The 64,867-nt window shown below is 44.7% G+C and overlaps 1 protein-coding gene across 1 annotated transcript; it reads right to left on the reverse strand.

The window, feature by feature from the left end:
* Positions 1-26,318: 26,318 nt before the first annotated feature.
* Positions 26,319-55,026, reverse strand: atoh8 (atonal bHLH transcription factor 8). The gene is made up of 3 exons (XM_002937284.5): positions 53,980-55,026; positions 44,156-44,347; positions 26,319-28,469 (listed from the first exon to the last, which is right to left on the reverse strand). The coding sequence occupies exons 1-3, from the start codon at positions 54,520-54,522 to the stop codon at positions 28,464-28,466; spliced, it is 741 nt and encodes a 246-aa protein (XP_002937330.2). The 5' UTR covers positions 54,523-55,026; the 3' UTR covers positions 26,319-28,463.
* Between the last annotated feature and the right edge of the window lie 9,841 nt (positions 55,027-64,867).

The raw sequence follows: 64,867 nt of genomic DNA on the forward strand, positions 1-64,867 counted from the left end.
GTCTGCTGGGATGTCCATACGTCTGTTGCTTTGGGGGTAAATGTTAATGCAGGGGTGCAAGGGAGCTGGAGGGCTGTTTTACTATTATCACAACAACCAATCAAAAGGATGTAGCCCTGCACATGAGGCACCCTTCTTGGGCCCGGCAAGACATGCAGTTTTTCTTGTGGCCTGAATGTAGGAGACAGTTGTGTGTGTGGCTTTTTCCTTTAACCTGCTCTTCTTGGAGATCTTAGTTTTGCACTGGCTTTCCTATCACCTTGACCAATATTTATTTGCTGTCAATCCCACCTAAGGTTCCCTTTCAGTATTAGTAGTACAGAGATCAAATGAGTATTTACGGAAGTAATGCTGTCAAAGTTCCTTCTGTCTGAAGTTGCTCACTAATAACCTTCCTAGTCTCCATATTGCTCAGTCGCCCCGCCCATGTCTGGTAAGTGATTGCAACACTTATTCACTCAGCTTCTGGGTTAATAGGCGGCTTTGGATTCATAAAAAGCTGAGAGAATAGAGGCAGGAGCCACTCTAGGAAATCCTCTAGCATCTGTAATTATGGTTGGAGTTTGGAGAGTTAAGGTGGCCATACACGTGGGGGGAAGATCGTACAATCGGCCACTAACCGTTCAGGGCTGAAACGGCAGATAAGGAGATAGAAACAATAGGATTTCTACCTCCTTCTGCCAATTCAGCCCTGAAGGCAGATTCTGATCAGGCGCCTTCTATGGCGCCCGATCAAAATCTTTTAACCTTCGCGATCGGTGAGTCGACCAATATCAGCAGCCTCCTGCGATATCCGTCAACTCGCCGACTTGCCATACACGCACCGAGTATCGTACAAAAGGTTTTGTACGTTATTATCGGTGCGTGTATGGTCAGCTTTAATTGGCTCAAAAGAGTAATTTGTTGGCCAGGTATACTTCTCCTTTATAATATGGGAAAGTGAAGTCTAGTATAGGATCAGCTTTATGGGTTTAACCATGTAACCCATATTTAATCAGAAACTAAATGATCAACTAAACATCACGCCAAATTGGATATAAAAGTTAAATAAACATTACAAATACAAAATATTTATAATATATATAATAATTAATATTTTAAGGCCAGTTGCCATGCAACATCAATATATTCTGTGGTACGGTAGCAGTATCACTTTGAATATGTTCAATTTTATTCATTTACTTTTATCAAGAATTGTACTTACTGCCCAGTTTCTGTTTATATTGCATTCAGTTGAGGTTTATGGTGCCCATGAATCCCTCTGGCAACCCATGGTTTAGGCTACTGAGATAATTCTAAAAAATGTGATGTATATACTGTGCTAATCATGTAACCTGTGCCCTGGCACTGCCTTCAGATGCCCATGGGCATAATTCAGCAAGTGACTAAGGGTCGGACTGGAGTGTAGTGGCCCAGTAGGACTGTGAGCTCCTCCGACATCCGTCACCACCCTTGGCTCGGGCAGGGGAGCAGGAAATCGGTGGATAGGGGGCAGCCTGGGCAGGGGAGCAGGAAAGCGGTGGATAGGGGGCAGCCTGGGCAGGGGAGCAGGAAAGCGGTGGATAGGGGGCAGCCTGGGCAGGGGAGCAGGAAAGCGGTGGATAGGGGGCAGGGGAGCGGGCTTGGGTCAGTGGGGCTGGGGCTCACTGGGTTTTTTTGGGGCCCAGTCTGACCGTGAAATTTAGATTTAGAATGACCGCTATAATCAGGCCTGTCCTAGGTGGCAGAGGGGCAGGTGTGGGGCCCTGAAGCAGCGCTGGCAACATGATACTAGGTGGCATTCAACCATCAAGTCCTCTATAATATATATATATATATGTAGATATAATTATACATATTTTTGCTTGTGTGAAGTCCATTGCAGGCGATGGCATTGTAGATAAATCTGTGCCAGTATTATGAGGAAAAACCCTTAATATTCAGTGGCATAAATAACATTATAACAAGGACCACAGTCAACGCTCTAGCCAGTCTGAATGGATATGGTCACCTTATAATTAAAGCGCTGTAACACTAGAAAATGACTATACCCGATTTTGAGAAAGCTCAACTACATATCATTTTTTTTGTAGGGCTTCAGAGATAGGTATATGATTATCTAGTGTTATGAAAGTAAAGCTTTGCTAAGACAATACATCACTACAAAGTATACATGCAGGCAGACTACATACTGACCGATACAGAGCTAAAAACAAATCACTGGAGCAAATAAAATAGGAGCTGCTCTCAGTACACCAGGGAATTCATTATAGGTGTGATGCGTGGGTATGTCACTACATTTCATTATACTGTTATAACAGCAATGTTCACACAGTTTCACACTATTCAGATGCCAAGCAGCCTCACGTATATACAGTGGAGGAAATAATTATTTGACCCCTCACTGATTTTGTAAGTTTGTCCAATGACAAAGAAATGAAAAGTCTCAGAACAGTATCATTTCAATGGTAGGTTTATTTTAACAGTGGCAGATAGCACATCAAAAGGAAAATCGAAAAAAATAACTTTAAATAAAAGATAGCAACTGATTTGCATTTCATTGAGTGAAATAAGTTTTTGAACCCTCTAACAAAAAAAGACTTAATACTTAGTGGAAAAACCCTTGTTTGCACAGAGGTCAAACGTTTCTTGTAATTGATGACCAAGTTTGCGCACATTTTAGGAGGAATGTTGGTCCCACTCCTCTTTGCAGATCATCTCTAAATCCCTAAGGTTTTGAGGCTGTCTCTGTGCAACTCTGAGCTTGAGCTCCCTCCATAGGTTTTCTATTGGATTAAGGTCCGGAGACTGACTAGGCCACTCCATGACCTTAATGTGCTTCTTCTTGAGCCACTCCTTTGTTGCCTTTGCTGTATGTTTTGGGTCATTGTCGTGCTGGAACACCCATCCACGACCCATTTTCAGTTTCCTGGCAGAGGGAAGGAGGTTGTCGTTCAGGATTTCACGATACATGGCTCCGTCCATTTTCCCGTTAATGCGAATAAGTTGTCCTGTGCCCTTAGCAGAAAAACACCCCCAAAGCAAAATGTTTCCACCCCCATGCTTGACGGTGGGGACGGTGTTTTGGGGGTCATAGGCAGCATTTTTCTTCCTCCAAACACAGCGAGTTGAGTTAATGCCAAAGAGCTCTATTTTGGTCTCATCAGACCACAGCACCTTCTCCCAGTCACTCACAGAATCATTCAGGTGTTCATTGGCAAACTTCAGACGGGCCTGCACATGTGCCTTCTTGAGCAGGGGGACCTTGCGAGCCCTGCAGGATTTTAATCCATTGCGGTGTAATGTGTTTCCAATGGTTTTCTTGGTGACTGTGGTCCCTGCTAATTTGAGGTCATTAACTAACTCCTCCCGTGTAGTTCTAGGATGCTTTTTCACCTTTCTCAGAATCATTGACACCCCACGAGGTGAGATCTTGCGTGGAGCCCCAGAGCGAGGTCGATTGATGGTCATTTTGTGCTCCTTCCATTTTCGAACAATCGCACCAACAGTTGTCACCTTCTCTCCCAGCTTCTTGCTAATGGTTTTGTAGCCCATTCCAGCCTTGTGCAGGTCTACAATTTTGTCTCTGACATCCTTGGACAGCTCTTTGGTCTTTCCCATGTTGGAGAGTTTGGAGTCTGCTTGATTGATTGATTCTGTGGACAGGTGTCTTTTATACAGGTGACTAGTTAAGACAGGTGTCCTTAATGAGGTTGACTAATTGAGTAGAAGTGTCTAACCACTCTGTGGGAGCCAGAACTCTTAATGGCTGGTAGGGGTTCAAAAACTTATTTCACTCAATGAAATGCAAATCAGTTGCTATCTTTTATTTAAAGTTATTTTTTCGATTTTCCTTTTGATGTGCTATCTGCCACTGTTAAAATAAACCTACCATTGAAATGATACTGTTCTGAGACTTTTCATTTCTTTGTCATTGGACAAACTTACAAAATTAGTGAGGGGTCAAATAATTATTTCCTCCACTGTATATAGTAGCTTAACCCAGGGCTTTAATCCATAGCAACCAAGCAACAATAAGCTTTGATAGCTCTTGCTCAGTGAGACAAGAAAAAAGCAAATGTGTTAATTGTTGTTAAAGGAGAACTATACCCCCAGAATGAATACTCAACCAACAGATATTTTATATAATATTACGTGACCTATTAAAGAATCAAATTGGAATATATATATATATCAGTAAATATTGCCCTTTTACATCTTTTCCCTTGAGCCACCATTTTGTGATGGGCTGTGAGCTCTAAAATGTGGGAGCAAAAGGCAGAACTCTGTCCATTCATTGACTGATGTGACCAACATGTATGTGTGCCTTGGTTTATTTGTGTGCACTGTGAATCCTATGATCCCAGGGGGCGGCCCTTAGTACTTAAAATGGCAGTTCTCTATTTAGGATTACCCAATGGCACATAATAAAAAAGGTTGTACATATGAACCATTGTATGCAATATATTTTTTATAAAAACCTACATTGTTTGGGGGTATAGTTTTCCTTTAATGGGTTACTAATTTTGTGAGCCCTAAGAACATCTGTTGCCTAGTGGCTTTAGAAAATCACAGTGATAGGCCAGAGGCTAAGTAAAGCTGGTTAATCTCAGGGAAATGGTTTCAGTAGGTTTGCCCTGCCATAACAATATGCTTAGGACCAGCCATTGAGTCCTATTGATTGTTTAGTCTCATTGAATGATGTACGTATGTGTCCCCGCACAACATTCGACTGTACTGAGCTTTATGAACACCAAGGCTTGGACCATTATATTCACTTGATACTTGTTGAAGCTTCAAGAAGACCAGGGATTATGGGCACCAACAATCCAGTTTTAATATCTCTTTACCTCAATAGGGACATTAATTGCCATACAAAAGCTGTATCCTGCAATTTCATGCACTCAAGGTTGTTCAAGAATAAGCAATGTCAACATTCAGCCCAGCTCCAAGCCCTTGAGGTTCCTCACATGCTGAGTGTGCAGCAAATCTCTCCTTCCAATCACTGCTGGCTCCTACACAGCTTCTCTTGAGGGTTTTGCAGCGTTTTACTTCTTGCTTCACTGGTGAGAATTTATCTTGATTGAGAGCGTTTTGCAAAGCTAACTGTATTTTCTGTTTCATTTCCATTTCATAATCATTGATTATGTCGTAAGCAACTAAAACCTCTATATTAGAGGTCATATTCTAGAAGTGTGTTTTCTGCCATCTGTGGTGTTGTAAATAGTAAGAGTTCTCTCTAATCACTGGCGTCGATGATATGATGTACAGGGAATAGAGAGAAACAGTTTATTTTATCCCAAAGATTCTTGCACTCTTTCCAAGTAAAGTGTTCTTAACCCCGATAGTGGGGCCCTTGTACAGGTCGCATATATGTGCCCAAAGCAATAGGTGTATTATTATAATCTTAAAGAAGGATTAGGCCTATAATACAAATTGCTGTATATGCAATAGACTGTTGTATCATTTACTAATACAGGTATGGGATCTGTTATCTGGAAACCCAGATATCTAAAACGCTCAAAATTACGGCATAGCCATCTCCTATAGACCCCATATTAACTGATTTCCTTTTTTTCTGTAATAACAAAACGGTACCATGTACTTGATCCCAACTAAGATATAATTACCCCTTATTGGGGGCAGAACAGCCCTATTGGGTTTATTTAATGGTTAAATGATTCCCTTTTCTCTGTAATAATAAAACAGTACCTGTACTTGATCCCAACTAAGATATAATTACCCCTTATTGGGGCAGAACAGCCCTATTGGGTTTATTTCATGGTTAAATGATTCCCTTTTCTCTGTAATAATAAAACAGTACCTGTACTTGATCCCAACTAAGATATAATTACCCCTTATTGGGGCAGAACAGCCCTATTGGGTTTATTTAATGGTTAAATGATTCCCTTTTCTCTGTAATAATAAAACAGTACCTGTACTTGATCCCAACTAAGATATAATTACCCCTTATTGGGGGCAGAACAGCCCTATTGGGTTTATTTCATGGTTAAATGATTCCCTTTTCTCTGTAATAATAAAACAGTACCTGTACTTGATCCCAACTAAGATATAATTACCCCTTATTGGGGGCAGAACAGCCCTATTGGGTTTATTTAATGGTTAAATGATTCCCTTTTCTCTGTAATAATAAAACAGTACCTGTACTTGATCCCAACTAAGATATAATTACCCCTTATTGGGGGCAGAACAGCCCTATTGGGTTTATTTAATGGTTAAATGATTCCCTTTTCTCTGTAATAATAAAACAGTTCCTGTACTTGATCCCAGCTAAGATATAATTACCCCTTATTGGAGATAGAACAGCCCTATTGGGTTTATTTAATGGTTAAATGATTCCCTTTTCTCTGTAATAATAAAACAGTACCTGTACTTGATCCCAACTAAGATATAATTACCCCTTATTGGGGCAAAACAATCCTATTGTTATTTATTGTTTAAAAATATTTTACTAGACAAAGTATGGAGATCCAGATTATGAAAAGACCCCTAATCCAGACCAGGTCCCATATCTGTATACAGATGTAAACTTTTCAGCGGTGACATCACTAAATATCTCTGAAATAAGCTTTTTGTATGGATGAGGCCATTTTGGATAATCACTTCCTGCTACAAAAGCTGAAATAGGCAGGCTTAACCAATCAGAGGCTCTGTGGCGTGATCATTTGGCAGCCAGACACAACTAGTTGATCACAGAGAACCTGATGCAATGAATCCATACAGAAAGAATCACATTGTGTTTGTAAAGATTTCTGATTTATCTTTGGCTTAAACATGATTCAGTGCTGGGCCAATTGGGCTGCAAATTGGAACAGCAACACCAATAAATAAAAGTGTATCAAAGTAATTAGTATAATATGTACTATTGCCCTGCACTGGGTGTTGTGCTGTGTGGTTGCTACAGAAACCCTACTATAGTTTATATAAATACCCCGCTGTGTAGCCCCGGGGGCAGCCATTCCTGCACCAGTACAGCTGGGGTGTTTGCTACAGAAACCCTACTATAGTTTATATAAATACCCCGCTGTGTAGCCCCGGGGGCAGCCATTCCTGCACTGGTACAGCTGGGGTGTTTGCTACAGAAACCCTACTATAGTTTATATAAATACCCCGCTGTGTAGCCCCGGGGGCAGCCATTCCTGCACTGGTACAGCTGGGGTGTTTGCTACAGAAACCCTACTATAATTTATATAAATACCCCGCTGTGTAGCCCCGGGGGCAGCCATTCCTGCACTGGTACAGCTGGGGTGTTTGCTACAGAAACCCTACTATAGTTTATATAAATACCCCGCTGTGTAGCCCCGGGGGCAGCCGTTCCTGCACCGGTACAGCTGGGGTGTTTGCTACAGAAACCCTACTATAGTTTATATAAATACCCTGCTGTGTAGCCCCGGGGGCAGCCGTTCCTGCACTGGTACAGCTGGGGTGTTTGCTACAGAAACCCTACTATAGTTTATATAAATACCCCGCTGTGTAGCCCCGGGGGCAGCCATTCCTGCACTGGTACAGCTGGGGTGTTTGCTACAGAAACCCTTCTATAGTTTATATAAATACCCCGCTGTGTAGCCCCGGGGGCAGCCGTTCCTGCACTGGTACAGCTGGGGTGTTTGCTACAGAAACCCTACTATAGTTTATATAAATACCCCGCTGTGTAGCCCCGGGGGCAGCCATTCCTGCACTGGTACAGCTGGGGTGTTTGCTACAGAAACCCTACTATAGTTTATATAAATACCCCGCTGTGTAGCCCCGGGGGCAGCCATTCCTGCACTGGTACAGCTGGGGTGTTTGCTACAGAAACCCTACTATAGTTTATATAAATACCCCGCTGTGTAGCCCCGGGGGCAGCCGTTCCTGCACTGGTACAGCTGGGGTGTTTGCTACAGAAACCCTACTATAGTTTATATAAATACCCCGCTGTGTAGCCCCGGGGGCAGCCGTTCCTGCACTGGTACAGCTGGGGTGTTTGCTACAGAAACCCTACTATAGTTTATATAAATACCCCGCTGTGTAGCCCCGGGGGCAGCCATTCCTATAGCCGGGTTTCTTTAGTAATCACAACAACGTTTTCCAGGGTAGGGCAACTGTACATTATACTTTAATCATTTTAAAACATTTGTATTTTTGGTGTTACTGTTCCTTTAACAATGAGTGCAGTGAGCCTCTCTGAGGACAAAATCATTCTGTGCAGATATAACACAGTTATTTAAAATTTCAACAAATTTATGAACTCAAAGATATATATTTGTTTTACAAATACATCATCATTTTGGATCATTGTACTTTAGACTTGATTTCTCCGCAAAAGACCCCACGCTGTAGGGCAGGTGTATATGCACACACCAATGAGTACTGTACATTGCAATGTCAGTCCTGGGATGCCTTTAGAATAATAGGAAAGATAGAAGGCTAGATTTAAAATGAATGAAAAAATCATGCACACTGTAGCATATTAAAAATGGCAGAAATGTTGTATTTTTTATTATTGCTGTATTTTGTGCAGTATGAATAAAAAACATTGAAAAATGTCTTGTAATTTTGTATTGGACTGTTAGCCCGAATGGGTCAGAGCTACCTCTGCCTTTGCGCCCTACTATGTAGCAGCACATAAATGTGGAAGATAAGTATGGAGGGGAAAGTACAATGGAGTACTGGAGTAGGGGCGCAGTTTGGGGAATGGAGTACTTTTGGGGCAAAATGGAATTAAAAAGTTGTTTTTGAAGTTACACAACTGTATTCAATTGTATTCCCACTTACTCATGCTTTGGATTGTTTCATATGGTAGGGGTGACTTTTAACACAGTGATGTCTGTGGGGCAGTTGGCATGGGGGGGTGGCACCTGAGATGCTGCATTGGCTGATGAAATGCCCATTGTTAGGGAGGCGTTCTATACTCCCAAAGTATGTTCTAGATCAGTGGTTCCTGAGCAACATGTTGCTCCCCAAATCCTTGGATGTTGCTCCCAGTGGCCCCAAAGTAGGTGCTTATTTTTTAAATTCCTGGCTTGGGGCAAGTTTAGGTTCCATAAAACCCAGTGTAATGAAATTAGGGCTACCAAATAGCCAATCAGAGCTCTTATTTGGCACCCCTGGAACTTTTTTTTAATTCTTGTGTTGCTCCCCGACAGTAGCTCATGGGTGTAAAAGGTTGGGGACCCCTGTTCTATATACTTCAGGAAGCTATTTTAATGCACAGTGGCCTTTTAAATGAGAGGAATTCACCCTCGGAGACCAAATAGCAAATGTGAATCTCAAGCTTAAAAACTGGAGAGCGAAAATGACAAAAATCAGAAAGCACAAAATGCCACTGCACACGAGAAATTACGTTCAAGGTGAACTACGCCTTTAGGCTACATTCTCATTATTATAGTAACGTTCTGATTAAGATAAAGGAAATATATATTTATAGATATAGTTTTGTAAAGAATCGGCACTCACCAGTATCGGGGCAACGGCTGGGTGCTGACAAAAGTAATGCATCTAACTCAACAGTAGAAAGCACTCACAGCTATACCATGGTATGCTGAAATAAATCACTGACTTGATTGATGCTATAGCTGTGAGTGCTTTCTACTTTAATATATTTATAGATATATATATAGAGAGAGAGGGAGAAAATGAACCGTAATGTTTTCTTCACTCCCAAGAATATATGATGCATCCAAAAGATGTATGGAAACAAAAAGAGTAAAGCAAATATATATACGGCAGAGCTAAATAATAATTAGGGATTGGGTTGTGCCCTCAGTTTGGCACCTCGGTTCTTACAACATGGTGTAAGTTGTTTATCGTGTTTTGAGAATCAAGTATGTGATGTGAATTATGGGCGAACAACTCACCCGGAGCGGCTGCCTGCTGGAGCGGAAATATCTTGGCCGCTGTACCTTCCAGGTCAGCACAAAATACATAATACAATGACATTTGGCTGTAAGAACAGGGCATGACTGGAGGGGTAGTTAGTCCTACTAAGTACAAGCTTACAGAGCTAATGACTAGTCACTTATGAGTCACTTATGAACCAATTATGAAGGAATATTAGAGAGATTATTGGGGAAAAAATTAAAACTGGACTTTTGGCTTTTACTTTTTTTTGTCCTGCTCTTATGGACATATTCCATTCAGGGAATACTGACAGGGCAACACAGCCTGCCAAGGGCCCGTTATTTATAGAAATTAAAGTTGAACTGAATGGCAGCTCCCAGCATTATGAGACTGTACCCGTTATGGCTCAACCAGTTTATAATTAAAATAACCAGCAAGCAGTCTGCTCATAGGCCGCAGTGACCTGTGGAGTACCGTCTGCTTCTCTCCACCTGCGGTTTATAAGATCTGCTTTCTCCAGCTGCCTATAGTAAGAAATACATTCATTCCAGACTTTCACCTATTTTTTATAATGATCAAGTCCACTTGCAGTTTCTGCCTTGACTGGGCTCTACTATTGTTCTGTTCCTGATTCCAGCAATCTCCTCCCTTGTCAATCTCTCATTTGTAAAAGCATGATACATTTTCAGGGTAACTTAAGATGGGGTATGCTGGCAAATATGTAACTGCCAAAATTGACATACTGGGCAAAAACTGCTACTATAGGCAACCATCTCTCCCTACTATACCTGCTATCCCACAGCCCCAGTCCCTTCCCAGAGGCTATTATCCCCCCACTGCTACTATAGGCACCATCTCTACCTACTATACCTGCTATCCCACAGCCCCAGTCCCTTCCCAGAGGCTATTATCCCCCCACTGCTACTATAGGCACCATCTCTCCCTACTATACCTGCTATCCCACAGCCCCAGTCCCTTCCCAGAGGCTATTATCCCCCCACTGCTTCTATAGGCACCATCTCTCCCTAATATACCTGCTATCCCACAGCCCCAGTCCCTTCCCAGAGGCTATTATCCCCCCACTGCTTCTATAGGCACCATCTCTCCCTACTATACCTGCTATCCCACAGCCCCAGTCCCTTCCCAGAGGCTATTATCCCACTGCTACTATAGGCACCATCTCTCCCTACTATACCTGCTATCCCACAGCCCCAGTCCCTTCCCAGAGGCTATTATCCCCCCACTGCTACTATAGGCACCATCTCTCCCTACTATACCTGCTATCCCACAGCCCCAGTCCCTTCCCAGAGGCTATTATCCCCCCACTGCTACTATAGGCACCATCTCTCCCTACTATTCCTGCTATCCCACAGCCCCAGTCCCTTCCCAGAGGCTATTATCCCCCCACTGCTACTATAGGCACCATCTCTCCCTACTATACCTGCTATCCCACAGCCCCAGTCCCTTCCCAGAGGCTATTATCCCCCCACTGCTACTACAGGCACCATCTCTCCCTACTATACCTGCTATCCCACAGCCCCAGTCCCTTCCCAGAGGTTATTATCCCCCACTGCTACTATAGGCACCATCTCTCCCTACTATACCTGCTATCCCACAGCCCCAGTCCCTTCCCAGAGGCTATTATCCCACTGCTACTATAGGCACCATCTCTCCCTACTATACCTGCTATCCCACAGCCCCAGTCCCTTCCCAGAGGCTATTATCCCCCCACTGCTACTATAGGCACCATCTCTCCCTACTATACCTGCTATCCCACAGCCCCAGTCCCTTCCCAGAGGCTATTATCCCACTGCTACTATAGGCACCATCTCTCCCTACTATACCTGCTATCCCACAGCCCCAGTCCCTTCCCAGAGGCTATTATCCCACTGCTACTATAGGCACCATCTCTCCCTACTATACCTGCTATCCCACAGCCCCAGTCCCTTCCCAGAGGCTATTATCCCCCCACTGCTACTATAGGCACCATCTCTCCCTACTATACCTGCTATCCCACAGCCCCAGTCCCTTCCCAGAGGCTATTATCCCACTGCTACTATAGGCACCATCTCTCCCTACTATACCTGCTATCCCACAGCCCCAGTCCCTTCCCAGAGGCTATTATCCCTACTGTTACTATTTTATACCCAGCAGTATCTCACCATAGACACACACAAAATAACTGAGGCGAATGAGAATGCTACCAGTAAGAAAGCCATTCCCTCCCTGAGCCTGTGTGCCAGTAGAGCTAATCAATCACGTAACAATGAGAGTCAGGGGAAAGGCTTGCCTTGCAAACCGGCGGAATGCAGTATGTTATGGTTTGGTGGTGAGACGGGTGACATGCTGAATTTAAAATGACAGTAATTAATACGTTTACACTTCATGCCTAATCGACAAGAGCCCAGGAAACAGGATTGTATTGCAAATATATTTTGCTAATTCTTTTCATTATAAAAGTAAAGAATGATTTTTTAAACTCCATTAAACACTGCAAACAGATCTCAGTTGGTTTTGGATCTCCCCCCACCTTTTTTGTGACAGCTTTTACCTCCCAATGGGACTGGGCCCCTGACAGAACTCCTGCCTGTCCCTCCCTGCACTGGGCTGTTGTGCAACTACAACCCTACACAGCTCTCTGCAGTTTGGACTTTCTGATTTTTCAGGCCATCAGTTGCCTTTTGGAAAGATGCGGAGAAAAATATATAATTATAGACATAGCAATAGGACCAGTTTTTCTTGTTAGCAGACATGAGCTACGGAGTTTCTTGTATTTATATAAGCTATCATAATAAATCTGCCCGAATCCCCAAGGGACATTCACTTTGCTGTACGGGGACCAATTAATGAGACACCAAGGCACAACACTGTTAATTGGATGTGTCTGATAAACAGCAAATAGAAATGTAGTTTTTTTTCTCCCTTGGGAACCGGTTAGCGAGATGCATCTTAAAGGGAATGAGACTTAACTCCCATTTAAATCAGAATTTCACTATTGTGCTTCCTGCGATAGCGACAACCCCCCCGATTCCCCTGCATAGGTCGCAACCCGTACAAAGTACAGTTCAGCAGGAACAGCCCCTTACGTCTGCTCTTCATGTCAGCGCCTGCTTTACTCCCTCTAGTAATGACAAGCAGCCAGACATACATATAAAGAGAATGATGGCTGTGTGACAGACAAAAGGACTGAGCCATTGCACTAGGTGGGTTGTGACTCTGCCCAAAGAACAAACATGGAAATAGAAAGGATAAACTGCTGCAAATTGTTCCGCTGAACTATTCTGATCTCCGTCTCCCACACACCTCATTAATAATATGTCTTTCCTGAAGGATCCTCCCTTAATTACTAATTACAGTGACATGAGGTGTAACTCACAGGAGCCAAGCCAATAGCCAAGCACTATAATAGCACAAACCCAAAACATCCATACACAGTATAACCGTACCTCCCTTACCTCTCTGCTGCCATCACTGAACTCATTGACTCTCTGTTATCAATAGGATATGAGCTGCTAAACCAGTGCTGTCCAGGATGTTAATGGTTACAAAAACATAGCTCATAGGCTGTACAGAGAGATACCATAAAACTATGGCACATAGGGATTCCCCTGTACTAAGCACAATTCAGCAGGAACAGCCCCCTAAGTTTGCTCATAGGCTGTACAGAGAGATACCATAAAACTATGGCACATAGGGATTCCCTTGTACTAAGCACAATTCAGCAGGAACAGCCCCTAAGTTTGCTCATAGGCTGTACAGAGAGATACCATAAAACTATGGCAGCATAGGGATTCCCCTGTACTAAGCACAATTCAGCAGGAACAGCCCCCTAAGTATGCCCATTGCCTGTACAGAGAGATACCATAAAACTATGGCAGCATAGGGATTCCTCTGTACTAAGCACAATTCAGCAGGAACAGCCTCTAAGTTTGCTCATAGCCTGTACAGAGAGATACCATAAAACTATGGCACATAGGGATTCCCCTGTACTAAGCACAATTCAGCAGGAACAGCCTCTAAGTTTGCTCATAGCCTGTACAGAGAGATACCATAAAACTATGGCACATAGGGATTCCCCTGTACTAAGCACAATTCAGCAGGAACAGCCCCCTAGGTTTGCTTATAGCCTGTACAGAGAGATACCATAAAACTATGGCACATAGGGATTCCCCTGTACTAAGCACAATTCAGCAGGAACAGCCCCCTAAGTTTGCCCATTGCCTGTACAGAGAGATACCATAAAACTATGGTACATAGGGATTCCCCTGTACTAAGCACAATTCAGCAGGAACAGCCCCCTAAGTTTGCCCATTGCCTGTACAGAGAGATACCATAAAACTATGGCACATAGGGATTCCCCTGTACTAAGCACAATTCAGCAGGAACAGCCCCCTAAGTTTGCCCATTGCCTGTACAGAGAGATACCATAAAACTATGGCACATAGGGATTTCCCTGTACTAAACACAATTCAGCAGGAACAGCCCCCTAAGTTTGCCCATTGCCTGTACAGAGAGATACCATAAAACTATGGCACATAGGGATTCCCCTGTACTAAACACAATTCAGCAGGAATAGCCCTAGATGTATTGCTAAGGCCTAAAGACTCAGATCAAATGGCTGAACCCAGGAGTTGCATTGTGACTTCTCTCTGCTCCAGTGCAGTTCTGGCGCATTGATTGAAGCCTATGGTTTCTGTGCAGTGCCCAGTCTGACTAAATTTCAGTGCAAATTCCGAATTCAAACACAAAATCCTGCATCAACACCACATTACAACAATCCCCTTGAGAGCTGAGCAAATATTATCTGTGCAAGGCTGCCCCACTCCAGTACGAGCGGGCAATTTGTCTTGTTATTGGTATTCATTTCAAAGGTGTCAGCAAGCCCTGGGCTCCCTCTAGTGGCCAGATATCAGAAGCATCTATTTCCTATGTATGGACAAGGGCAATACCCATCTATGTACAGAGCCCGCACTCACCCCAACCCAGTACCCAATGTATAAAGTGAATAAATCATGTTGGGTTGCAGCTGGGTACTTGGAGACCTTTACCAAGGACCCCATGCAAGTATGAACTAAGGGGCGGATTTATCCAAATGTGAGTTTAGAGCTTAATACATAAAAACTCACCTGTGTTCTATTCATTCCTATGGGATTTTTAGAAGTGTATTCAACAACGGGTGAAAGGCCCATGGGAATGAATAGAACATGAGTGAGTTCTTATGTATTTAACTCTAAACTCACATTTTAATAAATCTGCCGGCTAGTGTTTAAATAGCCCTACATACATAGATACCAAATGCCAGCGCCATGCATTACGTACGCGTGCACGGGGGAGGGGGTTAGGTGGCCGGCACCCCCCAGTTTGAGGTAAAGCTATAAGTATTACTTCTCTTTCTATTCAGACCCACTTCTATTCAAATTCCAGTTTCTCATTCAATCCACTGCCTGGTTGCTAGGCTAATATGGACCCTAGCAACCAAACAGCTGCTGAGAGCTTCTGTACAAAAAGCTAAGTAATTACAAACCACATATAAAAACATGAAGACCAATTGCAAATTGACTGAGAATATCAGTCTCTACATGATGGTAAAAGTTAATTTTAAGTTAAACAACCCCATTCAGGATAAAATATTTATTTGTGTTGAATGTTAAGAATGTATTAAAGTTAATACCAGGGTGGCTAATAATATGATCAAATTGATCTTTTAAAAGAGAACTAAAGCCTTAATAAAGAAGTAGGCTAGGAATGTAGGTACATTGTGTTTTGGGCTTCTGTATCCGCCCAAGGCCCCCCATTTTGGTTTGGAAGGCGGAGTTCCCCTTTAATAGTGCAATTTAATATGAAATATGTCATTTCAATAGTACATACTACTAACAAGGTATAGTGAGTGAGTACCTACTATGAACGAGATGCTGTGAGACTGTATATAGATCCCCTGTAGATAAAGACGGAAACACAAGGCTATTGCTAATGTGACAATGAGAAGAGACAGAGAAGCCTTGGGGAAGGGGTATTGCTGGGGTATTAGGGGGGTTATGGGCTTATAAGGGAGATTCTGGCTTATACAGACACTAATATACCTTTGGGCCACTAATAACCCAACCTGAAAGCAGTTTTACAGGGGGCGCTGGTGTCCCACCCTTCTTCAGATGTTGCTGAACTACAGCAGTCAGAATGTTACAACTGAGGGCTGTTTGGGGGGTGCTGGGATTTTATAGCCCAACAGCATTTGGAACGCAGCCATTTGACTTGTCAATTTTACAGTCAATGTTTTACTATCTGTGATGTTTGTCGGATCAGAGTGGGCACTGTGGGGGGAGAGAGTGGGCACTGTGGGGGGAGAGAGTGGGCACTGTGGGGGGAGAGAGTGGGCACTGTGGGAGGAGAGAGTGGGCACTGTGGGAGGAGAGAGTGGGCACTGTGGGGGGAGAGAGTGGGCACTGTGGGGGGAGAGAGTGGGCACTGTGGGAGGAGAGAGTGGGCACTGTGGGGGGAGAGAGTGGGCACTGTGGGGGGAGAGAGTGGGCACTGTGGGGGGAGAGAGTGGGCACTGTGGGAGGAGAGAGTGGGCACTGTGGGAGGAGAGAGTGGGCACTGTGGGGGGAGAGAGTGGGCACTGTGGGGGGAGAGAGTGGGCACTGTGGGAGGAGAGAGTGGGCACTGTGGGGGGAGAGAGTGGGCACTGTGGGGGAGAGAGTGGGCACTGTGGGGGAGAGAGTGGGCACTGTGGGAGGAGAGAGTGGGCACTGTGGGGGGAGGGAGTGGGCACTGTGGGGGAGAGAGTGGGCACTGTGGGAGGAGAGAGTGGGCACTGTGGGAGGAGAGAGTGGGCACTGTGGGGGGAGAGAGTGGGCACTGTGGGGGGAGAGAGTGGGCACTGTGGGAGGAGAGAGTGGGCACTGTGGGGGGAGAGAGTGGGCACTGTGGGGGGAGAGAGTGGGCACTGTGGGGGGAGAGAGTGGGGCACTGTGGGAGGAGAGAGTGGGCACTGTGGGGGGAGGGAGTGGGCACTGTGGGGGGAGAGAGTGGGCACTGTTGGAGGAGAGAGTGGGCACTGTGGGAGGAGAGAGTGGGCACTGTGGGGGGAGAGAGTGGGCACTGTGGGAGGAGAGAGTGGGCACTGTGGGGGGAGAGAGTGGGCACTGTGGGAGGAGAGAGTGGGCACTGTGGGGGGAGAGAGTGGGCACTGTGGGAGGAGAGAGTGGGCACTGTGGGGGAAGACAGTGGGCACTGTGGGGGGAGAGAGTGGGCACTGTGGGGGGAGAGAGTGGGCACTGTGGGAGGAGAGAGTGGGCACTGTGGGGGGAGAGAGAGTGGGCACTGTGGGGGGAGAGAGTGGGCACGGTGGGGGGAGAGAGTGGGCACTGTGGGAGGAGAGAGTGGGGCACTGTGGGGGGAGAGAGTGGGCACTGTGGGAGGAGAGAGTGGGCACTGTGGGGGGAGAGAGAGTGGGCACTGTGGGGGGAGAGAGTGGGCACTGTGGGGGGAGAGAGTGGGCACTGTGGGGGGAGGGAGTGGGCACTGTGGGAGGAGAGAATGGGCACTGTGGGGGGGGAGAGTGGGCACTGTGGGGGGAGAGAGTGGGCAGTGTGGGAGGAGAGAGTGGGCACTGTGGGGGAAGAGAGTGGGCACTGTGGGGGGAGAGAGTGGGCACTGTGGGGGGAGAGAGTGGGCACTGTGGGAGGAGAGAGTGGGCACTGTGGGAGGAGAGAGTGGGCACTGTGGGGGAAGAGAGTGGGCACTGTGGGGGGAGAGAGTGGGCACTGTGGGGGGAGGGAGTGGGCACTGTGGGAGGAGAGAGTGGGCACTGTGGGGGGAGAGAGTGGGCACGGTGGGGGGAGAGAGTGGGCACTGTGGGAGGAGAGAGTGGGCACTGTGGGGGGAGAGAGTGGGCACTGTGGGGGGAGAGAGAGTGGGCACTGTGGGGGGAGAGAGTGGGCATGGTGGGGGGAGAGAGTGGGCACTGTGGGAGGAGAGAGTGGGCACTGTGGGGGGAGAGAGTGGGCACTGTGGGGGGAGAGAGAGTGGGCACTGTGGGGGAGAGAGTGGGCACTGTGGGGGGGAGAGAGTGGGCACTGTGGGGGGAGAGAGAGTGGGCACTGTGGGGGGAGAGAGTGGGCACTGTGGGGGGAGTGAGTGGGCACTGTGGGGGGAGAGAGTGGGCACTGTGGGGGAGAGAGAGTGGGCACTGTGGGAGGAGAGAGTGGGCACTGTGGGGGGGGAGAGTGGGCACTGTGGGGGGAGAGAGAGTGGGCACTGTGGGGAGAGAGAGAGTGGGCACTGTGGGAGGAGAGAGTGGGCACTGTGGGGGGAGAGAGTGGGCACTGTGGGGGGAGAGAGTGGGCACTGTGGGAGGAGAGAGTGGGCACTGTGGGGGGAGTGAGTGGGCACTGTGGGGGGAGAGGAGGAGAGGCTAGAGACACTACAGCAGCACCACTTGCATCATTAGGGGGTTAAATCAGCCAAACGCACCTACAGTCTTAACTCACAAAAGGTTTATATTTGGATTTTCTACAAAAAAACAGAATAACTAAACCCCCATTCTCCCCTGTCAGCACCTCATAACCTCTCCTAAACCAACACCCCGCCCCCCCCCCACCTCTCGGCCGCCATGAAGGAAGCAAAACAGAATATAAACAAGCCAGTCATTTATATGAGGTGATTCTCATAACTGGCGTTGCCTTCACTCATTCACTTGCGCCGTCAGATTCCTGGGGGTCTCAGTACTAATGCGGCTGATTGGCGCAGGGCAGGGGGCAGTTATACTGGATATTTCTCATATCCCGGGGTGTTTGCAATTCACTGGTTCATTTGTGACACTTTTAAATAGAATTATGGGTAAAAGGGAAAATTCTGGTTTGGGGAACATATTTACTCATTGCATTATACCCTTTTTATAGAGAATTCATTTTCTAATGAACATTTTGATAAAATCGTCCTGCAGCCAAGACCCGTGACCCTGAGCTGTTCAGTAAAAATAATAAATCGGCCCCTAAATCCCTTTTTCAAACTGCAAATAGGATCCATGCAGATCTGCAAAACAATCCCACCCCCCCGCCATTATTTCCTACAGTTGTTTCCTGGTCTCGGCCCAATCAGGAGAGTCTGAATTGTTCCCACACACAACCCTGGAGATTATTATTATTATCCCTGGTTTAGAAGTGTCTCCATCTGACAGGAAGGTCTATTTTTAAAGGGGATCTTTTTTTGGACAATGAAATCCTAATGCCCTAGGCAGTCCCTGTGTAGCCGTGTATATACGCTGCAAGCCTGACTCCTGACACAATGTAGTAGATATAGTCATGCTCACGTGCCGGGGTTGCTCTATATGGCAGGGGATTTGCTGCATGTTTCTCTTGCTTTGTGGGTGATAGTTTTCAGTTCATAGTGTAATACAAGCTGAATGGGGAATTCTTCCATTTATTAATCTCCTGGGTGCGGGCACCTACGGGGCTCCTGGGGCGGAACCCCGGTGGGCCCTTCACCCCCCAGTCCGACCCTGCATCTGGGGAATGTGCCATTGTGCAGTATACAGAATTTGTTATTGGGGTGCTTCACCTTTGTGTTAACTTTTAGTATGCTATAGAATGTTCTATTCCTAGCAACTTTACAATTGGTCTTCATTCCAAACAGGGGTCACTGACCCCGGCAGCCAAAGAACTACTGCTCTGTGAGGTTACAATTTTATTATTATTGTCAAGTTTTATTACTTATCTTTCTGTGCAGACCCTCTACTATTTATATTCCAATTTCTCATTTAAAACCACTGCCTGGTTACTAGGGTAAAAAAGACCCCAGCAACCAGGTAGATGCCAAAATACCAAATGGAGAGCAGCATGCTGAATTTGCAAAATTTGTTTCGACCTTTAAAGTAACCAATCAGATTTTTGCTCCTATTAGTCTAACAGAATAGAATTTGATTCGTCAAAATGAATCAATGCTTGCTTGCAACAAAGGATGTAGGTACCTACTCGGCATTCTGTTTTCTGTGGTAGGCACGGTGATTCCAAGTGACAGAGAGGAACAAAAGGAAAAGACTAAATTAATATTATTATGGAAAGCCACATACATTCCAAAGAAACCCATGTTTTAATCCAACATCAGTGGGGCCTAAGGTACACACAAGGTATGCCCAATGTATGACCAAGGTATGTCCAAGGTATGTCCAAGGTACGCCCAAGGTATGCCCAAAGTACGCCCAAGGCATGCCCAATGTATGCCCAAGGCATGCCCAAGGAATGCCCAAGGTACGCCAAAGGAACGCCAAAGGTATGCCCAAAGTACGCCCAAGGTATGGCCAAAGTACGCCCAAGGCATGCCCAAAGTACGCCCAAGGAATGCCCAATGTATGACCAAGGTATGCCCAAAGTACGCTCAAGGTATGCCCAAAGTATACCCAAGGTATTCCCAAGGTACGCCCAAAATACACCCAAGGTATGTCCAAGGTATGTCCAAAGTACACCCAAGGTATGCCCAAGGTATGTCCAAAGTATGTCCAAGGTATGCCCAAGGTATGTCCAAAGTACGCCCAAGGTATGCCCAAAGTACGCCCAAGGTATGCCCAAGGCAAGGTACGCCCAAGGTACGCCCAAGGTATGCCCCCTGCTCTTCATCAACCCCCTTCTGCAGCCATAGTGAAGTGATGACTGCTGATAGAGGGCTGCTGAGGAGAGGGGTGGAGTTATTGTGCATCGACACGCAGTGAGGCAGATTCAGAAACTGAACTAGGGGCAGGCACATGCCCTGTGCCCCCCTCACCCCCAGCAGCCGATCAGCAGAACAATGGGAAGGGAGCAAGATAGCAGCTCCCAGTAGGTATCAGAATAGCACTCAATAGTAAGAAATCCAAGTCCGGCTTGGGACTCCTCCAGTTACATGGGAGTAGGAGAAACAATAGGTTAGCTGAAAGCAGTTCTAATGTGTAGCGTTACTGTTTCACTGACACTTATTGTGTTCTGTTGGATTTTCACGTTGTGTGTGCTCTTACTTTGTCATACATTTGCCTTTGTACCACATGTATGTATATGTATGTTTATATACCTCTGTACTGCATATGCCTCTCGTGTGCCCTGCGTATTGTCATGTTAACGTCTCCCATGTGCTTATATTGTGATACATATGTTGTTCATAAACAGCGGCCCGGCGGCCCCCGTGGCAAGTTCATCCCATGAAAGCAGCCCTCCCTCTGGATGCAGCACCCCGGGCCGGCCCGGCAGATAAAATAAAAGCTGCTGTACAGATGATTATGAGCAGCAGATCTTGGGGCCAGATGGACTTGCTTTTCTTTAAACCGTTCTGCAGTTTGATTTAAAAGTTCCTTAAGCGGAATCCAACTATCAATAGTCATAAAATCCTCAACATCTGGGATTTTTTTTTGTGTTTTGTTTCTGACAAATGAAGCCAAAAACATAGATAGATTGCATTTTTGCTTTACCACAGTCAGCCAGAAAAAAAAGCTGTTACGGCATTCAAGTGGAAATGATTTAGGGAAGGTCCGAAAGGTTTATTGGCTCTTGTGTGTTCTGTTGAGTAGGACTTAGGCATCCCATTATATATCCTTAAAGCTGCAATAACAGATACAAATGGGACGCACATTGCCAAAATATGTATATATATGTATTCTTGTTTTGCAGAACTCTTAAACAAGTTAGAGGGGTTTTGCAGAGAGGAAGAATAACATTATTATTAGTAGTACAGGTATGGGACCTGTTATACAGAATGCTTGGGACCTGGGGTTTTCCAGATATGGGGTCTTTCTGTAATTTGGATCACTTAAGGGGGAGATTTACCAAAGCACGAATTCGAATCCCGAATGGCAAAAATTCAGATTGGAAACAAAAAATTTTTTGTCGCCATCGTAACTTTTTTGCATTTTTCATGACTTTTTCATCGCCGTCGCGACTTTATCGTATGTTGCACGACTATTTCGTCTATTTTTTACGACGGTGACGAAAAAGTCGCGAAAAAAATACGAAAAAGTCGCAAAAATACAGATCATTGCGAACAAAACGTATTCAGGCGCATTTGGACCGTTCGTGGATTACCGTATATACTCGAGTATAAGCCGATCCGAATATAAGCCGAGGTACCTAATTTTACCTAAGAAAACTGGATAAACTTATTGACTCGAGTATAAGCCTAGGGTGGGAAATGCAGCCGCTACTGCTAAGTTTTTTTTTAGCTCTCAGGCAAGTTTGGGAAGGCTAAGGAAGCTGCCATAAAAAATACCTGATGCCCACCACAGTCTGCTTCCCATTGACTTCAGAGCTGTGTAACTAAAACTCCTTGTTAGATTTCTGCCGTGTGCGCTCCCAACTTAGAAAGGCACACATGCGAGCACACATGTGGGCGCAAGGCACTTACATCTGTTACAGACACATCTAAGGCAGTACCTGCAGGACACAGAACCGGAACAGTCAGCGTGCACGCGTCAGCGTTCACACTCACCCCCACCCGGCGCCGTGCGCTCCCTTGTACGTGCGCATACATACCGTGGGGGGGGGGTGCGAGCGCGCACGCGTCCGGCCAGGGTCAGTACCGTATATACGCGAGTATAAACCGAGACTGATTTTTTCAGCACATATTTGGTGCTGAAAAACTCGGCTTATACTCGAGTATATACGGTAGTAAATCTGCCCCTAAGTCTACATAATTTGTGGGTATAATGGGTTTCTGTATAACAGATCCCATACCTGTATCAATATTAGTGTATATCAAGATTTTCACATGTGTTCAATATGAATGCAGCTGTTGGGCTGCCTTGTGTCCAGTGTGGTAACTAGTCCTGTTCTACCTTTATTCTGTGTTTGGCTCTTTCTATTGGGGACACAGCATTCTTTTCCATCAGATCTCCTATCAACTCCATCTTACATTTACTGTTGTAACTTGGACCCTAGCAACCGAATAGCTGCTAAAACTCCAAACTGGAGAGCTCCTGAATATTCCTGAATGGAATAACTAAAAAACTACAAATAATAAAAACATGAAGACCAATTGCAAATTGTCTCAGAATATCACTGTCTACATCATACTAAAAGTTAAGGGCCATGACACACGGGGAGATTAGTTGTGCCGCGTCAAATCTCTGTTGTCGCCGGGGTGACTAATCTCCCCACAATGCCATCTCCCCGGTTAGAATGTAAATGGCCAGTGGGATGGTAAACGCGGCGCTGCGATTTGCCGAAGTCGCATTGGCATTGCGGGGAGATTAGTCGCCCGCGACTAATTTCCTTGTGTGTCACGGCCCTAACTCAAAGGTGAACAACCCCTTTAGGGCCGTGACCGACGGGGAGATTAGTCGCCATGCAACAAATCTCCCTTGTCACGGACGACTAATCTTCTTGAAATGCCATCCCACCGGCGAGAATGTAAATCGCTGCACAGCGATTTGCCGAAATCGTCAAAGTTACCTTGAGAGGAAACTTTAGCGATTTTGGCGCCACGTATGCGATCCCACTGGCAATTTATTTCTAGCCGGTGGGATGGCATTTCGGGGATATTAGTCGCCCGCAACAAGGGAGATTTGTCGAGCGGTGACTAATGTCCCTGTCTGTCACGGCCCTTAAGGGTGAAGACACACGGAGCTACTAGTAGCAGCTACTTGTCACGGCTACTAAAATAAACAATGCTGATCATTTACTGATAACTGTCTCTACATGTGTTTTAGCAGAGGCAATTCTCAGTATTGTCTATGGCAGGGGATTTTCTGGGGTTTAGTAGCCGTGAAAAAGTAGCTGCTACTTGTAGCTCAGTGTGTCTTCACCCTAAATAGTGTGTCACAGTGTCATATACTGTTGTGGCTATTAGATCATGAAATATAGGGAATTTGGGACCATTATAACATACTGTACATTGCTGGGGGCTACTGATATATGAAATAAAGGGGACACTGACTTATATTGCTGGGGACAATATGTCATAGAATACTTTCCTCACTGTGTCATATATTTTTACATATATTTTAACATTTTGTCATGTGTTACAGGGCTACTAGGTCACAAAATACTCAAGTCACTATATCATACATATACAAGGCCACTGTGACATGATATGGTGAGGTCATTCTGACATTGCTGGGGTCACCGTGCCAAAATACTGGGGCCACTGTGTCAGATACTGCTGTGGCCACTATGGTATAACTCATTGCATGTTACTGTAAAGGTTGAGCAACCAAGAATGCAGGCTTACACAGGCAGAAATTACTGATAAAATGTCCTGCTTACCTGAGCTAGAAAAAAAAAGCGCACAATTAGAGTTTCTATGGAAACCAGCATTGCCATCTCTTCACTGGCTGCTAGACTGGAGGGTGTGTTTAGTAATCTGAGAAGAACTGAGCACGCTCAGTAGCCAACAGCCAAAGGAAATTCCTGAGGGAGGGGCTTAAGTGGGTTACAGGAGGAGAAGGAATCCCAAGTGAGTAAGGAGATGTTGCAACATTACTATTAACCTTTTAACAACCGGAGTGGCAGAAATTTAAAGATATCACATAGGCTGTCCTTTAAAGTCTCTAGTTCTTCTAGCTGTCTCTATAGAGGCATGATGTCTCTCGCAAGGGGAAATAACAGAAAGATATGGAAAACATTTTAATACAATCAAACAAAATACACCATTTGGCTGTACATTATTCTCAATGGTACAATTCAAATAAATAGCGAACGATACAGAGACGTCCAACAAAGGATGGTATGATGTCATTTTTATTACAAAAATATATCGATTTTATAGTTATACAAGGACTTTTTTTGTTTTCCTTCAATTGTATAGAATGAACGGAAACAGGTAAAAGGGTTCAGATTTTGTTTCTGAAGGTCCGCGGGGACTGGTTTATCAGAGAAGGGCTATATGTAAAGCGCTAAATATCCGCACAATCCGCCTTCCATCTACCCACAATGCAGCGTTTCCCTCCACAATCCTACAATAGCCTTTGTGCTTGTTGTGTGCAATTTACCAATGTGAGTGCAAATTAGCAGATTGGTTCATCACAAGCAAATATAGCAGTTTTTGGTGGGTGAATGGCTCCAGCTTCGGAAAAACCTAGTGGGCCCCGGCGGCCCAGACCAGAATCCCCCAGGGCACTCCCGAGATCCACCTGTCTCCCTCCCCTGACGTGCGACAGGTGAGTTCCATTTAGGCGCGCTCGGGGGAAGGGGTCGGAGAGTGTTGGGGGCTCCTGGGGGGGGGGGTGAAGGCGGCAGGGGCCACTGGGGGGTGCAGGGGCCCCTGAGTCAGAAGCCCCAGTGGGCCCTGCACACCCCAGTCTGAGCCTGAATGGCTCACTACTAGGGTTGCCATCTTTTTCTTTCAATAATACCGGCCTTCTGGTTGGGGGTGGGTCATGATGGCATTTTGGGGTGGGGCTATGACATGAGATGCAGGGGAAATGGGTGAGCTTGGAGGGAAAATGGGTGGGCTTGGCAGTTTAAGGCAGATGGGGCCAGGAAATGGGTGGTGTTATAGGCGGAGCAGAGGGTGGCCCATGGTTATAAAGGGTGATCGGCAGCAGAGAGGGTCAGAAGACTGGGGGGTGAAGGGCACACCAAGGCTGCCGCCCCAGTGTCAATCCTTAAGGTGCCCCCACCAGCCACCGCCGCACCCCCTAATCCCCCCCCCCCCGCATGGGCCCCCGCCCGACGTCCTCCCCTGAAATGCGTCAGGGGAAGACACCGGCAGCTGGGGGGGGGCGGCAACAGGGTCATGTCAGGGCCGCTGGCGCCCACCGGCTATTTTCCTGGTGTCCTGGTGGCCCAGTCCGAGAGGGTCAGGGCAGGTACATTGCCACTAAATTTGTAATACCGGTACCAGTATTACCAGCTAGGCCTGTCAAATACCAGCGAGGTGGCAACTCAACTCACTAGAACTCACTAGAACTCACTAGAACCCAATGAGGGAACCCTGGAAGTGCCTTCATGCACCCTGTGATCTAAACCTTGTGCACCAGTTAGGCTGAAGCAGCGCATGGGTTCTAGGGGAAGGCTGTACGGCGCGGGTATAGACAGGTATTTGTCTGAATTACATTAAAATGCAGGGGGGTAACTTTAGGGCCCCAGCCCCCTGGTGCTTTGTTAGATTTTTTTAAAAATAAATGGTCCTGCTTTACCTAAAAAGGGTCCCTATGAAAGTTAGAGGGGGCCTTGGGCCTAGAAAGCACTGGGAACTAAGTGGTAGTTTTTTATGTGTACATTGCTTTAACGGTGACACAAGTGCTTTGTTGTTGTAGAAAGTGCTTCATTTGTTCCACTAAGAAAACTAAATGTCATTAATTATAGATTTATTATGGCAGTGTAGGAATCATAGGAATAATAATAATAATATGGACTGATGGACAGGCTGATTGACTCACATAGGTGCTGAACTGCAGCAGTGCGGTTACACATAGCAACCAATCAGACTGCTGCTTTCATTTTCTACCTGGTAGCAGACTAACTTCCCATTGGTTACTACTCCAATACACCTATGTTGTTAATAAATCAGCCTCAGAGTGTTACCTTCAAGCTGTTCTATTCTACTCTATTCTTCCATACTGTAACCTTTACTCCATACGCCAGCCTACTGAATTAATCATATATATAACCCGCCATGTTTAGCTGAGATCAGTCCAACATTCCTTTTCCAATAACTGATAACAACGGGTACCCAGCTATAGTGTGGAGTTACCTATAAATCTATATCATCTAGAAACAGCGCAGACATTTTAGACCATTTTCATTTGGGCGCCATTTGGAATTGCCCACATATATCTCCCCACATATATCCTACATTTCTGATTTAACCTTTGTTTTTTTACATTTCTATTTATAAAGAATTTCAAAACACTTTTCTGGCAAATATTTTGGTTAAAAAAAATTAGATTAAGATTTAAACACTTGGCTGGCAAAGTCCAGGGGAATAGAATTCTATTTAATTTAGTTAATAAATAGGGCCATGACTTTACACAGATTTTGGGCATTTCCATTTCATGGTGTTCTGGGCCTTTATGTACATATAAAATATATAGAAAGGGGAAACCATATCCAGATGTCCATTTTCTCTCTTAAATATTTCCTTTTCATTCCACCAATAATTTCTTTCTGCCCCAATGCCTCTCTGGAACACAAATGACCTGCTGTAAAATGGCGCAGCTAATGGTCCATCCAATAAGGACTGTTTCCTAGCTCTGTTGGGGACACATTCAGCCAAGTTCAGTGCCATCCCTACTATGGATTATACAGGGAATTGATCAGACATTAGCTGGTCCATATAGGGTTGACTTACCTACAGAGCAGCGCTTGTAGGCAGGAAGAGTTGGGGACCGCAGTAATAAGAGGAATGGTGACAGTAATGCTATATCAAGGTTGTCCAACCTGAAGCCCTTCATTGAAGTCTGGGAGTTGTAAATCAACAACAATTAAGGAGCCATAGGTTTGATAGTCTTAATCACTGCTACTATTAAATAAATAGCAAAGAGGGTGCCAATTTGATAGGTACCCCCCCCAGAAATTATAATTTCTTACATGAGACCCCAGGCTGGTGCTCCAGTTTACTGCTCTGGCCCAGGGCTACTACAGAAGGAGCACCATGATGCCCCCTTCTCCTACAGCTTCCTCTCTACAGCCCAGTACAAAGCTGAATTTAGAAGCAAAAAGTCATATTGTTCACCGGCCCAGGCCGCAGAGAGGATCCAAGGACAAGAAGAAATTTGATCTGTGGTTCCTATACAGTGGTACCCTGGGCACTATGAACAGGAGCACCAGCCTGAGGTCTCAGGGAAACAATTATGATCACTGGGGGGGCGGTTGTCAACCCCCAGTTTGTAGTTAACTATTCTTGAACTGCAGCTCCCAAATCCCAACTTTCATCAGCCATATATTAAAACCTATTACTAGTAGCGCTGTCTCCATCTAATTGTTGTGGGCCTCCACCCAAATCTTCTGTTCAGACTCCAACAATCCTCTCTGCAGCCAACAAGAGCCCCTAAAATGTGATGACATCATCATCATTCTAATACCACGTGATGACATAATTATAAAGAATACCCTTGAGTAGGGTTAGCCGCTACCGGCCAGGTGGCAACCCTACCCTTGAGTACAAAAACCAGTGAGATACGATGGTAAGGACTGCCCAGTATACTCTCTTATGCACTCGAGAGTAGGTTGTTTTGGAACATTCTTTCCTTGAGTTTTTATGGTCCTGATCCCCCCAATTGGATCTTGTACAACTGCAACTCTCCGTGTCCAAAGTCCGGCTGTAGCTGCTGGGTGACGGCCGCTGTAGAAGCAGAAACAGCACGAGATGAGTGCGTTATGTGAGAAACCTTTGGCTCCACAAGCAGGGGAATTAAGGGAAAGTAAATGCTTTGTTTAATCTTTGGCACAACGGCAAAAAAAAAAAAAAAAAGTTGAAGTCTTGCTGTGCAATGAAGTGATATAAAAATATCCCAGTTTAAGAGAAAAGGAAGAGCAAAATAATAAATTGCACACACTAAATAGCTGACTTGTTCGGAACAGAACAGCACTTCTCTCTCTCTGTGTTAGAAAGCCCTTTATCCAGATGTCTCTCTCAAGCATAAAAGCCAGGAGCTTGTCTTCAGGATTTACCATCCGGCGCTTGCCAGGAGTAAGGGAACCCTGCTTGGCTCTTGTCTCGCACATCCAGACGTTACCGCAACGTTATTCCTGCAACAGAGAAACAGAGACAAAGAGTCATTTAGGCGTGCTGAGACCCTGGCGTCGCTCTGCGTGCTGTCAAGGTGCCCGGGTACAACTGCGCCACTGTCAGTAAGGGAAGGACTGTCTTTACTTAAAGGGGATATCAACCCAAAAACTTCAATTTGGCTTATGAAAGAAAATGTTTAAGAAAACAATTTTAAGCATCGCCTGTAGAGATCTATGAAATATTTCCAGTGGTTTTAAAGTTATAAATGTTATTGGGGCTGAAAGCAATACAGGTATGTGGACCCGTTATCCAGAATGCTCGGGACCTGGGGTCTTCCGAATAAAGGGTCTTCCTGTAAATCCGATCGCCTACCCTAAGTCTACTAAAAAAAATTATTTAAACAGTATTTAAATCTATTATTACAGAGAAAAAGGAATCATTTAACCATGAAATAAACCCAATAGGGCTGTTCTGCCCCAATAAGGGGTAATTATATCTTAGTTGGGATCAAGTACAGGTACTGTTTTATTATTACAGAGAAAAGGGAATCATTTAACCATTAAATAAACCCAATAGGGCTGTTCTACCCCCAATAAGGGGTAATTATATCTTAGTTGGGATCAAGTACAGGTACTGTTTTATTATTACAGAGAAAAGGGAATCATTTAACCATTAAATAAACCCAATAGGGCTGTTCTACCCCCAATAAGGGGTAATTATATCTTAGTTGGGATCAAGTACAGGTACTGTTTTATTATTACAGAGAAAAGGGAATCATTTAACCATGAAATAAACCCAATAGGGCTGTTCTGCCCCCAATAAGGGGTAATTATATCTTAGTTGGGATCAAGTACAGGTACTGTTTTATTATTACAGAGAAAAGGGAATCATTTAACCATTAAATAAACCCAATAGGACTGTTCTGCCCCCAATAAGGGGTAATTATATCTTAGTTGGGATCAAGTACAGGTACTGTTTTATTATTACAGAGAAAAAGGAAGGCCTTTCCGTAATTCGTAACTTTCTGGATAACGGGTTTCTGGATAAGGGATCCCATACCTGTACTATAAGAAATAAAAAATGAAGACCAGTTTTAAAGTTGCTAAGAATTGGCCATTCTATAATATACTAAAGATTAAAAGCAAAGCATGTAGGCAGGTCCGGCTTGAGTCCAGCATTCAAGCATAAATCCACTTTGCAGGTATTCAGCAGGTACCTGACCCAATGCAGGGTTCTACACTGACACATACACTGATAATATCTAACAATTGCTTGCTATGTCCTTTGTACATTTATATAGGTTTCCCCCCAAAAGAGCTCTCTGATGTTGGGGTCCCCTCCACAAACCTAAATACAACCAACAGTTAATACATTTTGTTTTCCTGCAGCCCCAGCTGTACAACAGGCGTCCCACACACCATGACTGCGAGAAGGAAACTGACTTGTATTTTCTACAAACCACCAGCAGAGGGAGCTGAGGTGCTTTCAGTCAGACTTTTTCCCAAAAAGCCACTTGGATTTCCATTCCCTCAGTTTACAGTTTATAATATAATAAAATGTCAAATATGAAGAACAAACGACATGCAGAACCAATCAGCCACATTTTTTCACTAACCTTTGCAAAACCGGAAAAGAAAAAAAATATAATTTACCGATTCTGATAATATAGACTAAGTAATTCTGGGGGTGGTGAAGGGCATTTGGGTTCCATGAAAGGGTTGGCTAGTGATATAGTTACCCTTTAATAGAAATGCCCCCACATGGTGCAATTTATGGCTAAACTGGCTACCAATTGGGTAACCTGGCGACTGATGAGACCAGCTTGTTGCTAGAACTGAAAAGACAGCATCACTGTAAGAACTGGCAGATGTACAGTGTATCCCTTATTAAACATGAAGGAAACATAAATTCATGCTTGAAAAACCCTTTTATTCTAAATGTAAAAAAAAAAGCTATATTTTTATAAAGGGGATGGGTTGCCTGGGCAGGAGTCTTGCTGTCTGCAAACGCCTCAGCTGGATCTCACAAATCTGCCATAGACTCCTTCAGGTCAGATTCAGACCTTAAGCAGTCTATGGAGGCAATCTGCTTTAAGGTATTGTTAAGGGGAACTTCGCCCAAACACAACTTAAGCTTTTTGAAAAGAAAACATCATTTTAGCCAACTTTACATTATACATCAATTAAAAAATCTGCAGCCTTTTCATGATTTTAATGTAATAATATGGTTTGGAACAGTTCCCTAAGCCCCGCCCCCTGTTCCCCTGCTGATCTGGCTGACTACTTTGGGACTCAAGTAGAATGTAAGAGTAGTCGACTGTCTTCAACCTACCTTCAGCCTGCCTCCTCCCAATCCCACAATTCCCTGCTGCACACGTGATGCCAATAAGGAAAGGAACATCACAGTGCAATGCATTGTGGGTTATGTAGTTCCTGCATGCTGTCTGTAAGCTGTGGAGAAGTTGTTACAATTTGTAACATCAATGTTTTAGTCCCTCCTCCCCTGCCAGGATTTCAAATGATGCAGAAAGAGTAGAACTGTTTTGCAGCTGGATTTCAGCATATAAAATGGTATTTATTCCTACTTTCTGAAGGAACAGATTACAGGGATAGGGATATTAGTGGGGCTCTTTAACTAGTTTTGGTTCAGAAGCCGGAGTTCCCCTTTAATTTGTCTTTTAAAGGTAGAGGTAAGGGGAAGGGGTTCAGCCTGAACATCAATTAAATTGAAAAAAGTTTCTCTCTTTAGCTTTAAAGGTCAGGGTAAAAAAATTACGCCAATTTTACGCCATTTTTTACATGTGAAGCCTGGCGATGTGTGTTCTGTTTATTATATTTACCGGCACCCAGGCACGTTGCTACGTTAGTTTTGGGGGGGCTCCTCCATGGTTCTTCTCATTTATATATATACAGTATCATTTTTTTTTATTGCTCCCTCCCAAGCAGAAAAGGTAAATAGAAAATGAATGTATATATATATATATTTTATTATATTCAAATCCATGTGATTATGGGCAGTCACCGTAGCCAGGTCTCGGCACAGTCTATCTTACATAAGGGCTGCTGATGAAGACCGCCGGTATTAATCTTTATTATTGCTGAACACATAACCCTGCCTGAGTTATTCCAGACATTTAATAAATCGTTCCCCCCACCCCACACCAAGCGCCTTTAGAAAACCGCTCCGATTTGTTGTGGCTCAGTTTTTTTGCTGTCTTTGAAAACTGCAGGGGATTAAAGGCTTACCATTGTATTCCTATGGGAAACTTCACAAAAAAAGGGAGATTCTGTCCATGTATCCAGAAATGTGTATTTCTAAATATAAGGTAATATAAGGAAGGTAATCTATATATATATACAGGTATTTTATTGGTTTAGCCAGGGGTGGCCAGACTTTTATTGCCTGCAATCGACCAGTGAATGCGGAAGTGCAGCGTGAACGCGTACATGCACATTCACGCAGCACTTCCACATCCCCGGCTTCATTGCGGTCCACCATTGGCCAATATATTGGCCACCAGTGCAATCAAAGAGCCCCACACAACACAGAAACCCCTAATATCCCTATCACTGTACTATTTGTATATGCTGAAATCCAGCTGCAAAACAGTTCTTCTCTTTCTGCATCATTTGAAATCCTGGCAGGGGAGGAGGGACTAAAACATTGATGGTACAAATTGTAACAACTTCTCCACAGCTTACAGACAGCATGCAGGAACTACATAACCCACAATGCATTGCACTATGACAGGGGTGACCAAGACGTCGATCGCGGCCCACTAGTTGATCCCCTGTGGACTTCTAGTGGACTGCAACAAAGCCGGGAAATGTGGAAGTGTGGCGCGGATGCGTGAATGCGTACGTACGCTGCGTATTGGGGGAGGAGTCAATGGTAGATTGCTGATGGACAAAGTCTGGCCACCCCTGCACTATGATGTTCCTTATCTTATTGACGTGTGCAGGGAATTGTGGGATTGGGAGGAGGCAGGCTGAAGGCAGGCTGAGGACAGGCGACTACTGTTATAGTTTATTTGAGTCACAAAGTAGTCAGCCAGATCAGCAGGGGAACAGGGGGCGGGGCTTAGGGAACTGCCCAAACCATATTATTACATTAAAAACCATGAAAAGGCTATTTTTAATTGATGTATATTGCAAAGTTGCTTAAAATGACATTTACTTTTCAAAAAGCTCAAGTTGTGTTTGGGTGAAGTTCCCCTTTAACCTTTACAGGCCTAAGCACATGAGTATCTGACTGCATGCCTTGGCCGAGCCACTCCCACTATACTGAATGCGCTTGATATGGGGCCGCAGAGTAAGCCGTGCATAGCCCTTTAGCTGCTAAAGGTGAAGGTTGGAAGGTGAGCGCTCCGTTACGCCCCGTTATCTACTTACAGTTGAACCCCTGAGTATATTGAAAGGGAATTAACACTCCCACAGACACGGCCAGGGGTTCGTACAGCCCAGCGATGGGATATTTTGGGAAAGGGACATCGCTGTTGATCAGACGCTATATGTCAAGGGTGTGAAAGTGATAGCCTTGTGTACCAGCTGGCTCCTAGGGGGTCACTTAAGGGGGTCTTCCTGCACCTTCAGCACTCTGGCTGGCAGCGTTCATCTCTCTAACAGACGTGTATGGAGGCCTGGGGGTTTAACCCCTATCTATTGAACACCTAGTAGGTTTTTAAAACTTTTGACCAATCGGAGTTATTTATAGGTTAATCTATAATTTTCTTCCTAAAGCTGACTTGAGCTGGCCAAGCATTCCCAGATTTGCTCAGGCGGATTGGCCAGTTACAAATATCTGGAAATGTATCCTAGGTTAGGGGGCAGTTTTTCACCCAATCATTGTGGTTATTCTGTTCAGTACCAATAAGAATATTTAAGCAGTATCTATGCCTGACACTTACCAACATGACTTGTGACATTTATGGGGTTATGTAATAAAAGGCACTAAGTTTGCCCAGGAGCAGTAACCTATAGCAACCAATCAGCAGGAAGCATTAACTGGTCACCTGTTTAAAAACAAACATCTTATTGGTTACTATGGGTTACTGCTCCTGGGCAAACTAAAGGCAGCCATATCCGGGCCTATCGATATCAGTCCTTTAGACCAATTTGGCAGCTTACCCGCCCGTGTATGGGCACCAACGACGGGTCTCCCCGACCACAATCTGGCCTGAAATCGTCCAGATCTCGATTGGGCAGGTTTGATTTTTCCGTCGGATCAGGGACCACATTGGCTCTTTGATGCGGGGCCTATGCCCAACGTTTCATTTAGATCTTTTGGCCCTGGGGCCAAATGATCGAATAAGCCCAATATCGCCCACCCGTAGGTAGGTATATCAGGAGAAGTGCGGTTATTATAAAATATCACCTAGTGACATAGTATCCCTGCCCCATGAAACAACACTTGGCTCTCACTATGATCAGCCGACTATATTAAAGGAAAACTATACCTCCAAACAATATATATATAAATATAAAAATATATTGCATAAAAAGCTCATATGTAAAACCCTGCTTCATCTAAATAAACCATTTTCATAAAAATATACTATTTAGTAGTATGTGCCATTGGGTAATCCTAAATAGAAAACTGCCATTTTAAGTACTAAGGGCCGCCCCCTGGGATCATAGGATTCACAGTGCACACAAACAAGCCAAGGCACACATACATGCTAGGCCCCATCAGCCAATGAATGGGCAGAGTTCTGCCTTTTACTCCCACACTACTTCCTGTTACAGTTAGAGCTGCATCACTTCCTGTCAGCTGATCTCTGAGGGGGCTCACAGCCCATCACTAAATGGCGGCTCAAGGGAAAGGATGTAAAAGGGCAATATTTACTGATATATATATTCCAGTTTAGTAAGATTCTATAATAGGTCACTTAATATGATATAAACTGTCTGATGGTTACGTATTCATTCTGGGGGTGTAGTTTCCCTTTATGTATCATCCAGTTTTAAGGAGAATTCCCAGCATGTTTACAGCTAAAGCAAAAATCCATTTGACAAATCAAGCCCTCTATGCTTGTACCTATTTACACTGGTGACTTGTGCGCAAGAGGTGTGCAAGGCCAGTGACACACTTCCTGCAGGACTCGCAGAACAATGGGCTTTTTTCTAAAAGTATGTGAAAGGAAATGCTAGAACTTTCCCTCAAAACACAGACAGAAGCGCAGGAATGATAATCACAGCATAATCTTGTCCTTGATCCCATCGCGGCATAGCGGGGTTATTCACAATGGGGGAAGATAGTGTCCCGATGGTGCGATGCACTGTTGTCACCTCCCTTCTACAGACCATGTGTATCAGTCTCACCTACTTTATCATTAAATACTGTTAAAAAGATACACACCTTGTGGGACCCACTGCCTGATTCTGGTGCCAGAGTAGCTGTGGATGGGGCAATACTAGGATAGAAGGATGTTGGGGGATGCTGGGAATTGTAGTTCAGCAGGTTACAAAAAGTGGTAAGATATGGAATATATATATGGTCACCCATCAGATTTGCTAGGCAAATGGTCCCCTCTCTATATAAATTCAAAGGGCAAATGCGTCTACCATAAAACCTGCTCTGACAGTACCTTAATCTTAATATCCTTATCATTTACAGTAGGGGGTACATTATCCCTTATAATACATGAGTGATACTCAGAGTTCCCAGTATAACTCAGCCTGCAGCCTTGTGCCTTTATATGGGCACAGAACCCCTCAGTGACTGCTAATATCCTTATCATTTACAGTAGGGGGTACATTATCCCTTATAATACAGGAGTGATACTCAGATTTCCCTGTATAACTCAGCCTGCAGCCTTGTGCCTTTATATGGGCACAGAACCCCTCAGTGACTTCTAATATCCTTATCATTTACAGCAGGGGGTACATTATCCCTTATAATACAGGAGTGATACTCAGAGTTCCCTGTATAACTCAGCCTGCAGCCTTGTGCCTTTATATGGGCACAGAACCCCTCAGTGACTACTAATATCCTTATCATTTACAGTAGGGGGTACATTATCCCTTATAATACATGAGTGATACTCAGAGTTCCCTGTATAACTCAGCCTGCAGCCTTGTGCCTTTATATGGGCACAGAACCCCTCAGTGACTACTAATATCCTTATCATTTACAGTAGGGGGTACATTATCCCTTATAATACATGAGTGATACTCAGAGTTCCCAGTATAACTCAGCCTGCAGCCTTGTGCCTTTATATGGGCACAGAACCCCTCAGTGACTGCTAATATCCTTATCATTTACAGTAGGGGGTACATTATCCCTTATAATACAGGAGTGATACTCAGATTTCCCTGTATAACTCAGCCTGCAGCCTTGTGCCTTTATATGGGCACAGAACCCCTCAGTGACTTCTAATATCCTTATCATTTACAGCAGGGGGTACATTATCCCTTATAATACAGGAGTGATACTCAGAGTTCCCTGTATAACTCAGCCTGCAGCCTTGTGCCTTTATATGGGCACAGAACCCCTCAGTGACTACTAATATCCTTATCATTTACAGTAGGGGGTACATTATCCCTTATAATACATGAGTGATACTCAGAGTTCCCTGTATAACTCAGCCTGCAGCCTTGTGCCTTTATATGGGCACAGAACCCCTCAGTGACTACTAATATCCTTATCATTTACAGTAGGGGGTACATTATCCCTTATAATACATGAGTGATACTCAGAGTTCCCTGTATAACTCAGCCTGCAGCCTTGTGCCTTTATATGGGCACAGAACCCCTCAGTGACTGCTAATATCCTTATCATTTACAGTAGGGGGTACATTATCCCTTATAATACATGAGTGATACTCAGAGTTCCCTGTATAACTCAGCCTGCAGCATATATTTACTAGAGTAGGGGTACATTATTTCCAATAAACGTATCCACAGACTCTGTAACCCCCCCTGAACATTAAGTACATGAACACATAGTGAAATATAGGAGCCCAGCACACACTAACTGAATTCCTGCATCGCAGCACAAAGCTTTCATGAAAGTCCAAGTGAGGTGCGGCCCCCCCATAATCCGAGTTTCCTCTCCCATAAAGAGGCCTTTAGCACGTTTTTTCCTTGTGCTTCTCAAACAGCTGCTCTCAGTGTTGTATCCTGAGTGATGATGAGGTTCTGAAAGTGTTTTTTTGGAACAGATGGCCAGGAGAGAGCTGGGGAATATGCCAGCAAAAAAAAGCTGGGGAATGTGCCAAATCCTGCAGTGACTGAGTGCTTTGGGTTCCAACTCGCGTGCCTTTCCCTTGCCCTCTGCCCTCAGTGGCGCCAGCAGGCCTTCCCAACTAGAACTCTGAACATCTGGAGTCTGAGACTGCCAGAGAGGGGGGGAATAAAGGAGCTCTGCTTGCAGCTTAGCTGTGTGCTAACTCACTGCCTGAGAGCACAAACCCATGAATAACAACAAAAAGGAATGGGAGTGCTTGCAACAGCTGCGCTCTAATACACAATATAGAGACACCCCGTCCAAAATCCCAGGTTAACAATGTGCTATGAGATCACACACATTTATATAAACACACACAGCTCCATGCACGCAACTCCCTTACTGATAATATATATATATATACACACAATACCTACATAAATGATATCTGCAATGAATTCAGAAATAGATAAGTGTGTGTCTTTAAGGGGGTCCCACTCTTTGTGCGGCATTAGAAAAGCAGCAGTCGTTTGTCAAGGAAGAATAAGGAGACCCCTGCGAACCCCCTTAAGCTTTTAGTTTATTTCTGGGGGCTCTAAATGCGCTATAGTGTGCGTAGCAAGGCAGGAAGGAGCTGTAGGGGGATTATAGTGTGTATAGTATAAAGGTGGCCATACACGGGCCAATATCGGTCCCTTAGACCAATTCGGCAGCTTATCGGCCTGTGTATGGGCACTAACCAATGCGGTCCCCGATCCGACTAAGTTTTTAAACCTGCCCAATCCATATCTGCCCTATTTCAGGCCAGATGTCGGTCGGGCAGGTTTAAAAATTTAGTCGGATCGGGGAATGCATCGGCACATTGATGGTGCCCCCGATCCAACTGCGTCTATACCCGTGGTTGTAATTGGACCAAATTAGCCTGAAATAGCCCAAAATTGCCCACCCATAGGTGGGGATATTGGGTGAAGATCCGCTCGCTTGGCGACCTCACCAAACGAGCAGATCTTAACGTGTATGGCCACCTTAAGGCAAGTGCTTACAGTTGTATTTAAACTACAAATCTCAGCAACCACTGACGACTGAAGGGGGACTGGATGCATCCGTTATCTGGTTATTTAACTCTTCCCAACTCTTCCCGAGGGCTTATGCCTATGATGACAGCTTTAGGGAGCGGCCCTTGGGTGCCTTGGGTGGGGGGTACAGGGCAAGGGACACATCAGGCAAGGGGCCCTTATCACACTATAACCATATATTAATCATATCTTCTTTAGGCCACACTAATATAAATACATTTGTATAGCCAGTTCCCCCCTCACATAGGGAAACAACTAGTCCCTTTTTACTCCATCGGACGGCTGCCAGAGACTATTCCTTACTCCTGAAAAACCATATTGATGTAGAAGATGCTGGGAGCTGTAGTAATAAGAGCTTGAGGCTTCTATATTATAAATAACCAACTTAAAGACCATACCAAGGAGAGACCCATCACTGGATGGAGAGATGTGCAGTTGCGCAGCAGCTGTAGGAACCACCCATTGGCTGTCTGGATCTCAGAGAGACACCGTGACACCACATGCCCTGAGCCCCTCACATGACAAGGGGATGCCTGATCTACTGTGGTGAGACTTCTAACAACAACCCCCCCATCAGCACCGACAGCTGGAAATGTATGGATAGGGCAAATAACTGAATCATGACTCAACAATAACACTGCGTTGCATAACCTCCCAAGGAAGAATGTGAAAGCAAACAATGGGATGGAGGAGAGCCATTCGGCTGCACAGATGTTTGCACAGGAACAGCCCGGAAGGTGTGAAAAGAACAAAACTACAAGGAATAATATGTAGGAGATTGTCACCTACTGCTGATCAGCAAGTCGTTGGAGCTCTCTAACATTGGCCACTCTATAGAGAACAGGATGGCAAATGAGCAGATCTGGATACACACGAGGCCTCTGGGCAATAGATTGGAACACAAGGAAGGCCACACAGACCTGCTGGGTAAGAATCATGTCTATGGCCCAATTTCATGTTCTCAATAAAAAATAAACCTCTCTGCAAAGCCCAACTTGTTTATAATAGTGGCTCAGTAAGGTGTCAAATGTCTTCTGCTTAGGAGGACACCCACACTCAGGCCAGGGGAGAGTGTCTAAGTGTTGCCTATGTTGCCTATGATTAAGTGCGCGAAACGCGTCAGGCGTCCAGGTGTTTTAAAAGGATATGAATAAAGACTAAGTTTTACTACATATCATGGCTGTTCGGCATGCTTCTAAAGCGGTTTTTGGATGATTCTGATTGCTCCTCTAGGCTATGGGTTTGGGGCTTCAAGCACCTGGACCAGTCATCGACGGTGGTCAGTTGCTCCACACTGTTTAATCATTAATTTGAAGCTGGCTTGGACGTGTGGGGCGATGGGCCTGGGGTATATACACCGGGCCACCCTTTTATTTAGGTACTTTAGCGTGTAATTACTGTTTTAAATAATTAGTTAGCGTCCAACCCAAGACTATTGGACATACATATACTGTAAATGTCTGCCTTCCTATTTATCCGTTTATTTGTTGCAACAGTCTAAAGCAGGGCTGTCCAGCCGGAGGCCTGTGGGCTGGATATAGCCCTCCAAAGGATTTTTATGGTCTGCAGTCTGCTCAAAGGCTCCATAGATGTAACTGTATAATATCATCATTTTAGTCTTATAAGATTCTGAAACAGCACTGGTCTAAATGTTCTCATCTGAAGGAGCCAATGAGGGCAGGCTGTATTTACTGTATATATAGCCACCCGAGGGCCTGTGCCTAGGGCAGCAGCCTTAGGGGGGTGTCTATATAAAAAAATAAATAAATAAAACCCTCCACAGCCACCGCCAGATGCTTCCTGGGCAAATCCAGATGCAGAGCCTGGAGCTGAGGGTTCCCAATGACTATAATGGGTGTGTGTGATGTCATTTACAGTGGAAGTGACATCACACATAGAGGAAGTGACATGAAGCGTACCCCTACGCATGACGTCAATTCTGCAACAAAAAGGCAAAGGCTTGGATCTAAATACAGCCCTGGGGGCACTCCTTCTTTTGAGGTTTAGATAGGGGATTAGCACACAATAGGGGCAATGGCAACTGATAAAGAAGGATGTGGCCGGCCATACGGAGAGACAAAGCAATTGATATAGGCATTTGGGACCAAGATAGAGCCCATGTGGTTCAGTCCCCATGATCCCTGTTAAAACCTCTTACATTACGAGGTGCAGAACTGGTTCTAAACTAAATTCTGATGCTTGTGCAGCTCATGTTTCTAACAGTCCCAAAGATTCTCAGCTCCAATAAGATCAGGGCTAAGCCTTGGCCATTGAAGGTCCTCCACCTTATTGTCCTACCAGTGTGGCCCTGCTTGGTTCCCAATATTCCTGACAACAAACCCCAGAATCCACAGGGAGGTTCAATCCGAGTTTACAAACCTTCTCTTGTAATAACAGTCTGAACACAAACATCAATCACTCTCTTTCTGATTCCCCCCATGTTATTTTCCGAGAGGGAAACTGGCTGAACAGTCGGTTTCCTCTTGAACGGGCCTTGATGATGATTTCATCTAATTGGTTCAGCGCTAAGTAACCTGCAGGAATGCGATGGGCAATTAGAGTCAGTGCTGTTTCCTTAAGATACCCGTGGCTGGGCTATGTGTTTCTAGATAAACCCACAATTAGCTGCTACTTGTAGGAATGTAGAATGGTTAAGGCAGCTCCTGGATCAGGACCCAAACACACTGCAAAAAGCCATGATTCATGGGGATTGCACATTATGGCTGAAAATAAACCATCTGTCATGACTAAATTGGCCGCACAAGTAACAGGGTTGGCGCTGGTGCTTTCCTGATCCAGGGATGTGTGTGTTTTGTGCCTCTAGTGGGACTTCCATAATTGTCACATTATAAGTGCCACTAAACATCATAAATCAAACAATCAACGCAGGCACTTTGTTCTTCTGAAAAAAATGGTAAATGCCTTAAACACCTTGTTTCATACTTTCTAACATTCCCTACTGATCTGCTAAGACCAGGCCCAACCATGCCCCCATCTAGCTTAATCTCTGCTTGCTCTCCGCCCTGCTCTGTTCCAGGGGCTCAAAGGAAAGCTAGAACTTTATAGGTTGATCAACAGGGGGCTGCTCTGTAGGGGCCCAGACAGAACAGTCTACAGAGCAGCATCTAAACATAGAGCAGTACGGGATAGTAGATCTAACAGGGCAGGATGGAGACAGTAAAACATTATATTAGTCTTGCCCAATCTTACTCCCTTTAGATGTTTTTGAAAAACAGCTCATAACACCCACCCACAGCTGAAGACAGGGTGCAGGGAATTGTAGTTTAACAAATATGATTGTATAGCAATGGGTTGTATACCCTATGTCATATATAATGGAGCAACCAGGAATCCAAACAGATGTGGGGATGTATCTTACAGCCCTCAGATTCTGTACATCAGTGATCCCCAACCAGTAGCTCAGGGGCAACATGTTGCTCCCCAACCCCTTGGGTGTTGCTCTCAGTGCCCCCAAACCAGGGAGTTATTTTTGAATTCCTGACTTGGGGGCAAGTTTTGGTTGAATAAAAACAAGATTTACTACCAAATAAAGCCCCCTGTAAGCTGATAGGGTGCATAGAGGCCCCTAATAGCCAATCACAGCCCTTATTTGGCTCCTCCATGAACTTTTATGGTGCTTGTGTTGCTCCCCAAGTCTTTTTACATTTGACTGTGGCTCACGAGTAAGAAAGGTTGGGGACCCCTGATGTACATCATGGAACAGATGTAGAAAAATGGACATGTCCTCCAAGTAGTAAAAAGTAACCAACTAACTTTTAGGTCTGGCAATAATTCCATGTTTTTCCCCAAAAGGGAGAAGTGCTATGCCAACCTCTAGACCCTGTAATGCAGTGATCCCCAACCAGTGGCTCAGGGGCAACATGTTGCTCACCAACCCCTTGGATGTTGCTCCCAGTGGCCCCAAAGCAGGTGCTTATTTTTTAATTTTTGGTAAGGAGGCAAGTTTTGGTTGCAAAAAAACCAAGTATAATGCCAAACAGAGCCTCCTGTAGGCTGCCAGTCCACATAGGGGCTACCAAATAGCCAATTATAGCTCTTATTGGCACCCCCAAGAATCTTTTGTCATACTTGAGTTGCTCCCCAACACTTTTTTCAATTGAATGTGACTCACAGGTATAAAAGGTTGGGGATCCCTGCTGTAATGGAATCTGTGGATCAGGCTAGCACCTCCACCAAGGACAATGGCCTTTTTGATTGAATGGTTGAGATAGTGCTAAGGGGAATGTTGTCCTACCTCAATTAACCCAAGGACAGTCTTGAGCAGTGGTCCTGACATGGGAGGCGTCAAGTTGTAATTTGGCCTGGGGTGGGCTGTGGGTGGTCTAGGAACATCTCATGCTAAGTTCCCTATAGGGAAACAGATACTTCTATAACTTTTACGTTTGTATCACCATACTATAGGGACGTAGTCATCAAAGGTTGAACTAGATGGACGTGTGTCTTTTTTCAACCAAAGTTACTATGTTACTTCCAACATTTCTTTTTATGCAAAATGGCACCTTATCCTGACCTGCTTTTTTTAGAGACCCGCACCGGATTGTACCTGGACCCATGACCTGCAACCCGGGCCAAGTTAAAATCCATGCCCCCCCCATCCCATGTAACGAGCAGGAGGAGGGGCGGGAGAGTGTGGGGGGATCGCTGAAAGTGTCAGAAATGGGTGGGGGTAGAAAAAAAGTTGAAAAAATGTTAAAGGGAGTAAAATATAGATAATATAGGTAATATAATATAAGATAAAAAAATATGGATAAGACCTCAGACCCACATCTATACCTGCATCTGAAAAATCTACCACAACTAACAGGCAACCCGCGGGGTAACCCACACGTACCCCACCCGCTGCAGGACTCAGACCCCCTAACTGATCCGTTTTTCCCCACACTTCAATCCCCAAAGTGACCGACTTGACAATTTTTCATTTTATAAAGTGACCCCATCAGGTTTCCCATGTGTGTTGCTCACACACCGCCCACATAGTTGGGAATATCAGGGCTTTTGCACCCCAAACCTGGGCAACATACAACATAGTAAAAGTTAATTTAAAGGTAAACTCCCCTGTAAAACACATTTACATTCTCCTCAAAAATAATTTATTATTGGAAAGCACCATGGAGCGGCGGCACCGTGGGATTTGGTACCTAGAGCGCAGTGAGACCCTGTAGAGAGAATGAGACATGTTTGCATTCCGCACACTAGAATAACCTTGGGATAAACAAACCAATGACACGCCGTTCTCAGACAGTGAAATAATAGATGAGAGCATGTTTGTTATAAAGCAGTACAATTCCGCCGCCTCCAAAACCCCATCCCAGAGAGAAGAACTAACCCCGCCATGGCCAAACCACATGCCATTATCCCTCGCCGGAGCCGCCAATTTACAGAGGTTCCCCCCGAATGTTGGAAGCGTTTGGCATTGCAAAGAAATAAGGTTTTGCACATCAGTGGTTAATTACAAGAAAAACACAGAGGTCGCTCTTTTAAACATATGTAATGGCATTATTTTAGGATCCCGACTGCTGTTATTATGTATTTTGGGCTCATTCAAACTACTGTGTCTCCAAAAAAAGCAGATGGGGATATTGAATTACTCATTGGCTGAGGGGAGATAGGACATGCCTATCCTTTTGTCCCCATTGCAAATATCCATCTATAGACTAGGGGCTGCCTAAGCTTGCTGCTACCCACAAACAAACTCTCATTCTCAGTATTGTATGTATGGTTTCTACATTATATGTGTGAATGTAATAGCTGCTGTGAGCAATATCTGTCCCTTTTGCACTCGGGGTTCTGACTCTTGACACAATGTAGCAGAAGTCAGCGCTCCACCCAAGGCAGATCTGTTAGAGAACTGGCTTCTGCTTTGTAGTTTAAAGAGTCAGAACCAACAGTGCAGAGAACAGAAAGACTGGTTCAAGCTTCATGAGGTCTCATAGCTTAAACCAGTTAACTTCACATTAATGGTTACAAGGCAGAAAGGCCATTTGCTCCATTTTATGGGGTACTTTTTATTTCTAAATTACACTGTTAATTCACTCTGCCATTTAAAATTTTATTCTTGAGCCAACAAATGTATTTGTAGCTGTAATATTGGTGTGTAGGCGCCATCTCAGTGCATTGTGCCTGAGTCTGAGCTTTCAGCCAGCGCTACACATTAGAACTGCTTTCAGCTAACCTATTGTTTCTCCTACTCCCATGTAACTGGAGGAGTCCCAAGCCGGACTTGGATTTCTTACTATTGAGTGCTATTCTGATACCTACTGGGAGCTGCTATCTTGCTCCCTTCCCATTATTCTGCTGATCGGCTACTGGGAGGGGAGGGGATATCACTCCAACTTGCAGCGCAGCAGTAAAGTGTGACTGGAGTTTATCAGAGCACAGGTCACATGGCTGTGGCACCCTGGGAAATGAAGAATATGGCTAGAAGGCTGAATTGCTTTCCGTACCTTTCTTTTTTTCGACCTTCCCTCTGACTGTAAAGTCCTAGTACATTGCTCTACGCACTCGGGGAAACTCAGGTTACTGTGATCCACGCTGTAATCCAGGTCAGCCAGCCGGGCTAAGGACAGGATATAGTTACAAGCTATTCTCAAGATGGCCAGCTTCGACAGCTTCTGTCCATAGGAATAACATGGGACCTGCAACAGAAAACAAATGGACGTGGTTAGAGAATTGTCAGATCTGCCTCCAAAATGAACGCCATTTCCTTTCTCCTTTAAAATGAAATGAAATTAGTAGCTACATGCTACATACGCTGTAATATTCTAAAATTGAAAATTGGGATTTTTTAGGCCAAGCCGATTATCAACCCCAGCCAATAAGGCATCCCAAAATGCCTCCAACTTGCTTGTGTGCCTCATTTTGTTGTCCATGGATCAAAACTGAACAAGTACATTGCTGGTAAATTTGTAATACCAGCCCTCAGTGTCGGACTGGGACCCCTGGGGCCCACCAGAAATCTTTAGACCCTTTCCAAACTATTTTTCCTCCTTTCCTCACCCATCTCTTTATTCTCCTAGTCTCATTTATTTACATGCTAGCGTCTATTCATCCATCTATTTCTTCTCTTTCTTCCCATTCAGAAATAGGAAATGGCCATTAAACAGGCCAAATGGTCAGGAGCAGGAGGGCCCACTGACACCTGGGCCCACCGGGAGTTTTCCTGGTATCCTGGTGGGCCAGTTGGCAACCCTATCAACGTAGGACAATTCCCAAGAGTCCATCCTTATTTCCACCATAGGCCTATATAAAACCCACACCATTTGCCACTACATCTAACCCAGGGGTTAGGGCCCAGGGCGTCAGGGTCTCTGGTGGGCTCTTCATATGGGCGTAAGCAGGTCATACTGTGTCTGACCAATCATATAGTATGCATCCATTAGGCCTGGGGACCATTTAGAGAGATATCAGGGTTATTAGGATGGTAACCCGTGTTTATGTGAGAGCAGCAAGTTATCCCTATGGGAGAGAGAGAGATACGCTATGTGCTGAAAATGAGCCGATCCTCCTCCAAGCTGTACCCATGTGCGGCAGATTCCATGGCTGGAAGGGCTTTAATGAGCGGGGACGGCTTCCAGCGGATGGATAAAGGAACAGATGGAGGCAGAGCAGGAGACAGATAGAGTGACTGGTCTGCGGGCCAAGTTTGTTAGCAACAAGAGAAGTGATAACTGGAAAACCAGCAAGCTTTCACACGAGCAGTTTGCAGAGAATATTTGTATTTAAAGTGATGAAAACCCAAAATGATTAAAGCCTAATGAAAGAAATGAGTGTTCTAAGCAACTCCCCAATATACGGCTATGAAGATTTATTCATATACAATATACATTCATTGTTTCAGTGGTTTTACGGTTATTTGTAATGGCAGCCACCTTCTGGTCTGGTCTATTCCCTGGTGGTTCTGAAACAGTATTAATAGAACCCAACTGGTTAACAGAACTGCGAAGAAACGTGCCGAGCTGACTGCCGCTACGGAACCAGCAATGCAGAAATGGCGCACAGTGTAAAAATCCCACTATGTAATGATTCGGGGTGTAAAAAGAGGCATTAACTTTGTAATGTAACAGCAGGAAAGGCAGTGGGAGACATCTCCCAGACTTCTGCCTTAAAGGGGCCATACAAATGGAAGCACAGTAGCACAGTTGCCTTCTTCTTCTGACTCTTTACAGCTTCAAATGGGGGTCATTTGCTCTGTGAGACTACAATTTTAGTGTTACTGTGACTTTTTATGACTTATCTTTCTATTCAGTCCTTCCCATATTCATGCATTGGTCTCTGATTTAAACTATTCCCTGGTTGCTAAGGTAATTTGTTCCATAGCAACCAGATAGCTGCTTAAATTCCAGACTGGAGAGCTGCTGAACAAAAGTGAAATAAAAAACCCACCAATAATAAAAAAGGAAGACTATTTGCAAAATGTCTCAGAATAGCACTCTCTATATCATAATATATATACATTTAAACATCTATCTATCTATCTATCTATCTATCTATCTATCTATCATCTATCTATCTATCTTTCTGTCTATCTATCTATCTATCTATCTATCTATCTTCCTTACTTTCTTTCTATCTATCTAATTATATCTATCTATTAATTTCTATCTATCTATCCATCATATATCATTTATTTATATCTATCAATCTATCTATCTACAGTATCTTACATAGTTACATAGTTACATAGGGTTGAAAAAAGACCAGAGTCCACCAAGTTCAACCCTTCCAAGTAAACCCAGATCTATCTATCATCATCTATTTCTATATATCTATCTCTTTCTTTCTTTCTTTCTATTTATATCTATCTATTAATTTATATCTATCTATCTATCTCTTTCTTTCTTTCTTTCTTTCTTTCTTTCTTTCTTTCTTTCTTTCTTTCTTTCTTTCTATTTATATCTATCTATTAATTTCTATCTATCTATCTATCATATATCATTTATTTATATCTATCAATCTATCTATCTTACATAGTTACATAGTGTTGAAAAAAGACCAGAGTCCATCAAGTTCAACCCTTCCAAGTAAACATAGATCTATCTATCATCTATCTATCTATCTATCTATCTATCTATCTATCTATCTATCTATCTATCTATCTATCTATTATCTATCTATCTATCTATCTATCTATCTATCTATCTATTTATCTATCTATTATCTATCTATCTATCTATCTATTATCTATCTATCTATCTATTATCTATCTATCTATCTATTATCTATCTATCTATCATCTATTAATATGTATCTTTCTAGCAATCCATCTATCTATCATCTATATCTATCCCCTATCTATCCCTATACTTATTTATATGCAGTTACTGTGCTACATGTTTATAATTTGGCAGCATTATCGTGATATAAAATACTAACAATATGTATGTTTTGTTACCATGTAGCATTGGGGATTATCTTCGCAGATGTCTTTCCGATAGAACAACCCCCCCAAAAAAACTGGAGACATGATTGGTCCCTTAGCGAATCCAGTTTCTGGTGAAAGACTCATCCCATAAGAACTCAGAATGTAATGTACTCTCCAAGAAAGGTCAATTTGTCAATGAATCCCCCGGAGAATTCTTTGTTTGCCGCAGTAGCTCCCGATCCCACTAGGTAAGAACATGTAGATAATGGCGCATACAGCACAAAGTAAGAACTTACATGTATGCACATTATTCTTTCCAGGGGGTTGCTCCCACCTTTGTTTCATAATAAGCTCCTGAATTTGCCATTTGCCTAATTCACAAGGTTTATTTTTGTTCAGGGAGTCAAAGTATTTTAAAGTCCCGCTGGGAAAGCAGTTGGCCTGCGTTAGATAAGTCCTCTGGAACTCGCAGCCTCGCTCAACTGTCTCTTTGTTCCTGCAGGACGCCATGCCAAAAACTTTCCAGAAGGTTCATATAAATGTCCAGTTTTGAATAGTTTTGGCTTCATTACGTCATTCCCTTCTATAAAGTATTTCTTTTAACATAAATAGACAGATTTTTGTGTGTGTGTGTGAGAGAGAGATTGGGGGGTGGTGAGGGAGCCCTGAGAAGCGCCGCTCAGACTTGAAACCAGACAAGTCCTTTCACCTTTTCCAGAAAAAGAAAATGATTATATATTTTACTGCCCCCAAATGTGAAGAAGTTCAGATGGACAGCCCACCATAACTACCTATTGTCCATTCCCCGGTTTTCACTCTTTTGTCCCTAGAAATTTTACAACCTGTTTTCGTGGTATTTCCTAAATGTGGCACTTTATACCCACCCTAGCACAATTTTTGTCTATGTTGACAACTGTAGCTTTCTGTTACTAATGTGAATTAGCCAGAGATTGGACTAAATGCAAGATTATTGCTTGAGAAAGGAAATTGGTCCTGGCTGTGCAGCCCATGCAGATTTTCCAGTACTTTTCCTGGAGAGACATTATGGTTAGGTTAGAAGCTAAAAAGAGAAAATGTTGCTTACCTATTGTGGTGGGGGCAGAGACGGACTGGGGGGTGCAGGGCCCACCGGGTCTGCCGCCCCAGGGGCCCCATACCCCTGAGGTGCCTCCTCTGGCCGTGTACCCTGCAGGGGCCCCCGCCGCCACGCACCCCTAACCCCCCCACCGCAGGGGCCCCTGTCCAACATCCTCCCCTAAACGTCAGGGGAGGACAATGGACGCAAGAGGACGCGGCAATAGGGTCGGGTCTGGGCTGCTGGGGCTCACCGGGTATTTTCCCAGTGTCCGGGTGGCCCAGTCCAACCCTGGGTGGGGGATGTCCTCATTAAAATGTAAAAAAAGAGTTGGGGAGCAACCCAAGCATGAAAAAATGTTCCTGGAGGTTCCAAATAAGGGCTGTGATTGGTTATTTGGTAGCCCCTATGTGGACTTGTAGCCTACAGGAGGCTCTGTTTGGCAGGTTTTTATGCAACCAAAACTTGCCCCCAAGTCAGGAATTCAAAAATAGCTCCCTGGTTTGGGGGCACTGAGAGCAACATCCAAGGGGTTGGGGAGCAACATGTTGCCCCTGAGCCACCGGTTGGGGATCCCTGGTTTAGAACATGTGCCCAGCTCCCAGGCATGCCCTGCGGTGAGTGATCATTGACCATGTATCATCAAAGATGGCAGCTGTGTTCATCTTAAAGGGAATACAACTTCACATAGGTCTGCACCCAGGGAAAATGATTTAGAAGGTTCTACCCCTAGTTCTCCATAAATTGCTCGCTACTGCCGCAGTAGATGGCTCCTCTTCTTCTCCTATAAACTTAAGATGCAGCACATATTTTCCATTGGGTGTTGGGGCTGCAAGTTGGACAATACCTTCTAACACTACATGTCACTTGTTTAAATATGGCTCCAATAAAACTTGGCACTAAGCAACATGTAGCTTCCTAACAATTACTCTGTTACTCTGTGAAGAGAGATTACACAATGGGCACTTGTGGATGTTGTAAACAAACCCATTTGTAGGATCCAGGCAGACAATTTATAAAGAAATTATCAAGTATTCTGCATCTTCCTGATCAAGGAAGGATATTATTGGGAATACATATCCTCCTACCAAATATCAGAATAACAGATATCACAGTGGAGCTCCATGCCCATGTCCAAATGCCTTTATGAAGGTCACTGAACTCCAAGTTCTAAGATAAGTAAGGGAATATATTTAGTCATGTACCACAAAGAAGCCACTCTTATTAGGGAGTATCTTACTGGTTATTCTTGCTGTCATTTATATAGGTCTCACAGTGGTCTTTAGTATCAGCCAGTGGAAGTTCAACTTCAAGAAGAGCTGAAGAACCAACACTGACATACAGAGCTATGGTTGCCATCTTGTACTACACTTGCCCTTGTCCACCTGCTATAGCCTTACACTTCCAACCTTCATTGCCTCCCCATTATTTGTATTGACCTGTCACTATCTCTCCAACAAGATAAATGACTGCGCTTTGAAATATTCCAAGCTCTATTGTTTTCTAACAACTTCCACAGACAGTATCTTTGAAAAAGGTAAAAAATATTCATTCAGTGGCTGCCTGTATGTCAGTAACACGTTCTTCCTAACACCACGCTTGGCAACCTACCCCTATAAATGAGTAAAATGACAAAAGGCTTCACCCTTGCAGCAGAGCGAATGCACGGTGATTACTCTTTGAAGGATCCGTTGATGATGTGTGAATCAAAGGAGAAAAAAAGGGCCTGGGGAAATTTACTGAGCAGAAAGGAATGCCCAGTGAAGTTTGCCAACTCTACAGTGTTACTAGCCCACAAAAAAAGCACATGTAACCTCACATTTCCATAACCTTCTGCCTGTAACATGATGCGCACTGCATGATGAAGACACAAATCATCCCTTGCTTTCAATTGTGAGCTTGAAAAAAAGAAGAAGCTGTCTCCGTTATTGTACATGCGGAGCCGGCCGTAAATCATAGTCTGGTGTGGCTAACGACCCATTCACTTGAGAGTGTCAGGAGATGATTTCCTGCACTGGAGGGCTGCTAGGAAGAGGGGAAGCAGACGGTTCCATTCCATGATGGTTTGAGGCACAGAAATGGATATGACTGTATCCTACTCATAAATCTTAGTGTAGTAAGAAATAAGGATTTGGTGTATGCAGGAAGTATGAGGGAAGAACAGATTGTTGTTTATCAAGTAAGAACCTTCTGTGGGACAGTGGTTGCCAAACTGTAGGGATGGCCTCCCCAGAGCGATGAAACCAAGATTGGGTAAGATCTGGGAAGAATGACTATTTGTTCTTCTTGATCAGTGGTTGTCAAAGTTTTTCATTTGAAGACATTTTGAAGGTTCTTACCTTTGGTCAGGCCCTTCCTTGAAAGTCCATTCTTTGTTCAAGGCCCTCTTTAGCTTATGAAATGGGTACAGATACATATGGGTACCAGTCATTTTGACATGGTTCCGATAATATCTAGGGGAGCAAATACATATTCATCCCAAATGTCACCCTAACTGACCTTCAGGTGTATCTAGGAAGAGCCATTCTCCTTAACGCAACTCTCACCGCTGCTTCAAATACTCCTGAAAGTCCATCAGGAAGATCAGTTAGGGTGAAATATTGGGCAAACACTCAATTACTGTAGTATGCAACCTTTGGGATATGGCAGAATGCACACAGAATAGTACTATCATGTATCTGTGACCTTGTTAAATCATAAACTCAATGAATAAACCAAATGCTAGAAACCAAAAGGGGCCTGATCCTTAAATGTCCAATGTAGGGTAATATTCACAGCGATCGTACAAACTACAGACTTTTGACTTTTAACGTGCTACTTGGATCAATGCAGTTCTGTTGCCATTAGATGTGATTACCAAGTATAGAATTCAACACAGCACATCAGGCCAGAGTTTTAGAATCTCTCCCCCCAAATCTGTCTGTATATCTGCACCCATCTTTTGGGTCAAGTAGTCTTAAAACAAGGTTACATTGTGGTCAACCTACAATAGTTCCAAGAATATATAAGATGGCACATAAGTGGACAAATCCAACCCAGATTGGCCACAAGCTGGGCTTTGTATTTTGTAGAGCAAATAAGAACTCAGAGTAGGACTAACCATTACACCAGAAGATCTTCTGGTGAGGCCAAACCCTAGTGGGCCAAACAGCCTAAACCCTTACTTATTTCCACCATAAGTCTATATGTTTCCTATTAAATGTAGCCCTGTCTACATCTATTTGTTATAAGGGAAGGGTTGGTGTGGCCCTTAATATCATGATCTCTGCTGAGACTTATAAAGCCCAGTCCAATGCTGTAAGCCCTCCAGCCTATCTCCTTATACTACTGTAGTCCCCATACAATGTATTATATTTGCTCATTACAAGGTCTTTATTTACTAACACGGGTGCTAAACTGCAGCATTTAGGGCATTTGCCTGTAGCAACCAAGGATTCATGAAAGCACAGAACTGATGTAATCCCACTCTGCTCTCCCAATCACTTATGTGGAAATGGATAGGGCACATTTCCCCTTTAGAAAAAGAAAGTTTGCAGCTCAGAAGTGGAGCAGCTGTTGAACTCACACTCGCAGGAGCAGTTCATTAGCAGCAGCATTTGTCACTTAAACTTCACAGCTGAAGAGCTATACCCCCCCCTTAACCTGCAATGTCAAAGACCCCAGCTGTTAGCTACTCCCGCACCCTTTATGGAGAAAGTGAAACTTACAGCAGCTGTAGGTAGGACTCCTGTAGGTCCCGCTTTCCCTTGGAACCCCCTTTGTGTCTTGAGAGCTTGCAATCAGGTTTTTAAAATGATTCAATGTATGTATATACAATTTTTAAGATTTTTATCATAAAGTTAACCTTACCACCCATGGCAGAACCCCCCAACCTACATCTGCAATCTCCCCCCCCCCCCCACGCTTTTCACATACACCCACTCCTCTGCAATACCCAAATTGTATGTTGTGGCCCTTGCTCATTTACCCCATGAACACCCCCTAAAGTCATCTCTGCTTCTCCTCACTAGTAAAAAAGTATAATAGTGTTAGTAAGGGGTTATTAAGTGCTGAGTAGGAAATGCTTTAGTGTTAGAAGGGGGCCATAGGGCAGGACATTACCTGCAGGAGGGCTCATGAGTGAAGAGGGATTTCTGGGGTGGCAATTTCCCATCTTAATAAGAGAACTGAGGAAAGGAAAAGTTAAACCATAAACCTCAGTTCACTTACTTAGTTGCAGATCTTTAGAAAACAACGCGTTTCACACAAAGATGCATGGCTTGGAAGAATCACCTGCTGAGGGTTCAACTCTACAGAACTGAAAGACAACCGCCTGTCATCAACATTGCCCCCCCCACCACTAATTGCTGGTTATGTCTATGGAAGGCAGCCATTGGCTTCAGGGTGGTCCTACGCAGTGGAAGGCATGACAGTTAGGGCAAAACTTAGGACTAGTGATTCTTCATTGTCTAGGGACCCTTACAAATACAGCACAACCATTACATAACTATTATACTGCTGATAGCAGCTAAAGCCCACTGGCCTCAGATGTCCCCCTGTAGTGCCTGGGATTCACCCATATGCTCACAGTGACACATGTAGTAACCCAAGCTTCCCCCCCCCCCGCTTAGGTAACTGGGAATCAAACCCCAAATAGTCATAAATCTTCTAAGCTAAGAATTTACTACATCTGTCATATGGGTGAATCCCAGGCATTAAGGGGGAACATCTGAGGCCAGTGTGTGTGCCACTGCCACCTATGGCAGCTAACCCAAGGCTGGTATATAGGGGCAGATAGGCAGGACTGCTGCCTGTATCTATGGGTGAGCAGGGATAGCACCCTTGGCTTTACTGCACATGAAGAGTCTGCAGGCAAAGCCGAGCATTACAGGCGCTAAATAACCCTATTGGAAACACAAGCAACGCATTCTGCTGTGCCGGCACCGTCCCCCTAGGCTTGCTGGGAGTCATAATTGGGCAATTATCAGGTTGTATATTTCTTCCCTTTTGTAGAGGACCAAGGTGTGCATCTAACTGGACAGTATGCCCCCCCCCCCCCATAATATCTGACTGCAGCGGAGCCAAAGGGTACAGTTCTGGCACAATAAGCACTATATATGTATTACTATTGTGCAGTTATAAAGCGGAAACCTATGCCGCAGTGCTGCACAGTAAAAGCCTATACAGTTATTGGAGGTAAGAGGGGATGCCCACCCCCCCCGGCAAGAAAGATGTCATCGTATAGGTGACTGCCACTGCCCCCCCCCGGTTGCCAAAATCTGACAAAAATAAAGAATTCTCAAACTTCTTTCCTTGTATTATTTATCAGCAGTCGCGTTGATCCGGGTGGATTAAAACATTAAACTCAGTCGTTTTGGGTTCATTTCACATAACGTCATAGAGAAATAATATGATTTAATTATGTATTATTACCTCATACTGGCACACATCTAGGTAAGCAGTTAGGCATCTGTACCCCTTGCTTGTTTAAATATAGACACACTTTTAGATTGTAAGTTCTAATGTCCAGGGCCCTCTTTACTGCTAGTATCAGTATTTGCATGTAATCTCTATGTCTGTATTGTACAGTGCTGTGGAATATGCTGGCGCTACATGTGACTACTGCACTGCAGAGCTATCTGGCAGTAAAGGGGTTAACGATATGACAGATGCAGATAAGTCTTATATATAAAGTGCATATCTATATTATATCAAACCAATGACAAATGCCAACCTGTGACTCTCCAGCGAAACGGCAGCTCCCAGCATCCTCAGCGGGCATTAGCCGGAAGGGCACAGGTTGGCACTATGTGTGTCGGTGCTGGCAGGGGGGGTGTGGGCAGTAATAATACCTGTTTCCTGAGAGCCTCAAAGGCAGCGCTGATGGTATGTACTCTGGTCCTCTCCCTGGCATTGGCTAGCAGCCTCCTTGTCTGCTGAATGGCTTTGATCTCTGAATTGACGCCTGCTGTCTCCCCCAGCCGATTCCTAGGCGATGCCGAGGGGTCTGGGCTGTAAGGGGCTTGGGGGGCTGGCAAGTAAGGAGTCTCTGGTGGTGGCCGTGCAGGACATATCACCATCCTGGGCTGCTGCTGCCCTTCCAGCTCCCTGCTTTTCATTAACCCTTTCTTGCCGGGGTAAAGCCCATTGTTCCTCAGGTCCAATACATCCCCCCCTAGGACACGCTCCCCTGCCCGGCCCCCCAGGAGCTCCTGCTGCTGCCCAGTCCTTCCTTCTGCCGGAGCCTCATCCACTTTTAGGTCCACTTTGAAACTTTTCAGCCCATTCACTTGCTTGATCCCTGCTTCCTCCCGGCTCTTCTTCTTCAGCCTCCTGATCTCCTTGATGCAGTGATTCTTCCAGGGCTTCTCCTCCTCAATCTGCAGGTTCTTCATGGCTGAGCCAGGGGGAGGGGGTGGCGGAGAGAACTCTGCCCAAGTGTTGGCTCAGGGCTGCCCACTAATCCCCCCTGTGCCCAGTGCGGCTAGTGGGATGAGTGAATGGGCCAGGGAGAGAGGCTGCTGCAGGCTGCAGAGCGCTGTGCATGTGAGGAGCTGTGTGTGTGCTGCCCTAGCGCTCTCTCTGCTGTGACATCTGAAGCCCCTGCCGCATTGCCAGCATTTTTGGTGAATGCAAACTGAACTCCATCTGTGTTTGTTTAGCCTCAGCTTACACAGAAGCCCCTGTTAGTGAGATCAGTCAGCGAGCCGCCTGCTGCAGGCAGGGAGACTCACTCCCATAGCCAGAGAGGCTTCCCAGCCCCAAGCCACACAGAGCAGCTCCATTAAAGCAACAGGAAGACTCTTTATTCTGCTCCTTTTCTTTCCCCAAAAAACAGCTGGACCGCCAGTGCTCTTTGTTCTGCCACAATCGGTTTCCTTTAAGTGGAATCCCAGGAAGGGAAGATGAGACTTTGCTAGTAGTCCCCCTTACGCCACCCACCAATTAAAGGGACAGTAAAGCTCACTGCTCAGTTATTTACCCTATATTCAATTAAATACTTCTTTCATTTTTTTTATGGCACTTCCGAATAGTCCGTTGCTAAATATATATATATCCATTTATCATTAAACCACACACACTGCCCAGGAGTTGCTCCCTTTGCTTTCCTAAGCTTCCTTATCACTGTTGTTATGAATATTAAAGGGGAAGTTCTCACTCAACTTTTTCTGTTTTTTTCTATTTTTAACTTGGAAATGATTAACCTTTCCATTCTTTAATGCTGGGTTCATGCTGAGGCTGTTCTGGCCATTGCTTACCCACTTAGAATGTAACCTCCTTGCTCTGGTGTCTTAACAATTAAAGGTCCCCATACACCTTCAGATCCACTCGCTTGGCAATGTCGACAAGCGAGCGGATCTTCTGCTGATATCCCCCACCTATGGGTGGGCAATATTGGGAGAATCCAGGGTAATTAAAATGACGGGTATAGGCAAAATCGGTTCGGGGAACGCATCAACGAGCCGCTGCGGTCCCCGATCCGACTAGATTTTCTAACCTGCCAGATATCGGTCGGGCAGGCCCGTCAGTAGTCCTCATACATGGGGTTAGCTGCCGAATCAGTCTAAGGGACCCATATCGGCAGCTAGAATCGGCCCGTGTATGTGGACGTTAACCCTTAACTGCACCTATTGATGCTGGGGGGAACCCGGGAGGTAACCCCAGGTCTGGGGAGGTGGTAGCTCCACAATGTGGAATGCCTCATTCACCTTCCAAAAACCATTATATCCCTTAAATGCTATAAGGCTGATGCCACTCGCAGTGTACGGACCACCTGTACCCTCTTCCCATTGCTGAGTGGGATATAAGTGCCACCTATGGCACCTTTAGGGGCCAAACTGGTTATGATATCCGCAGGGCTCACTACAGAAACTTTTATTTCAAGTCAACTTAATTGAAGTGTAATTACAGCCGGATTTGCCCTGTGGGCATAGCTGCTGTGTGTTGCGGTGGGTACAGTAGCCCCACATATTAGAGTTGATCACAAATGTAACAGAACAGTAGCCTTTAGCTGTTGATGGGATCTGGGAGTTGTAGTTCCAAGATGTATATAAACTGTCCCAATCTAACAGGGGGCAAGTCTCCCTGAAAGTACATAAGCGAGCGGATAAAAAGGTATTTGCTCAGAACAGATAAACACAGGATACTGACCTTTAACCAGCACCTAAGAATCATGGGAGATGGTCTCTAGCCTGTCATTGGGCAGCTAGGGTTGCCAATTAACCCCTTTTAATGCCAGGCACATATTGAATCCACATCCTGCATAGCTAATTAGTGATTAAGATGTTTATCACTTGGTTCTAAAACCATGTTTCTGAGCATTAATCATCTGACCCACCAGGGCACCGGCGGGTTTGAGGCAATTATTCTTTTGGGCAATTGAGGGACAATTGTTAGCACTTTTCCCCTGCCAAGGATTAACCATTTACGCCCCCCCCAAGCAGCAATGGCTGCAACCTGACGCAGCATATGGACAACAAAAATATTTAAGAGAATACCATCCCTGTGTTAAAGGGGCCCAATGTAATCTCTTTTAGTCTAGCGCCACCTGGTGTTTCAACTTCAGAACATCACCTGTAGAGCTTTAGCCAAAGGTTGTCTCTTTAAAACCAAATCTACATCCATCCAATCAACTTGTGTAGACCGCATCTAAATAAATCCCTTATTATCCTGCTAGTTGATCCTTATTGTCTCTTTAAGCTACTCACTGGTTACTAGGGCCACTTACATTAGCAACTGGTTACTAGGGCCACTGACTAATATATTATATATTTCAGTGTGGAGAGCAGCCTTGTGGAGGGGGTGGTGCTATTGTAATGCTGCCCATGAGTGGGTGCTTTCAGGATTTGAAGGTGGTGAGAGATGGTACTTAGCGTATTGACCTAATGGGAAGGTGTATCACCACCACCAGTAGGGGGCAGCAAAGCAAAAGCCCAGAGCAGAGATTACAGGATGTAACTCTCCAGTTGTTGCTGAACTACAGCTTACATTTGCTCCGGCAGCCGCTGAGTAGAAAGGAGAGAATGCTGAAGCTGTGCTTGAGGCTGGGGAGATTTTTACACTGTAGGGGGCTCAAGTGTTGGGAGATAAGTGTCAAGGGGGTCTCTAGATACACCACTGCTGCATTATATCCTAACAACCTAATACAGTAGCTCAGGATGAAAAATGGCATGTCCCTTGCTCGCTATAGATGCCTACTATGATCCAATCACTGACCCTGGGGCAGCCAAATGAGTGGCTGTTACCCATGCCCATCTTAACAGATAACCTTATCTCTTGTTACTTTACCAGCTGAGTTATATAAGTTCCTGGGCCCCACAGCTACATTTTGTTAGAAGATGTCTATAAGCATGTATTGAAGCTGCACATGTATTAGGGCTCCTCCTCTGCCCCCCTGAACTCCTGGACCCCCAAGCAGTCGCAGGATCTGCACCTTGTCCTCCACTAAATCTTCTAGAAATTCTCCCTGTAATGTTGAACAGAGTGGAATTCATCAGACTCTGACATTGTGGATTATTCTGGGGGTTATTGTTGTCGGGCTGTGCTGGAGCCGTACCTTGCTTTCCTGCGTCTCCTAAGCAACTAGACAAAGTGGAGTCAGCCCTGCACATGTGGAACATCCATTGTCCATTCTTCATAACAAACCCAAATCCCTGCAACGTGTGGGCCACACCAGATGGTTCTGCGTCTAAGGCAGTCCTCTATGAAGGAATTTACCTCTTTCAAGTGCCTCCCCAGGCAGCAGAACTGTAAATAAGCCTTACAGATAAAGGGTAACTAATCCTTTTTTTATTATTATTCCATGTAGGTAAAGAGGGCCCTGCTCCTTGGAACTTGTAAGTAACCTTTAGCAGAAGTGCTAGTTAGGACATCCGGATTGAGCAAACTAGCCAGTAGCCTTGCCCTGTGGGCAAAACGTTTTAATATGGCAGGATCTTCTCGCCTGTCAGGGGTATTACCCTGAGTTGGAAACTCTTGGAGACTCTTAGCTTTCCTATTGGCTGTGAGGGTGATGACAGAAATCAGTGAATCCTCTGGCAGTAATTATATTACACAGGCCACGGCTGGACCCCCAGCTATAGGCAGTGCCCCCCTGTGAAGTCAGTTTAAGGCGCTGATGCCGTGGCAGCTGGGCCAGGGTTCCACTTTCACTGAAGGAATGGTGACAGCAGGAGAATTCCCTATTTAAGGGCACGGTTACAGGGATGTCTCAAGGCAGTGTCTCTTCCCCCCCCCCAGGATAATTTCGTCCTTTAGTCCTGGGGCTTCAGTAACATTAAAGGAACAGCGTGCTGATGGAAAATGGGGTTATCTTTAGTTTTCTAGCCTTTTAGATCAGTCAGTGATAGCCACCCAGTTATCCCTGATTTCCTTGATGATCAAATCACTCAGAAGGGATCCCAAAAGCTGACAATTAAAGTTCAGCACCTAGGGGTAAAAAAACCCTTTCTGGAAACTAATGTATCTGCCAGAGCATTCCTCTTCCTCACAGCTCTTACAGCCCCTGCGCCCACACATTTAGTTTAGCTTTGTAATCATAAAGGGATGTTTCCTCTTGGAGAATAAGGAATGATGGAGTTTATTGTAAAGCCCCCTTGTATATTTATGTACAATGATCATTTCTCCAGCTCCCAGCTGGGACCTCCCTCCCCCTTTTTAGCTTAGTCACTCTTCTCTGTACTTTCTCTATCTTATTACTGCCCTTATATATTTATATATAGTGGTCATATCCCCCCATAAACTCTCCAGTGTAACCAGTCCCAACTAGGGTTGCCATCTGGTTGGTATTTGACTGTCTAGGTGGTAAATCACCAACTAGGGCTGGCACAGGTATTATAAATTTACTTTTTGGTCAATTTGTCCTATAAATCCCTCCTAACCCGACCTCTCCGCTGCTGGTCACCCTTTACAACCATGGGCCCACTCCTGCCCTGCCTATTTTCCTCCTATTTACTGGCCCCACCCACCTTTTCCACCCACTCAGCCCGCCCATTTCCCCACCCCTCATGAGATAGACCCACCCCCAAAATGCCATCACTGTCCGCCCCAAACCCTAAGGCCAGTATTATTGACATTAAAAGGTGGCAACTTTGATACCAACTTTGGCAATCTTTACCCATAACCATTCCCTTAATCAGCTTAGTCGCTATTTAAGTAATATCCCTTTTTTTACTGGAACCCAAACTGCACTTTTTATTCTCTATGGGGCCCTGGCAGTGTTTGGTAAAGGGGAAGCATTACACCCACCCAGAGGGGATTCTTGGGCTGCTGACACCTGAGGCATTAAACCTATGCTGCCCCCCTGTGTCCACTCCGAGTGTGGGAGTGGGAAAAGGAACGTCCCCATCGCTAGGGCAGATAGTGCTATTGTAGATTGTAAGCTCTTTTTGCCTCTTGAATGGGTTATTGATTGCTTTATATGTTACACTGTATTTCCAGTGTATGAAACCCACTTATTGTACAGCGCTGCAGAATATGTTGGCGCTTTATAAATAAATGTTAATAAAAATAATGTGCTCTCTGCACTAGCAGAGCTGAATTTTTGTATAAAAAAACGAAATTAGGCACTAAAAGCTTTTCTAAAGGCTTTTTGCCGCCCCTGGTAACTAAATATCTCTCCATATGTGACCAATGTATAGCTCACTATAACTTCATTTTTTTATTAGTTCAATTAGTTCAGACTTAAAAGTATATTTATTTCCCATTTATGTTACTCGGGTAACTGTGACTGTATTACTGGCTCAGCCATAACCTTGCTATGTAGCCATTGTCTCACTGCCAGGCTGCCCACAAGCTTTAACAACGCACACAGGACTCCTGTTGGGCTTTAGAATCCCTCAAGTAGCCACAGGGGGCAGTGGTCTACAGACAAGGAGTGTCATTGGGGGGTGTGGCCAGCTGAACTGGGCCATAAATGGCACTTTCCCTAGCAAGTCCTTAGTTTTTCTTAGCTTTTTTCTAATCAGAAACACCATAAAACAATGTAGGGTTTTCCTCTATAGTGACAATGGTTCTGCTGGGAAATGTGAGGGTATAATGGTCCATTAAGTCAATGTCCTTTTAGCCTGGGTACCATAGTGGACAAGTGGGCCTGAGCTTTTCAGACCTGCCTCCAACAATCTCTGTATCCATCATTTCTGCAAGTATTTTCTTTATGTTATATTATTTTTAGTTACCACAGGCGGAGGGAGAGCGACAGAGCCGAGAGATCGGAAGCAAACCCGGGAACGTTATCTACGAGTAGCAAACAAGAGCAGATGGGAGCATTTGTTGCTGACAAGTCACCATGGGAGGAAGTGCAGCCTACGGCAGAGCCAGAACCGACAGGCCAAGATCATAACTTAAACAAATTCTTCTTTAGAAAACAGGCGGGTGCAAGTGACAGGCGCTCAGGGCTCCTAGTGCGTCTCGCAGGGGCGCCAAGACGCTAAAGCAGCAGGATAACCCGGCAGCCAATGTACAAGCAGATAATCACACAGGGTTTCTGGGGGAAAATAAATTACTCTTTTTTTTTATTCTGTTTTCCTACAAAGTGAATTATTATCTTTTCCTGTAATTAATATTATTTTCCCAGAAATCAGAACCCTGTTCCAGAGCGCAGCAAAGTAGATTAAGGATTGGCTACAGCAGGGATGGGGAATTGGAGGCCTTTAGCTATTATTGACTGCAAGTCCCAGCATCCCCAGGCAACCTCAACACCATATACGCGTGTGTTTATACTGTATATACAGGTATAGGACCTGTTATCCAGAATGCTCGGGACCAAGGGTGGATAAGGGGTCTTTCCGTAATTTGGATCTTCATACCTTAAGTCTGCTAAGAAATCAATAAAACATTAATTAAACCCAATAGGATTATTTTGCATCCAGTAAGGATTATTTATATCTTAGTTGGGATCAAGTACAGGTACTGTTTTATTATTACAGAGAAAAGGGAATCATTTAACCATTAAATAAACCCAATAGGACTGTTCTGCCCCAATAAGGGGTAATTATATCTTAGTTGGGATCAAGTACAGGTACTGTTTTATTATTACAGAGAAAAGGGAATCATTTAACCATGAAATAAACCCAATAGGACTGTTCTGCCCCAATAAGGGGTAATTATATCTTAGTTGGGATCAAGTACAGGTACTGTTTTATTATTACAGAGAAAAGGGAATCATTTAACCATGAAATAAACCCAATAGGACTGTTCTGCCCCCAATAAGGGGTAATTATATCTTAGTTGGGATCAAGTACAGGTACTGTTTTATTATTACAGAGAAAAGGGAATCATTTAACCATGAAATAAACCCAATAGGGCTGTTCTGCCCCCAATAAGGGGTAATTATATCTTAGTTGGGATCAATTACAACGTACTGTTTTATTTTTACAGTGAAAAAGGAAATCAATTTTAAAAATCTGAATTATTTGATTAAAAATAATGGGAGACAGACTTTCCGTATTTCGAAACTTTCTGGATATCGGGTTTCCGGATAAGGGATCCCATACCGGTATATATAAAATATTATCAGACCAGCACAGCCTGTAAAATGTTGATGTCTTTATTATAAGCACATTATATCAAAAATATAACATTTTGGTCCTTACTAGGACCTTTCTTGAGAGAGCCAATTAGATTGGGTTGGTAGAAGATGTAGGGTTGCGTTTGGATCTGTTGCAGCCTGGGAGTGCATTTGTGCTTTTTGCACTAGAAGAACCAAAATTTGAATGAAAACAATGGTAAAAAAGTTTGACTCCCCCCCAAAAAAAATCTGGTTAAAGGGAAACTATACCCCCAGAATGAATACTTAACCAACAGTTTATATCTTTATAGTTTATATCATATTAAGTGACCTATTATAGAATCTTACTAAACTAGAATATATATATCAGTAAATATTGCCCTTTAACATCCTTTCCCTTGAGCCGCCATTTAGTGATGGGCTGTGTGCTCCCTCAGAGATCAGCTGACAGGAAATAATGCAGCGCTAACTGTAACAGGAAGTAGTGTGGGAGCAAAAGGCAGAACTCTGCCCATTCATTGGCTGATGGGGCCTAGCATGTATGTGTGCCTTGGCTTGTTTGTGTGCACTGTGAATCCTATGATCCCAGGGGGCGGCCCTTAGTACTTAAAATGGCAGTTTTCTATTTAGGATTACCCATTGGCACATAATAACAACTACACTGAATATATTTTTATGGCGACATTGTTTGGGGGTATAGTTTTCCTTTAACAAGGCTGAGTAAAGTCAATAGTTTTTTCCCTTATATATTCTGGCAATGTGGCCACAGGCTGAGACCAGATAAGACCCATTCCCAAACGGCGGTGCAACAGGGGCTGGGCTGGATGGCAGCAGAGGGAGAGAATGAGAGAGACAGGGGGTGTATGGAAGTGTACTAAGGCCATAGATGTAGTTGTGGAGCCACAAAGCAGCAATGGTTGGTAGGAAGAGTGGGATATAGAAGCTATAGTATAGTAACATCTGACAGCAGGGCAAGATGCCAACAACAGAACTAGATGCCAGGGTCATTTCTCTATGAGGCAAGGCCTCGTGGAATTTCAGCTCTTTAAGTTTATTAATATTGTGGCCCCCTGGGAGGCAGGTGGCTGAAGCGTCGGACTGGGTGTCTGAGACCCACCGACTCCCAGTGGCCCCCACACCTGCTCCCCCACGCCAGACTTTCCCCCCCACGTACCTAGGCTTACTTTGCTGGGAATGGGGGAGGGAAGCCAGTGGGGGAACAACAGTACTTACAGGTTGGGATCAGGTCTGGGTCAGAGCGAGGGGCCCACTGGGTTTTTTCCCACTGTCCCACTAGTGGCTGAATGAATACAGCTTCCCCTGTAGGTGGCACAGCAAAATGGAGACAGAAGAGTGAAACGGAGACAATGTAACCACAGTCATCTCTACTCTACAGTCAAGACTCCCACAATCAGGGTCTGACAGGGCCGCCGGGACACCGGGAAAAAACCTGGTGTGACCCGTTGGGCCCCAGCAGCCCAGACCCGACCCTTGCCAGCGCTCCCCCTGCTTACTGTTCCTCCCCTGACATGTTAAATTAAGCGCACTCAGGGAGGACGTCGGGAGGGGGATCCCAGGGGGGGGTTGGGGGGCCCCTGCGGGGGTAAGGGACGCTCAGTGGGGGCCCTGCGGGGGGTGGTTAGGGGGTGCGGGGGACATGTGGGGGCACCTGCAGGGCCCCTGGTGCAGCAGCCCTGGTGGGCCCTGCACCCCCCAGTTGAATAAATGCATATTGGAGAGTTGCTTAGAATATTATTTTAATTTTAATAAAATGTACATTTTTGGGGGGTGGTATTTGGCCAGACTTCCCCTTTAAGGTGAATTCTGACAGATGGTGTGTAAGGCTGTACGGCACCCCCATTGGTGGAACAGCTGAGAGATTGGAGAGTTCCAGTTTATCTCGGTGCTTAGTATCGGAGAGGTCAAACGCATGACATCATATCAGTGTCCCGAGCTGTTAATAGCCGCGGGGTTTATGGGCGCACAGGTGCAGATTAGCCGCCATGTGACTGAAGCAGCAGGAGCAGCTGACAGAACTGGCCTGTCATCTGTGGCCTTGCACCCCAGCCCCTTACTCTCATTCCTGCTGGGGAGTCACTGTGCCCTCCCTACAGCTGGGAAGCCTTATGGAGAGAATGCAGCGCCGCGCTAGCAGATGTTAAGTCAACAAATACTCAAAAAAAAACAACAACGTCTGTGTCTTGTGACACCAGCAGAAATCTCAGCATAAGCCCAGGCATTTATTTAATTACACTGCGTTTTATCCTAACGATAATAAAGTGGGGGAGGAACGGAACAGATGTGCCACTGAGCGCTGCGTTCACTTAGATAAGGACACCCTTCCTCCTACAGACTTACAGGAGACGATGAGAATTGACTCTGTATTTTACTGTGACCTTGGCACGGCTATTAAGGTGGCCATGAACTGGCCAACCCGCCAAGGTATCCGCACTGCAGGCTCAGGTACCATATGGCTGGCCTTGTGGCTACAGTCTGTTGGTCACTTTCTTCGGGCCTGGTTGGAATGGCAGGAAGGGAAGAGATGCTGCGGACACCTCGACTTTATCTGCCGATGTCCCATTCGCATCCCATCTTTCCTTCCTGTCAGTCCAGCTAGGTCCAAATAAATAAAATAGAATTTTTTCCACTTTGGTCAGGTTAATTGTAATGTAACCAGACCATGGGATGGTCTGTTGAAACTAACCCTGGAACTGACAGATGTGCCCAGATAATGGGTCAGTATCAGAGATAGTTACATAGTTACATAGGGTTGAAAAAAGACCAGAGTCCATCAAGTTCAACCCTTCCTTTTAAACCCAGCACACACAAACCTATACTGACCTATCTATACACTCACATACATAAACCATATATACCAACATTAATACTAACTGTAGATATTAGTATCACAATAGCCTTGGATATTCTGCTTGTTAAGAAACTCACCCAGGCCCCTCTTATAGGCATTAACAGAGTCTGCCATTACCCCATCACTAGGAAGGGCATTCCCCAACCTCACTGCCCTCACCGTGAGGAGCCCCCGACGCTGCTTCAAATGGAAGCTCCTTTTCTCTAATCTAAAGAGGGGGTGCTGGTCGTTTTTATGGGATATAAGAACATTCTTTATCTGCCTATAATCCCCTCTAATGTACTTGTACAGAGTAATCATGTCCCCTCCCAAGCACCTTTTTTCCACAGAAAACAACCCCAACCCTGACAGTCTAACCTCATAG

This window comes from Xenopus tropicalis, chromosome 1 (genome assembly GCF_000004195.4).
Source record: "Xenopus tropicalis strain Nigerian chromosome 1, UCB_Xtro_10.0, whole genome shotgun sequence".
Classification (NCBI taxonomy): domain Eukaryota; kingdom Metazoa; phylum Chordata; class Amphibia; order Anura; family Pipidae; genus Xenopus; species Xenopus tropicalis.

Excerpts from the sequence above, each read along its gene's own strand:
- atoh8 (XM_002937284.5), bottom strand. The coding sequence starts at position 54,522 with ATGAAGAACCTGCAGATTGAGGAGGAGAAGCCCTGGAAGAATCACTGC. Across the intron at positions 44,348-53,979 it reads TTGAGGCTCTCAGGAAACAG|GTCCCATGTTATTCCTATGG; the intron begins GTATTATTACTG and ends TTTCTGTTGCAG.